At 42.6% G+C, this 72,089-nt stretch overlaps 1 protein-coding gene across 2 annotated transcripts; it reads left to right on the forward strand.

The window, feature by feature from the left end:
• The first annotated feature begins 14,327 nt into the window (after window positions 1-14,327).
• On the forward strand, window positions 14,328-56,391 carry tomm40l (translocase of outer mitochondrial membrane 40 homolog, like). Of its 2 annotated transcripts, XM_060904885.1 has the most exons (10): window positions 14,328-14,392; window positions 14,747-14,943; window positions 15,762-15,829; window positions 31,790-31,882; window positions 39,281-39,382; window positions 39,499-39,604; window positions 39,790-39,912; window positions 45,755-45,831; window positions 46,106-46,208; window positions 54,005-56,391. In XM_060904885.1, exons 2-10 carry the CDS (start codon window positions 14,748-14,750, stop codon window positions 54,142-54,144), a joined length of 1,008 nt encoding a protein of 335 aa, XP_060760868.1. In that variant the 5' UTR covers window positions 14,328-14,392; window position 14,747; the 3' UTR covers window positions 54,145-56,391. The 2 variants fall into 2 exon arrangements, with proteins under 2 accessions (XP_060760868.1, XP_060760867.1); XM_060904884.1 differs by lacking the exon at window positions 14,328-14,392 and having other exon boundaries at window positions 14,721-14,943.
• Window positions 56,392-72,089: the final 15,698 nt, after the last annotated feature.

Raw genomic sequence — 72,089 nt, forward strand, 5'->3', positions numbered from 1 at the left:
TTAATTTCTTTGGAAAGCAGAGATTATAATCTTTTTAATGATAGAAAATATTCAAGAGTTAAGCAATAACAGATTTGGAAACTTAAACTGTGCATGCAGATGCTCATTTTCACAGCACGGCCAGCGAGCATCTGATATGTTTGACCTATGATCTTGTTGAAAGTTCTGACTACTGAACCTTCTGGAAGAGGCAACCAGGTTTGGGGCAGAAATTTCCTGGTATGTCGCAGAATTAAAGATGCCATCAATTTTCATACATCACCAGCTCCTGAGTGGTGCAACAGAAAAGTGGTCGCCCTCTTGTTGGGAGATTTTGAGTCCTCATGACTCTGTCGCCACAGCAATTCTTGGCCCATTTCACCTCCATTTTCTTCCCATGAGACTGAAATTGGCCATGCTCGCTGGGTGGGAGGGATGGCATAATTTCTCTATCCTGTCAATCACTAGCCAGTTTTTGGCAGCTGTAAGCTCATGTAATGTGGAAGAGGACAGATGGCACTTTCCTCTGAGTGTGTTCAGCAGTTTGAAAAGAAATAGTGGCTGGTTATAAAAATGTAACCCCCAGGGGGAGTACCAACCAGTACAGTTTACTATTAAATCTGAACGTTAACCAAACCCACAAGCAGGGGATCCCAATGAAGGGAACAATGAAGGAGAGAGAGAGACTGGAGTATTAAAATAAACAATTTATTTTTTCCAATAAAAATATAAATAAAACACACACACATTCAGTCCTTGGGCTACACACCTTGAGGGCAACAACAATCAGAATGGACAGATCTTAATGTTTCAAACAGTTCAGCAGACAAGAAAACAATACAAAAATGCACAAATCACTGACTGTGGTTACACTGCATGCCAATGGCCACACAAAGAAAAAGGAAAATAAATTTAAACAAACCAGTGAAGCAATGAAAACACAAAGTGGCCAAAACCAAAAATTGTTACCCTTCAACACTAACCCAAATGACCCACAAATTACACACCGCACACACCATACACACAAGCATACAAACACCCAGCCCACCGGTAGCGACTGCCAAATACGCACCGTGAGCCGACCTCTCACACCAACACACGGACACACGCACACACTTTAAACTAAAAATGGGGCACAGGAAAAACAGTGGCTGGGGTGGCGTAGAGTGCTCCACCTGCAAGGAAACATGGTTATAATATACCAAAATCAGGTTCACACAGCTGTCATTTTACATACTTTGGTCGCAGAGGCAGTCTGAATGGGGTAAGATGTTAAAACCTACACTACCTGTATGAATGTCAGCCACAACGTAGAATCAGGGGTTAGTCGGTCGCCTTCACAGCAAAGTTGATGCACTAGGTTTTGCGGTCCTCAGCCAATCACCAATGTTCACGCTACAATAAATTCATGCCGCATGAATGTAATGTATATAAACGCTCGACGCGTTAAAAAGAAAGAAAACCGGCACTTACGTTCTCTCGACACAGGCAGAGCACAACACGCCACAGGATTATGGCAGCACGAAGGATTACAGCAAATCACTAACATGGATTTCTCTCCAAAGAGATGCAAAACACGAGGCCAGTGAGCAAGAGGCCAGCTCATAAGGAGGCAAACCGACCAAACGGAGATGGGGCACCACGACAGGCAGGCAAGGCAAACAAACCAGACAGAGGTGAAGCACGACGACAGGCAGACAAAGCCCTAAAAAATGACACGAGTGGGAAACGCTGCTACTCTTAAGGTGTCATGCCAATTGCCAGGGCACCTGATCTTAATTACAACCATGCCCACTACGCTACACCGCACCCATTAAAGGCACCTACTGCCAATCGAGCAACCCCTTGCCCATGTTACAAATATGTAAGTGACCCTGTAGTTAACAATATAACTATCATATCAGCAATTAGAATGTTTTACTCCCCTTAGAGAAATTGAATTACTTTCGTTAATCTCGGCATCAAAAGCCTCAACTTGCGTACTACAGTAGATCCCTTACCTACACGTCTATTCAAACAGATAATACCTGAAGTAATTGAACCGCTTCTAAAAATAATAAATTCTTCTCTTAGGATCGACTATGTACCCAAATCCTTTAAACTAGCAGTTATCAAACCCCTGATTAAAAATCCTGACCTTGATCCCTGTCAGCTGTCCAATTATCGGCCAATATCAAATCTCCCCTTTATCTCCAAGATCCTAGAAAAAGCTGTGGCACAGCAGTTATGCTCATATTTACATAGGAATAACATCCATGAAATGTATCAGTCAGGATTTTGACCTTCAAAGCATTGAATGGTCTCGCACCACAGTACCTGAGTGAACTTCTGGTCCTCTATGACCCGCCACGCCTACTTAGATCAAAAGGTGCAGGCTATCTGCTGGTACCTCGTATAGTGAAGGCTACATCAGGGGGCAGAGCCTTTTCTTACAAAGCCCCACAGTTATGGAACAGCCTTCCAAGTAGTGTTTGGGAATCAGACACGGTACCAGTGTTTTAGTCGAGGCTGAAAACATATCTGTTTAGTCAAGCCTTTTGTTAATGGTGTTTATGAGGTAAAGGTGTAGATCTAGAGGATCCTCAGACAGAGTGTTTTGGTAAACTGGGATGTATGGATGCTGTCAGTCCCCCACTCGCTTGCTCATTCGAGTTTGTTGACGGTGTAGTGGCTGGCTGCTTTATGTCCCGGGGCTCTCTCATGTCTGTGTTACCCTCTGGCCCTTTTAGTTATGCTGTCATAGTTAGTTTTGCCGTGTGTGTGCGCTTTAATGTATTTCCCTGTGAAAATGTGATAGCAAGGTTCTGATTCAAATCCTGATGTGTATTCAGATCCAGAATTTCGTTGTCCATTCCCAACATAACTCAAAAAGCAATGAACAGATTTTGATGACATTTGGTGTACCCCTTTAGTACTGTCCTAGGTTCCAGTGAGTTGGTGTTGATAACACTGGGGAACACAATTTTTGTTGAGTTAGGTCTGACAGCTGTTTTTAACTAATTTTTGGGTGCGGAATCCAAAACTGATCTCAGTTTTTCTCTATCACGTCAAGTTTTTGAACTATAGGATCCCCGTTTTCTTAAAAAATATGAAAAATACTGTACTTAAGTGTTGCAACGCCAGCTCCAGCAAGGCAACATAAACTGGGAGACCACACAGGTTTGCAAATAATGATATAATTTATTATAATAAAGGATTAAATGGTGATAAATAAATGTAATGCAAATCAGTAATAATGAAGTGTAGTGTGGTCAGTCCCAGTGTCACACAAATGAATCCAAAAAACCCAAGGAGGAGAGCAACCCTGCTGGAATGTTCTGGGGGGCTTTTATAGCTTCTCCCAATCAGGCACACCTGAAACACAATAAAATGCCTGCCACAGGGCAGAGATGTAATTAGATAATCAGGTACACCAGGTTACCAATTGGCAGACCTGCCATGGTTGTTACTGTACATTCCCCCCCTTAAAACAGAAGCCCACCTCAGTGGGATTCTGCACCATACACCAAAAGAGGGAAAAACAAACAAACCAAATTCAAACACTATTATCAACAATAGATACAATTAGGCAATAAGCAAGATGGTTAAATACACAATACCACTACTATAGGACAGATGTACACAACCCCCATTTACAATCAGACATCCATCCCCCACTTCTCACCCACTCCTAGCCCTCTGACCTCTTGGCCCTCCGCAATTCCTGGCACCTGGAAAAGCAACTTTAAGGTGGACAAAAGAACAGACACACAGATCAGGCAAGAAAGAAGTCAGGCAGTCTGTGCATTTGTGCTTGGAGTGCGGGACAATGCATCCGCCACAACATTTTCAACACCTCTAATATGTCTGATACAAAGATTATAGGGCTGCAGGAACAGCGCCCACCGCATCAAACGTTGATTTGGGTTCTGAAGAGAATGCAGAAAAGTCAGTGGATTGTGGTCTGAGTATACAATAACTGGGTGAGCCCCACCACCCACATACACATCAAAGTGTTATAATGCCCAGACTAAGGCTAGAGCCTCTTACTCTATTGTGGAATAATTAAGCTGATATTTATTAAACTTACGAGAAAAATAACTAACCGGACGATCAACAGTGTAGCTATCCTCTTGCAACAGCACAGCACCCGCCCCCACCTGGCTGGCGTCCACCTGGATTTTAAAGGGACAGTCAAGCCGTGGAGCCGCCAGGACCGGTGCTGTGCTGAGCAAAAGTTTGGCGTGGTCAAAAGCCTTCTGACACTCAGGGGTCCAAACAAACTGACTATTTGCCTTCAACAGATCTGTGAGGGGTGAAACAACAGAAGAAAAATTACAACAAAAACTCCTGTAGTATCCTACCATGCCCAGAAACCTCATTAGCTCCTTCTTATTTACAGGAGGCGGAAAACAATCAATTGCAGCCACCTTAGCACGCACTGGCCGCACCTCACCTTGACCCACCACCTTCCCTAGGTAGACCACGGTGGCCTGCGCAAACTCACATTTTGCCAGGTTAAGGGTCAACTTGGCTGCAACCAACCTCTCCAGCACTGCCTTGAGCCTACTTAGATGTTCCTCCCACGTATCTCCCCAGGTCACCAAGTCATCTAGGTACACCGCGCACCCCTCCAGCCCTGAGATGACATGATTCATCAGGCACTGAAAAGAGGAAGGGGCATTACGTAACCCAAAGCTCATGACTTTATAAGAGTAAAGACCTGATGGAGTGACAAACGCTGCAATTTCCTGTCCGCGTGGAGTCAGGGGAATCTGGTAGTAGCCCTTTAGGAGGTCACACTTTGTCACAAACTTTGCCGCACCCACCCGGTCTACGCAGTCCTCTATCCTAGGGAGAAGGAATGAGTCAGGCTTAGTTATGGCATTAAGCTTACGATAATCAGTACAAAATCTATACGTGCCATCAGGCTTGGGCACCAACAAACAGGGTGATGCCCAACTCGAATAGGATGGTTCAGCCAATCCGTTATCCAGCAAATACTGGACCTCAGCATCCAGCACTTGCTATTTAACAAGTGGCACATGATAGAAACGCTGTTTAATAGGCATGACGTCGTCAAAAACCTGGATGTCATGCGCTATTAAATCTGTGCACGTGGGTACATCAGAAAATAACTCAGGAAAAGACAAAAGTAAAAACTGCAGTTCACCCCTCTGTTGAACAGGCAAATAATGTAACACACAGTCAAGATTTTTCAACACTTCAGAATTTCTAAGACGTGGTAATAACACCGCATCGTTGGGGACAACCTCATCCTCCACCCAGGGGCGTATCACCCGCAGGGGATGCGTACGTTTCATCCCCCCCACTTTTGTTGAAACACAATTTCATCCCCCGCACTTTTGTCAGATTAAAATGACATTATGAAAATTATACAGCTACTATAAAATGTGTAACAAGGAAGTAAACTATTGCCATAACGTTAGACAAAAAACAGCCACGCAACGGACTCAAAACAGTTTTTCTCACCAGACCAATCAGCAGTTGCGTGAATATAATAGCCAGTTTGTGTAGCGTGCCGAAAGCGCTCAATAATACAGTATCTGTCTGCAGAGCTGCAGAGCCAACACCAGTTTTACCGCTCCTGATTCACCGTTCCAGGTTTGACGTCGCATGCGGTGCTTACTGTGCCTGGCTCCGCGGCTCTGCAGACAGACCCTTCTCAAAGTGCTTGCGATGCTGTCATTCAAACAGTTGTCCCAGGCGCCATGCCCTAAAAGATTGTGTTAATAGTAGTTACTAGTTGTAAAGTCAGTTGAGGCAAGTTTTTTATTACGAGTGTGTGTGTTTGTACCAAGTCTACTTTTCATGCATTATAACTGCTTATCACTTTTTAGAAGAGTTTTTCAATTGAGATTTAAAGGCATTTCAAATCGAATGAATGTTCAATAATTGTTGGACAGTAATGTTATTTGGCCATTAAGTGTTTGTTGTACGTGTAGTCTATTGCATCATTTTCAAATTTTATGCATTAAACCTGATGTACTGCATGATGCAAACAAGTTTTGTACACGAGTTTGAATAATTAAAGACATTAAAAGCAGGACTTGCCCCATCTTATTTGAATGCTATACTAAAGAGGTCCTTCCAGGATGCTGCGCTTCTCCAACATGAACTGATTAGCCATCCCTCCTGCTCACACAAAGCGATCCCAGTCCAAACTGTTATGCATGATGGTGTATGATCTATACACTGTGCATGACTTCTTGGGCTATGTGAAGTTTTTGGTTTTGTTTATATCAGTGTATACCAGTGTAGGCAGCAATACTGACATCTCTGTTATAGAACAGTATCCTGTTACCTAGAATTATCACTCAATACTTTTTGCCTTCATTTACTGAATAATTACATAGCCCTGGCAGTAACAACACCAAAACCCAACATGATAGATCTCTGCATGAAATGCAGAACTTGGCTGGAGTCAACTGGATTTATAGGCTTTCTGCTGTCCTCCCTTTCATTTGCATCCATGGACCATGGGTATGAAAAAGTTCCATATCGGTCATTGACAGTACATCACAGTGTACAGGCTGGGCGTGTATATAGCCATAAACCGATTTCTAATGATATGGCTTCCCCATTCCAGAACACCCCCACTTTTGGAAAGCTTGATAAGCCCCTGACTTTGGGTATACCAAACATGGAAATAAATTGGGAGAGGGCTTTAACAACGGACTTGGTGGTAATACTCCTCAACGGAAATGCAGCAGGATATCTCGTTGTCTGGCACATCACCGTCAACAAATAAATCAACCCAGACTTGGAAGGTGGTAAAGGACCCACACAATCGATTAACAGGTGTTCAAATGGTTGGCCAGCAGCCGGGATGGGATACAATGGCGCAGGCTTGATGTCCTCGTTGAGCTTACCAACCAGCTGACAGGTATGACAGGTCTTAACATACTCTACCACAGGGGTGTTCAAATTGATCCATAAAGGGCCGTGTGGCTGCAGGTTTTCATTCCAGCCATGCAGCAGCACACCTGACTTGGCTCATTCAATCAACTGAACTGTCTTCACACAGTCAAATACTTGCAGCCACACCCACCCTTGATTAAAGGGTGGGTGTGTCAGTTGATTGAATAAGCCAAATCAGGGTGCTGCTGCATGGCTGGAATGAAAACCTGCAGCCACACGGCCCTTTATGGATCAATTTGAACACCCCTGTTCTACCACATCTCGTTTGAGCCGCGGCCAATAAAAGTGTTGAAGTAGACGATCATATGTTTTACGCACACCGAAGTGTCCCGCTCCACCCCCATGAGCGGTCTGCAACACTGATTGTCGATATTTGCTGGGTACGACAATTTGACATAAACCCTCCTTCTTGTCGCTGTCATAAAACATAAACTTACGTGCTAGCAACCCATCGAGATTAAAATATCCCCTCTCTTCACTCTCCCACTTATCAGATGGCATAGCTTCACCCCACATCTCTGACAAGGACACATCCTCTTTTTGAGCTACAATAAATTCTGCCCGATCAAAAGCTGATGGCAACACAGGCCATGGAGAAAACACACGTTTGCACTTTTCATCAACATCAGCTCTTGAGCAAGCTTGCACGCGGGTCACCGCGCAAGCTTTAAACACTTCAGGGAAGTCAGAAACACAATCATCTTGAACATTCTCAACAGGCTCATTGGATACTACAGGTGGTACAGAACCACTGGGCCAAACACGATCTTTTGCCAACACATTGCCCAAGATCACATCCACACCCGATACAGGCAAAGACGGGCAAACAGCAACAGTTACTTCCCCCTGCACAAGATTGGAATCCAAAACAATCTGGAACAGACAAAGTTTGCATGCCAATACCTCGAACTAGGACATACTGACCCATGCTAGACGCAGAGGAAAAGGGCAAGGCAGTCTGGGCCACAAACGTTTCAGTAGCGCCTGTATCGCGCAATATCTTGACCTTCTTACTATATGCACCACCTAGTAAGGAGATGGTACCTTCAGTAATAAAAGGGCCAAAACTCTCACCGACCTGCTCTTCTGAAGGATCACAACCAGGTAGCTCATCTAGTGGTGGATTCGGCACCTCGCAGCCGTCACCAGTCACCAGCGGTTTACTCTCAGGTGCAGGTGATAGAGTTACCTTAGTGTGTAGTCTCACAGGAGCTGCACAACCTGCAAATTTAGAGTTATTGGATTGGTTAGGCTTCCGGTTCAGTGAAGAATTGTTAGAGCTGGACATTTGTCTTTTATTGTTTAGCAAAGGACATTCATTCTTCCAATGGCCAGCCTCCAGACAATAATGACAACGATTTTCAGAGTCTACATTAAAGCGTTTAGACACATCCCTTCTACCTTCAGACCAGTTAAATCGGTGTTCCTCGTCAGAATAATCCCTGAACCGCGACAAACCCCTACTTTTACCTCTATGCGTAAGAACGTATTCATCCGCGATCACAGCAGCGTCAGCCGCCGTGCTGATCTTATGTTCACGAATAAAAGTAGCAACATGCTCGGGGAGAATATTCACAAACTGTTCTAATACAATTAAGTCACATAATTGCTCAAAAGTTTTGACACTTACCGAGGAACACCACCGCTTGAAAAAACTAACAAGGTCCCTAGCCACTTCTGCATAGGTCTGGCGCTCGGATCTTTTCCAGTTCCGAAAGCGCTGTCTATAAAATTCAGGCACCTGCTCATAGGCTCTCAGCACAGCCTCCTTAACACACACACAGTCCCTACGATCATCTGTTGAAAGGGCAATAAAGGCATCCTGAGCCCGGCCAGTAAGTGTGGTTTGAAGTAGCGAACACCGTTGAGAGCTGCTCCAACCACATTCATCCGCCATATTTTCATATGTGCTTGTTTTATAAAAATTTACAAATATTGACATACAATGAAATATGAAAGAAACAGGCATGACTGCAATGTTTATTTAACACTATTATGTTTTTACAAAGGATATGGCTACTGTAATTATAACTGTGTGCAAGAAGAAGGAGAAACCTTTATTCGTCACATGCACACTTCAAGCACAGTGAAATTCATCCTCTGCATTTAACCCATCTGAAGCAGTGAACACACATACACACACAGAGCAGTGGGCAGCCACACCAGAGCGCCCGGGGAGCAGTCAGGGGTCAGGTACCTTGCTCAAGGGCACCTCAGCCCAAGGCCACCCCATGTTAACCTACCGGTAACTGCATGTCTTTGGATTGTGGGGGAAACCGGAGCACCCGGAGGAAACCCACGCAGACACGGGAAGAACATGCAAACTCCACACAGAAAGGCCCTCGCCAGCTGCTGGGTTTGAACCCGGAACCTTCTTGCTGTGAGGCGACCGTGCTAACCACTACATCACAGTGCCACCCATGCAAGTAGTTAAGGTAAAAATTTACATTTATAGCTCTTTCTTGAGTGTTCAACTTGAGGACTATCGTGTTTTGATGCTCCAACAATAGTCAGCCATCATATGTACATCCCATCTACCCTGATAACGTTCTTCCATAACCTTCAAATGGTCTTACTACAGTGGAATTTTGCTTATCTGGAGGGTAAGCTGTGGAGAAAAAACTTGACGTGCTAGAAAAAAAAAACTGACTGCAATTTTGGAATCAGCATGCCAATTTTAGTTTTAATCAGCATAAAAATCTAAAATTGTTTTCAAATTGTTCCCCAGTGTTATATGTGGCTTGACAGAGGTATGAGTTTCCTTCTAGTTTGATTCTATTGTTTTTATATTTTCATATATGTCAGCAGATTTTTGGTATTCCAATAATAAATGTACTGCTGCCTCATCTTGATGATGATTATGTATAGGGCATTAATGAGGGGTTCTACTGTAGCTCCACTTTATAAAGCACCTTACTGAGAGGTTTCATTCAGAAATGAACCATACTGGGTCTAATGTTTTGAAAATACTTTTTTATTCCTGAATTCTGGACGCCAGTCTGTCTGTAATATCACCTCTGATATTAGAGAAAAAAAAAGTTTGTAACAACAACAACAAAAAATAAGTCAAAACTGGTTGGAGGAAAAAGAGGGTTTTATTAGCTTCCAATATGGTGAACTTGTTTGGTTAGAGCAGGGCTTTTCAAAGTGTGGGGTGCGCCTCCCCTAGGGGGCGCCAGAGTTCTTCAGGGGGGGCACAACATGAGGAAAAATAAACCAGAATAAGTTACTATTGCGGACATTTAGCGAACTTCAGCTAGCCTTTGCCAGAGACAAAATGGATCGATTTTTAGTACCTAAAGCTACAGTGAGTGAGGAGACAGAGTCTGGGCCAAGCAAAAAAAGAAGGAAGTATGACCACGATTATTTAAAGTTTGGATTTTCATGGACTGGATCTGAAGATGCTCCACTGCCAAGAGGTGCTAGCTAACGATGCTATGAGCAGGGGCGCCGCTGGGGGGGTTAGGACGATTCTAAGGGCCTGGCACTGACAGGGGGGCCTGTGAGGGATATTAATATTATTTTAATAGTATTGCCTTGTGTAAGTTTTTGAAATAAAATATTTCATTTCATCTGTTAAAATATGCAAATTATACATGGTTATGATTTACTATAACATTTTTCTTGAATTATTTATGATAATTCAAGAAAATAACCCTTTTTACTAATGGGACAGTCTGATTCTGGGAGCGGGACACGTGAAATGTGTAGCTCCGTGTGTGCACAGCGCCGCTATTAGCACAACTTAGAGCAGCTGTCAGTTTCTGTCTGCGCGCAACAGAGGTGAACATTCTAGAAGTTGCTAAGCAGGAGCAGGTGTGATGAATTATGAAGTCCGGATATCACACTGTGTGTGAAAAAAAATCACCTTTTTTCATAGGTATCTTTATTGTATAATTAAGTCCAGATGTTTTGCCATTGTTCATGTGTGGATTTGTTGATATTGTTAAGTATTTAACTTTAATATGTTGCACATTAGCTGTGGTCATAGATATCATTGCTATTGTTCATGTGTGGATTTATTGATACTGTTGCTAAGTATTTAACTTGAATATTTGAACATTTGCTGTGTTTTCTAATAAATGTGTGATGCCTAAAAGAAACCAAAAAAACTTAGTGGATTTCTTGCAGTGCACTCTGTAATTGTATCAAAAAACTAGTGTAGTTATTCATCAAGGCATACATTTGATCACATACAATAAGTCAATAAATGGAGGAAACAAAGGAATACATTTTGTAATCCTGATTATTGATGATGTTTGCTGGAGGGCTCTGGAGTCTCCATAATGTGCATACAGAATGTTATAAATCCATACTGATACAGTGATGCATGCAATTTCTCTCAACACAAACATTTGGATTGAATGAACTCCATAGGCTACTGAGTGGCCTAATAATAGTTGCTAATAAAAGAAATATATATCTTCCATAATATATATCATGGAATTTTCATTTCAAGGCAACAGTCTATTCAGTCTAATTCTGACAGTTCTGCATTTAAAATATTCATATACCAAATAATTGTATCACCTAAACTTGCTAGGTAGCTGATCACACGCGTAGTAAAGTAGAAGTGCCAGCCAAAAACAGACTTCAAATTCAGTTGCTTGCGCTTGAAAATTTTACCGGGGGGGCCCTAAATTGTAATCTTTCATAGGGCCCAAGATTTCTAGCGGTGCCCCTGCTATGAGATATTTAAAATGTGTAAAACAAGATGTTTAAAAAAAAAAGCACAGATGTTTAAAATGTGTAAAAAAAAAAGATATTTTTTAAAAAAGCACAGATGTTTAAAATGTGTAAAACGATGTTTTTTTTAAAAAAGCATAGATGTTTAAAATGTGTAAAAAAAAAGATGTTTTTTGAAAAAAGCACAGATGTTTAAAATGAGTAAAAAAAGATGTTATAAAAAAGCACAGATGTTTAAAATGTGTAAAACAAGATGTTTTTTGAAAAAAGCACAGATGTTTAAAATGTGTAAAATGATGTTTTTTAAAAGCACAGATGTTTAAAATGAGTAAAAAAAGATGTTTTAAAAAAGCACAGATGTTTAAAATGTGTAAAAATGTTTTAAAAAAAGCACAGATGTTTAAAATGAGTAAAACGATGTTTTTTTTAAAAAGCACAGATGTTTAAAATGAGTAAAACGATGTTTTTTTAAAAAGCACAGATGTTTAAAATGTGTAAAACAAGATGTTATAAAAAAGCACAGATGTTTAAAATGTGTAAAACAAGATGTTATAAAAAAGCACAGATGTTTAAAATGTGTAAAACAAGATGTTTTTTGAAAAAAGCACAGATGTTTAAAATGTGTAAAAAAAGATGTTTTTTGAAAAAAGCACAGATGTTTAAAATGAGTAAAAAAAGATGTTATAAAAAAGCACAGATGTTTAAAATGTGTAAAACAAGATGTTTTTTGAAAAAAGCACAGATGTTTAAAATGTGTAAAATGATGTTTTTTAAAAGCACAGATGTTTAAAATGAGTAAAAAAAGATGTTTTAAAAAAGCACAGATGTTTAAAATGTGTAAAAATGTTTTAAAAAAAGCACAGATGTTTAAAATGAGTAAAACGATGTTTTTTTTAAAAAGCACAGATGTTTAAAATGAGTAAAACGATGTTTTTTTAAAAAGCACAGATGTTTAAAATGTGTAAAACAAGATGTTATAAAAAAGCACAGATGTTTAAAATGAGTAAAAAAAGATGTTATAAAAAAGCACAGATGTTTAAAATGTGTAAAACAAGATGTTTTTTGAAAAAAGCACAGATGTTTAAAATGTGTAAAAATGTTTTAAAAAAAGCACAGATGTTTAAAATGAGTAAAACGATGTTTTTTTAAAGCACAGATGTTTAAAATGAGTAAAAAAGATGTTTTTAAAAAAGCACAGATGTTTAAAATGAGTAAAACGATGTTTTTTTTAAAAAGCACAGATGTTTAAAATGAGTAAAAAAAGATGTTATAAAAAAGCACAGATGTTTAAAATGTGTAAAACAAGATGTTTTTTGAAAAAAAGCACAGATGTTTAAAATGTGTAAAAATATGTTTTAAAAAAAGCACAGATGTTTAAAATGAGTAAAACGATGTTTTTTTAAAGCACAGATGTTTAAAATGAGTAAAAAAGATGTTTTTAAAAAAGCACAGATGTTTAAAATGAGTAAAACGATGTTTTTTTTTAAAAAGCACAGATGTTTAAAATGAGTAAAAAAAAGATGTTTTAAAAAAGCACAGATGTTTAAAATGTGTAAAACAAGATGTTTTTTGAAAAAAGCACAGATGTTTAAAATGTGTAAAATGATGTTTTTTAAAAGCACAGATGTTTAAAATGAGTAAAAAAAAGATGTTTTAAAAAAGCACAGATGTTTAAAATGTGTAAAAATGTTTTAAAAAAAGCACAGATGTTTAAAATGAGTAAAACGATGTTTTTTTAAAAAGCACAGATGTTTAAAATGTGTAAAACGATGTTTTTTTAAAAAGCACAGATGTTTAAAATGAGTAAAACGATGTTTTTTTAAAGCACAGATGTTTAAAATGAGTAAAAAAAGATGTTTTAAAAAAAGCACAGATGTTTAAAATGAGTAAAACGATGTTTTTTTAAAAAGCACAGATGTTTAAAATGAGTAAAAAAAAGATGTTATAAAAAAGCACAGATGTTTAAAATGTGTAAAACAAGATGTTTTTTGAAAAAAGCACAGATGTTTAAAATGAGTAAAACGATGTTTTTTTAAAGCACAGATGTTTAGAATGAGTAAAAAAAGATGTTTTAAAAAAGCACAGATGTTTAAAATGAGTAAAACGATGTTTTTTTAAAAAAGCACAGATGTTTAAAATGAGTAAAAAAAAGATGTTTTTTGAAAAAAGCACAGATGTTTAAAATGTGTAAAAATATGTTTTAAAAAGCACAGATGTTTAAAATGTGTAAAAGATGTTTTTTGAAAAAAGCACAGATGTTTAAAATGTGTAAAAATATGTTTTAAAAAAGCACAGATGTTTAAAATGTGTAAAACGATGTTTTTTAAAAAAGCACAGATGTTTAAAATGAGTAAAACGATGTTTTTTTTAAAGCACAGATGTTTAAAATGTGTAAAACAAGATGTTTTAATAAAGCTCATATGTTTTAAATGTGTAAAAAAAAGATGTTTTCAAAAAGCACAGATGTTTAAAATGTGTCAAAGAAAAAAAAATGTGTACAACAACCATTTTTTTAAATACGAATGGAACATTAAGTATAGCAACAACAAAAATCGTGGTGGGGGGCGCTGTAGTTTATTTGCTCGCTGGGGGGCGCTGTTGTTTATTTGCTCTCTGGGGGGGGCGGGGCTGACTCTATGGCTGACTCCCCACACTGAATAGCCCTGGGTTGGAGGTTTTGAACGGCTTCCGTGACGTTTCTGCTGTCCAATCACAGAGCGCGAAGTGTACAAAGTGGGCGGAGCGTAGTCGACACGTGCTGCGGTTTACTTCCGGGTGAGAGCTCGTCCTCTGGGTGCAGCGCAATGTGAGTAGGGTTGATTTGAATTCGCTTTATTAACGCTTTCATGGGACGCGCTGGATCATAAACTCAGCCTTTATAAATGTTAAAGACTGAACACAGCCGGTTAAATACCGGGATATGGTGCTTTTCACGCACGCATGCGCGGTGCTAGCTAATGTATCAGTAGCTATATAGTCCTTGGTAGTCTGTGATGTGTAAGATCACGTGACTTGCTCACTAATTAGTAAAATATTTTTGTGAAGCAAAGCCATGCAGCGTGATAGATTCTTTTCTGTAAACCATGTCTGTTAATGTCTTATTGTTCTACCTGATGACCTGTCTCTCTCTCTCTCTCTCTCTCTCTCACATGGCTCTCAGCATGGGCAATGTGTTGGCTGCCAGTTCTCCCAGTCCACCTCCTCCAGTGCAGGCCAGGCCAGGACTGGTTTCTGTCCCTGCTGGCTTCGCCATGCCGTCTGTCTCCCCAGTCTCTCCTGCTTCCTCTGGGCAAAAGGAGTGCGAGCCACAGCTACCCAACCCAGGTGCTTTTGAGGAGTTTCATCGAAAATGCAAAGGTGGGGCTGAGCCACGCTCCTTCCATCATCTTCCTTTCTGTGTTATGCTTTAAAGCGCATATCCTGGACCAAATTCGTTTTTTTTTTTAATATGAAAGTACGTCCCTTTACACACTCATCCAGAAGGGTAATTTTGCACAAGGCCGTCTGTCTACAGCAGAAAAAAAATAAAATAACAAAAAGCGTCTGGGAAAATCCCAAGGGAGTCTGGAGCCAGATTCGTGACGTGACGTGCGGAAGCGCCAGCAGGCTGCGAGAGCTTTGCACGGTTTCAGTGCACAGCCTGTGTAGACCAAGTTTAGCAGCGAGCGATTTTGCATTGAAATATGGAATTGTCACCTGAGCGCAATGTTACTTCACCTTTGGATGAAGAATGTAATGTTGCTACACCCTCCTACGATACATCTGTTAACCATTTTAATAACTACGCAATAATGTTGAAGAAATTTGCAGAAAACCACCAGGTCATTTTCTCATAAACAAACCAGCGCTGACGTAGGATTCAGAAGGAGGCGTCCCGCACGCGACGTCACAAAAATCAATGTTTGCCGGGAAATCCAAACGCCAAGTTTTTTCAGAGGCGGACCAATTCGCCTCAAATGGCTCGATTTCAACTGAATTTTTCTGGTATTGCGCAAGGTAAAAAAAAATTGCACAAAATGTGACGGATATTTGACCAAAGTTTAATGTAAAATAGGAGAATTACACTGATCTTGCTCCTGAATTTACCCGTGATATGCACTTTTAAGTTTAAAGGAGCTCAGTTCACAAGAACATCACTCATTCATAGTGTCTAATGAAAAATCTTTGCATTGTAGATGTGTTTCCCGTGCTGACGGAAGGAGTTCGGCTAACAGTCAACAAGGGCCTCAGCAGCTTTTTCCAGGTCTGTGTGCTGTCTCATATTTCTGTTCTGGCTTTCATTGTTTATTACCTTTCACTGTTTGTTTTTGGATTGTAATAGTAAAGGCTCTATCAAGATAAACATGAGCTGTACAATGCAGGGCTCGACATTAACGGTCGTCCGACTGTCCGGGACAACCAAATGTTTGGTTTGGACCAGTCAAATCTGTGTCTGCCTGTCCGACCGGACAAGTTGAATTATTCCCAACTCCTGCAAATTAGATACGATATCTCGGGATCGAGAGAGAGAGCGCATCCTGATTGTTCAGTAGACCGATCAGTGTTCTGTGTGGGTGAGCTTTTATCTCCTAGACTGAGAGTCCATCATTTCAGTGTATCCAAGAGAATGCCCAAAATACAAAACTCACTTTACCTCAGACTACACGAAAGTGTCCCCTTGCCTAATGAGGGTGCAGTGATTCATTTTGCTCCTAATGACTGAGTCAAACTGACTCACCACATATTAAATCAGTGAGTCAAAAATTTCCAAAGTGAGTCAAAATTACAATACACACTTTGAAAACAAAAAACACAATAGTTATCACTGTTCACACTTAAATCATTTAATTCCAACATGTGAACAATTGTGTGAGCTATTCATCTAAGCTAACAATAACAATTTTCAGAATAAAAAAAAAGTATATATCCCCCCATCTCATCACTTTCATACCTGAGCCACGTGTAGGTTGCCATCCATTTCCTGTTGAATTTACGTTTTATTTTCAACTTTGTTACCCCAGGTTTCCCAGCATCACTTTGAGTCTCACTCTCACTCTCTGTTTCAGTCTTGTCCGCTGTATCATCGTCAATCGTACTCGAGTCTGTGCTTGACGTACTTGCTCCCGGACCCCACAAAGAAATCAATTTGCTTTGCACTTTCATGCGTTTATTTGGCATGATTTTCACATTAAATGCGTTTTCAAATGTACTGCAGTAGCGTTGTTAATGTAAACACTCCTTATCGTTGACCGATGCTACTTCCGCCTAGTGTTTCTGTTAACTCGATCTCGATTGGTCAGTCTTTTTATATCATCCAATGAAAAATTTTCTACTATTAATTCATATTTCCTAAATTTCTAAACCTTTTTACTGAATACCATAGCAAAACTTTAACTGAATTTCCCATTTGATAGGCGCTATTCATATGTTTGGTAAGTAGAAACAAATTTAGATCGATCTTTTATTACCGCAAAGAAATGCTTTGGCAAACGTAAATTTTATCGATTAGTACGAGAGAGCTATTTTCACTTGCTTCAAATCGAGGCTGGAAAGGATTTGCATATGCCATAGCTTTCCAGCCAATGAAATTGCCGACACGTTGCTGACGGAATTAAACGAAGCTAAATATAGGCCCGCCAAGTAAAAAAGACTATAGTAGTCGATAAATGAAGCATTATAACAACAGTTCAGTCATGTTGAATGAGAAAAATATAGCGTCGTTAGGACCTTGCCACTCGGAACAACCTCGAGCTACATCCCTTCGCTCTATATCCTGAATGAAGAGAAGTAACTCGAGGATGTTCCGAGTGCGACCTTGCGTCAAAAATACGCACCACAAGCAAAACATCTGCGTCATTTATTTTAAAATTGCGTAAAATACGCATGACGCAGGGCAAAATGAATCACTGAGGGTGTTGCGCGCTGTACTGTCTGTAACAGCGGCTTTAGCATTGCCGATGGCGGGGTAAACGATTGTAAAAGACATGCTGAGGTGAGTTTAACAGTGTCATTTGTTCATGTGCAGATTATTTATACTCGCTGGCTTGCTGCTAAAGCTACATGAAAAAGCCAAAGTCCTTGAAGATGTGCTAAAAGTTGCAATAGAATATAAATAATGAGTTAAGTAATAGTAATAAGCAGTTTACATAAATAGTATAAATAGGCTACGTATCTCGTCACATTTTCTGCATACAGGCCGATCTCATTTGGTTTACAGACGAGAGAAAGTATTACATATAGCCGCCTCAGACAAGATAGTAATGATACCTTTATGCTTTTATATCTTTGCGGGGTTGTTGAAAATCACTATTTTTATAGTAATTATTCAAGAGTGACCTCAATAAAGTTCCACCAAAACCAGTTAAATCCCCTCAGTGATCCGGCCATGTTAAGCCTCGGTCACAACTGGCCGTACGTGCTCCTACGGCCGGTCTACGTGCAAGAAACTCAGAGGGCGCGCGTGTGACGTGCTGATTTTCGAGCCGCAGACCGGACGCAGAGGTTCTTTGTCATGTCAAACAAACTCTACGGGCGCTTACGTTTTTTTCAGGTTGCAAGACAAACTTACGGCCAACGTGCGTCTTTCTCCACGAACAAAAAAAAACGCAGCGATTTGGGAAACGCCAAAAATCGCACGGCCAAAAAAATCGTATGTCCGGTTGTGACCTAGGCTTTATTGTTTACGAAATTCTGGGGAAGCCGAGAACAGTGTGTGTGTGTGTGTGTGTGTGTGTGTGTGTGTGTGTAAAAGTAACCACGGTGTAATATCTAATTATAGCTCATGAGACTCATTGAAATTGGAGAAATGGCAATCATACACCTCAATAAAATAAATATCTGTGGTGAACATTCATTCATTCATTCATTCATTGTGTTTTTCTTTTGTATGTTTCACATTAACCATCACAAATGTTGTAAAATATTTCGGGGGGATTTTACGACAGTGCTGAACTCACTCACGGTTTGTTTTTTCTTTTCACAGCGTGATTCTGTCCCCGTGATCATGTCCAACTTGTTTTCTTTCGGTTTCATTTATTTAAATTCAGTGTTCCCGAAATATCCTCGGACACCGGTCATGACAGACGAAAAATTCAGTTGTCCTACACTACCGTTCAAAAGTTTGGGGTCACCCAGACAATTTAGTGTTTTCCATGAAAAGTCACACTTTTATTTACCGCCATAAGTTATAAAATGAATAGAAAATATAGTCGAGACAGTTTTCTGGCCATTTTGAGCATTTAATCGACCCCACAAATGTGATGCTCCAGAAACTCAATCTGCTCAAAGGAAGGTCAGTTTTATAGCTTCTCTAAAGAGCTCAACTGTTTTCAGCTGTGCTAACATGATTGTACAAGGGTTTTCTAATCATCCATTAGCCTTCTGAGGCAATGAGCAAACACATTGTACCATTAGAACACTGGAGTGAGAGTTGCTGGAAATGGGCCTCTATACACCTATTGCACCAAAAACCAGACATTTGCAGCTAGAATAGTCATTTAGCACATTAGCAATGTATAGAGTGGATTTCTGATTAGTTTAAAGTGATCTTCATTGAAAAGAACAGTGCTTTTCTTTCAAAAATAAGGACATTTCAAAGTGACCCCAAACTTTTGAACGGTAGTGTACGTAATTAACATAAACGTCAGTCAACCTGACCGATAGTTATTGTAATTACTAATATAAACATCCAAATCTAAAACATGCCTGAATTTAACGTGAGAAAAAAAACACTCACAAATACCGTATTTATCGCAACTTAATAAACAAAGTTCTAATACTCCGTGCATCGATGTCTCTACGCGGTTTCGCATACCTTAAATACACGTCAATGGTGCACAGAGTTTTCTTGCAGCGACCTATTTAGTTTATTGAGAAGATACGTTATCGATCGATATGCTGTCCGAATGCATTCGCGCCATTATTTGTTTACCTCGTCACTGTATGGATGGCTCTGATTGGTCTGGCCTCTCCCTTTATCCAATCAAAAGTCACCTTACTACCTCTTTTGGTTGCTCGCTGTCAAAATGTCCATGCTGAATGCGGCCGGTAAAAGCGTGCATTGGTTTTTTGGAAAAAATGCAAAATCGGACACCGTCAAACCACAAGTTGCTTTCAAAAGGAAAACAACTGTCAATTCTGAAGGGGGGAAGCAGCCATGTCATCGTTTTCAAGAGGCATGGCGAGTTGGGAGGCCTTGGCTTCGTTACGATTACGGTAAAAAGCTCATGTTTTGTGACGACTGATCGTGCTGTCAAGACTAGCAGGAACCAGCAGCAAGATGTTCAGATTAGAGGTCTGCGCGGGACAGAATTTTCAGTCCCGCTCCCGCATTGTGCAGTCCCGCTCCCACCCGCGCCTGCCATATTTTGTCCCGCTCCCGCCCGCAAATCCCGCATGATGCAGACGTTCGCGTTATTTCTCACGAAAGTTCTTGTCATTGGCTTGGGGAATTAAACATGCTGAGCTTAGCTGAGCTCTCCACTGACCGATCCTTCACCTAGCGCACGTAGCGAGGGTGCGCGTTGCCAGGCGGCATGCGCAGCTGAGGCTTTACAGAGATACCCATTGTGAGCTTCACTAGAGGAGCTCTGCTCTTCTGCCATGATCGGAGATCTCAAACACGGAAGAGCAGAAAGGAATCGGAAACGTACGCGAGGTTAGACCACATCCGCAAATTTAGGCATCTTAAAATGTTTTTATTAATGCCAAATAAAATATCCAGCACAAATTATATATGATAGACATAATAATTTATAAAATTTATTTTAAACACGTTTTTAGTTAGCGGGACTGCAGCTTATCACCGCTCCCGCATTGTGCACTCCCCCTCCCGCCCGCGCCCGCAATGAGCTTTCAAAATTTGTCCTGCGCCGCCCTGCTTTGCGTCGGGTCCCGTGGGACTCCCGCGGGAGTGCAGGGCTCTAGTTCAGATGTGTGATATTGTTGATGTTGAAAGTGAAGCTGTGGCTGGTTCTGATGGAGATGTTGAAGAACCTGTTCGTCAGATGGATGAGTCTTATGAGCAGGATTCTGATTCTGATCTTGATGCAGGCTACGAGAGCTTCGATGAGCAGGATGAGGAAACTAACAACCGTCTGCTTGAGAAATTCAGAAATGAGCTTTGATGTGTTCAATGATAAACCGATACAGAAACCATCATCAGTAACTGACCGTTTCAATGTGCTGGAAAGGACACTGTGGAATAAATAATAGTCCTTGATTTTCTTGCTTGTTTTCATTCATTTTACACAAAGCTAAAATTGTCTGAAAATGTCTGACATAGATCTGCCCAACTGACTGATGTTAAGGAAAGTTTTTCAGGAACACTGTAAATTTAATGAATACTTCTGGTTTTACTGGATTAATCAGGTTATTTCCTTGAGAAGCTTTGAATTTGCATGAGTCTAACTCTTAAAACTGCAGATCAGGTAACGGGTTAGAACAACACACGGATCATAAAAGTTTGTCTTATTGAAAAATTCTGAATCATTAAAGCAGGACGACTCTCATAACTGTACTTGCTTTCTGATAAACTTTGTTAATCACTTTCCTTTCACTGAACTAGTAAATGCATAGGAATAATAAAAAGGTTCCGGTCAGGACGAGTGAAAAATCTTGCTGCTTGTCCGAGTGGACCAGTGGATTAAAAAGTTAACGTCGAGGTATTGAAACGGTCTCTCCAGGTACTTTCATTTATTCATCTATTGTGATCAGGGTTGTAGTGGATCTAGAGCCCATTCCAGGAATATCAGGCACAAAGCAGGAGAATTCGCCTCAGACGGGACGCCTGTTCATTTCAGGGCACAGTGAACACGTGCATTCACGCACTCATTTACAGCTAGGGGTGATTTAGTACATAATCACTGTTACAGCAAGGTGTTAGGCATTAAATCTAATAACACACTAGTACAGCATGTGCTACCCTGGCTAAAGCCTAGGTCACAGCCGGACGTACAATTTTTTTGGCCGTGCGATTTTTGGCGTTTCCCAAATCGCTGCGTTTTTGTTTTTTTTTGTTCGTGGAGAAAGACGCACGTTGGCTGTAAGTTTGTCTTCCAACCTGAAAAAAACGTAAGCGCCCGTAGAGTTTGTTTGACATGACAAAGAACCTCTGCAGCAGCTGGTCTACGGCTCGAAAATCAGCACGTCACATGCGCGCTCTCTGTGCGTTTCTTGCGTTTTTTGCACGTAGACCGGCCGTAGGACCACGTACGGCCGGTTGTGACCTATGGCCCTTTTCCACTACCCTTTTTCAGCTCACTTCAGCTCGCTTCAGCTCACTTCAGCCCGACACGGCTCGCGTTTCGACTACCAAAAACCAGCACGACTTAGCTCGTTTCAGCCCTGCTTAGCCCCTAAAACTCGCACCGTTTTGGAGTGGGGCTGAAGCGAGCCAAGCCGTGCCGACTGAGGCTGGGGGCGTGAGCAGACACTCCCCTGTGCACTGATTGGTGAGGAGGAGTGTCCTCACATGCCCACACACGCCCCGCGAGCGCGCTGGGATCTGTAAACACCGTAAACCCGGAAGGAGAAGAATTACGAATTACGAGAATTTCTGAAGCCTTATGCGCCTCGCCTCATCTATACGCTCTTGCCAGTATCTGTTGTCGCAAGCCACAGCACCAAGACCAGCAACACTAACGACTCCATGTCCTCCATGTTTATTGTTTACTATCCGGGTCGTGAGACTACCGCTTAAAAGATCACTGAATCAGTGACATACAGAGCATCGTGGACGAGTTTGCGGAGCGCAAGGCTCGTCGTATGCCCTTCAAATAATGCGCGCAGTAGGCTATTGATGTTTTATTATGAGCCATGTACAGTATGTCACCTAATGTTTTTTTGTTTCTGAGTTACATGTTCGTTTGAAGGACTTAATGTACAAAATAACATAGTTGCACCCCGTAGTGTTGAAATTGGTAAACACAGTGCATTCAGTGAGGTTTGCACCGCCCTCCTTTTATTTCTGACTCTTCCTGTCACCGTTGCAACCTCTGAGCGCTCATTCGTATGCCCTTCAAATAATGTGCGCAGTATAGGCTATTGATGTTTTATTATGAGCCATGTACAGTATCCTAATGTTTTTTGTTTCTGAGTTACATGTTCGTTTGAAGGACTTGATGTACTAAATAACATAGTTGCACCCGGTAGTGTTGAAATTGGTAAACACCGCAGTTGCGGACATTTTGTAGCCTAAAATGATGTTATGATAAGCTTTAATAAAGGGCCCGGTCATTTGCCCCGCCCCCGGCCCGGCTCTGACTTGTTCCGCCACTGTCACTGATGTCACTGTTTGCGCTGCTTAACGACATCACGTGACGTCCACCCACTTTCGCTAACTCCACCCAATGTGTCCACCCACTTCCAGCCAGCACGGTTCAGCGCGGTTGTAGTCGAAATGCAACTTCAATAGCCCCGCTCAGCTCGACTCAGCTCGACTCGGCACGGCTCAGCCGCGTTTGTAGTGGAAAAGCGGCACTAGGCTTAACATACTGTCATTATGTTCAGAGGCCCTTCAAACATGGTTTTCCCCAAAGCGTTTTAGCGTATCGGACCCGATCCGCTTGCTCTGCCTGCCGATACGCTTAGTCGCTTTAGTTAAAATCCGATACGCTAAGGGCCTCTGCATGCTCGTGCGACAAGGCTTTCGCAGATAGCTTTTCGCAGACAGTTGTAATTTATTGTTGAGCGGGGAGTAAAGGCATGCGCGATGTTATTCACCGGCACAACGCAAGGGGGCGCGAAGTCGCTAGGAGTAGTTGGTGGGTGTGGTTAGTGGAGTGTTTATCCTCCGGTTACTTATAATGACTAGAACTTTTTTTTTTATAATGACTAGAACTGGAGTCGAAGAGATGTACGTACTTCCTCAATCAACCGCTCTTCATGCTGCTCCATCTTCGCTCGTGTTTTTAAAAATGCCGGTCGTGAAAACAAAACAAACCAGGAAAGTAGGGAAGCGGAAGTGCGTGTACAGCGGATGTAGAGTGGACCAATCAGAGCCCTCTTGTCTGCGGCGCTGTCTGCGAGGCTTCTGCGGTGGTCACAATTTTTAGGAGGTGCGCGCAGAGCGTCTGCGAAGGTGGGGGGGCTACGCAGACACTGTCTGCGACGCTATCTGCGAGGACTGGGTTGTCAGCATAAATTGGCCTTCAGATTTATACCGATATGTTAAATTTCCTACCCACAAGTAACTAGATCCATAGGAGAGCAGATAACAGATCCATTTACATATTGACTGATATTTGTGTTAAACAAGCGCTCTTTTTTCCCCAATGTTTGTGTTGATTCTGTCAAAGTAATATGTCCGCATGGTATGATGTAAACAAACTCTAATCTGTTGGGTATGTCAAGATCACGTGTTCAAACCGTCCAATAAAAACATCGAAAGAAAACGTCAGACATCCCAGAATTTTCTGATTCATTATAAGCGATCTCATTGGCTGCCGATGTCGTCCCCGACCAGACGGACAAAGCCGACTGATTTTAATCACAAAAGTTTGACCTAGTCTGTTATCATTATGGCTTTGATCAAAGATGGGTTGACTAAACGCCAACAAACCCACGTGAGTGATGGCGCACAAAACCAGACGACTGTCACGACAACGAAACCGTCGTCAATTTTGATCACAGCGACTGGCTCGAAAAGCGTTCGCTGGACAATTTGATCCAGTGACAGCGAGACGGACTATGAGCGGGTCGCCCAGCATCGGGCCAAGCAAAAGCCGAGGAGAATGAATCTGGTTTAAAGGAGGAGAAAACTTAATTCATTAGTTTGGGTTTGCAGAAAGATTATGTCCTTATAAACACACTCATGAAGTGAAGTTGTCCAAATGTGTCAAATATTGCATAATTTCAAATAATCATCATAAGCATTTCTGGCAGTGTGATGTCACTGGGATCCATTTAACAAAAGGCGGCTCCGGATTATTCTTTTGTTAAAGGCTCACCGTGACATCACACTGCCAAATACGCTTATCATTATTATTCAAAATTATGCTACATTTGACACTTAAATTCTCTTCATGAATGTGTTTATGAGTACGGAATCTTTCTGCAAACTTAAATGTACGAATGAAGTTTTCTTTTCCTTTAAATATGTTTTAATCTCGTCCATTTAATAAAGTGCCAAAATTTAAACTTTATAATATGCAGTTGCTTTATTTTTCTTTTCAGTGTATCTTTAGTTATACATATATTACGGTAATTGCATCCGAAACATTCTAAATCATTAGTTATAGTAATACAGCGACTTATTTTAAGGTGGCAGGTCTTAGGTTCAGATCCCTTTGTGGTCAACAGGAGGTCATGATGATCGATTCTCTTCACTGGATTGCAGAAGATGGAGCAAACCACTGTTCATATTTTCCTGCACATTTTTGTTATAACACGACTTGATCAGAGATAATTAAGGGATCCCTGTAGATTTTCAGTCGATCATAGACCTCAGTAATCTATAACACAACAGTTTAACTTTAAGGTGAAATTTCAAATGTGTTTACATTAATACTGTTTAGGTCAGAAATCATTGAAACACTGGTAAAATCCATTCTATAATCAAGGATCTAAAACCTCTCAGACCTTGAAAATGCACCTGAGAGCATCGATTTTCAAAAGAGTTTCCGGGGGGCCACGCCCCCGCACCCCCCTAGTTTCGCTTCGTGCCTTCAGTGCTCATGTGATTATATGAGTGACCGTATCCTTCCTGGCAGCTCGAACCAATCTGTCCGTTTCCCTCTGACCTCTCTCATCAACAAGGCATTTGTTTCCACCCACAGAGCTGTTGCACGCTCGCTCACTCACTCGGTGTTTTTTTTTTCGCACCATCAGGGTTCCCACTGGTGCTCGTCACGCTCATCCTTGATGAACATAATCCATCAGTGACAAAGAGAAAATTACTAGCAGTTGTCACCGTGATGAATGTATTTATCATCGTTATCATTATCATAAGTCGTCCTTTCTAGAAATCCCTCCATGAATTTCTCCGTTTGCCAAAATCCAACCCCAGTGAAGAGACGACAGGAAGCCAGAGCGTAAACAAAGAGCGCTCGCTTGTGACCAATAAAAATCAGTTACATGTAATGACCAAACGAGCGTCAAGCTTTTGACCAATCGCAATCGGCCTGGTGTGGTGGTGTAATTATCTCTGCGTGAACCAAACGATGGCGCGCTCTAAGCTGAAGTTTTTTTGGGTGAGCTTGTTCAACCACTGAAGATGATTTCAGGGCTGAAACAGCCACCAGGGAGGCTCACTCATACCCCTTTTCCACCAAATCAGTTCCAGGGCTGGTTCGGGGCCGGTGCTGGTTCACAACTCGTTCAACTTGCGAGCCAGCTGAGAACCAGTTTGCTTTTCCATAGCTCGCGGTGCTAAGGGAAGCCACGTCATTACGTCACTGTATACGTCAGTTACAGTACGTCGCTGTATATGTCAGTTACGTCGCTACGTTTGCATAAACCTTGGCGCGAATATCGAAGCAAAAACAACACGGAAGAAGCAGCAGCAACAACAGCAATAATAATAATAATAATAATGGATGACTAAGCATTTGTACAGCTGCTGCTCCTCGTCGCTTAAAAATGGCGATCTTTCGCGGTCTTGTTATTGTTGTTGGTCTTAACAACTCCCCCCCCCGCTGACGTAAGCGGTTCTTTCCTCTGGCCCAGCAGAGAGTTGGTGCTAGCCTGGAACCGATTTTTCTGGCCCCAGAGCCAGTTCTTTGTCAGTGGAAACAGAAAACCCGGTTCCAAACTAAGCACTGGCCCCGAACCAGCCCTGGAACTGCTTTGGTGGAAAAGGGACATCAGAGCCCCGACCGGCCCTGAGCACATCGGACAGTGTCAGGAATACAGGGCTCGGTATTTAAAAAAAAAAAAGTGAAAGTGTGGTCAGCCAGTAAGCGACTGAAGGGAGATGTGTTTGAAGGGAGGCGTGTTGAGTCCCCGTGGCAAACATATGATGAAAAACACCATGCCGTTCTGTGTTCGTTTCGTAAATCAACGCAAAAAATTGGATTCCTTCACTGTCAGTTGGTCCGAGACTCTTTTCAACTCTGTTCAATTGTAAATCAAGTTTTGTGTTGAAGTGAAAGGTAAGGAGAGTCCTAATATCTCTTCTGAATAATTCCCTGCTAAAATATCCTTCAGTAAGCTCAAACTAAAGAGGTTTATTTGAGCTTGATGGTGCACAGCACGCCCAAAATCAGGTCTTTCTTATTAGAGGCTGGAGTGGAGCCTAAATGTTATCTGAAATGGAGAGGCTGAGCTGTATCTGTACAAAATATTTGAATTGTGCCAGTTTGGTTGGTATAAACTTGTATTAAGTGGGTAACTAAGAAAAAATCAGCCGATCCCTTGACGGCAGCACAATGCATCAAATCATACAGTTACAAATCAAGAGCTTCAGTTCAAGACGTTCACTTCAAACATCAGAATGGGAAAAGCTGTGATCTCAGAGGGTGACTTTCTCTGTGGCATGGGTGTCGGTTTGAGTATTTGAGAAACTGCTGATCTCCTGGGGTTTTCACAAACAGCAGTCTGTAGAGCTTACACAGAATGGTGTGAAAAACAAAAAACATTGAGTGAGCGACAGTTCTGTGGGTGGAAACAAACGCCTTGTTGATAAGAGAGGTCAGAGGAAAATGGCCAGTTGGTTTGAGCTGCCAGGAAGGATATAGCAACTCGTATAATCACTCTTTACAACTGTGGTGAGCAGAAAAGCATCTCATCATCATCATCAAATTTCCCCGGAGGCGTCGGAGACCGCCATGGGGTGCTACTGCTGGAATTGTCTATTCAGCAGTAGCTGGAAGTCTGTCCTATCCATCATCGCTTTCTGTGCTTGCTGTACATCGACAGCAAGCTCCTTCTCTACTCTATACCAAACGGCTTTCGGAGTTGAGCTATCGAAGAGGACCTGTTTTTGGAGGGCATTGTTGTCAAGCCTACATATATGTGCCAGGTATTTCAGGTACTGCATCACGCAAAAGTCTCAGATGGAATTTGTTTTTGTGATTTCACGTAATTTCTCATTAGAAATACGGAAGCTCCAGTCAACCTCTGTTCCTTCCTTCCTTCTCTGCTCGATCCGGAGCATTTTTCCTTTCAAACCCTCGCCGTACCATTTTCCTCAGGAAGCCATGCCAGATGACTTCCACCTTCTTCAACTCGTCCTCTGTCAGTTCCCATGCTTGAACACTATACAAAAGCCTTGACCGAATGCATGTGGTGAGGAATTTCACTCTTGTTTCTAGCCGTATCCGCTTATCGGTCAAGACATGCTTGAGATCGTTCCATTTTTGGTATGCTGCGGCAATTCAGGTATGTAAGGATTGAATAGTACTTTCCGAGTTGGTTATGGTGTATCCCAAATACTTGAAGCTTCTTACATTCTTTAGATTGTTGAGCCCGATACTCGCAAGGCTCGGCAATTCCATTAGATGTTCATCTACATTGAATACCATTGTTTCAGTCTTGGTGTATGAGATCTGCATCCCGAACCGTCTAAAGGTGCCATCATAGATGTTGAGCATGTCCTGCAGTTCCTCCTTTGATTTGGCGAATATGACCTGATCGTCAGCGTACAGTAGCTCAGTGACTAGTACATTGCCATGTGCTGATGCTTTCATCCGAAGCTCTCGGGGAGACAGCTCATTGGGTATATGATAATTGATCTTGATTCCTGCATCGGGGTTGGTCTTTATAATTTCACTCTTGGCAATTCTAACGACAAAGTCCATATAAACATTGAATATCATTGGGGATTCAAGAGCACCTTGTCTGCATCCCACAAGAGTCTCAAAGAAGTTAGCATGCAACAGAAGACCACACTGGGTTCCACTCCTGCAGCCAAGAACAGGTTCTGATTAAAGGAGAACTGAATTCATTGTTAAACTTGCTTTATTTCTTAATTAACGTGTTACGTTTTCGGTTTTAGTAACCTTATATCGTGACTCGTACTGGCAACTAATTGCAATTAAATATGATACTTATCGGCCTATTCGGTTTTTAGCCATGTTGAATTTAGTTCGTTTGGTCCACGGCAGGCGTCACTTATCCACGCGATCTTCACGAGACTTGTGCGAGACTTCGAAACGTGAAGTGTCAGCCAGGTGTCAGTGCCGCCATTTTGAAAACTCTTTTTTCCAAACGAAGTATTGCACAAAAACGAGTTGAAATGACGATTCCTGCCTACTTTTTTCAAACTTTCCTGATTGCTATCAAAACAAACAAAACTTCCAGTTTGATTACATCAGCATTCGACAAAGAGCGCGCGCGCATCTTTTGAAAACGTCGGCAGATGTTGGTCACTTTGACTTCTGCTGTACGTTTTACTTCCATCCTACGATGTCTCGCACAGGTCTCGGCGAATGTCGTTTACGGCCATTGCTTTGACATATGGACTGAGATATTACAGAGCATATTTCATACACTCATAACTTGCTATAGCAGCGACAAAATAGCGATCAAAAATGCATTCCTATATTTAATAAAATGAGAAATAGAATTTTGATGATAAATTTGTCTTCTGTTCTCCTTTAAAGGGGACAGTGAGTGTATGATGTGTCGATGAAGAAAAAGTTTGAGACGGGTTTAGAAGGGATCACTAATAGTGAATTTGCAAACGTCATTTGATTTCAAAACAAAAAACTGGATTCTGGGAAGGGTGAGTCGGCCCTTTAAGGTTTACTCAATGGTATTTTGGCCCACTGTGTGGCTCTCGAGAATAAATCTGCATTTGTAAACACACTGCACAAACCGGTTCTCTATTTGGAGAGAGATGTTAAGATTATATAAAGGAAAAAGATCCAGAGTGTGGAGGAAAAAAAAATAGGCTGCACATCCACAAAGACGTTTGCAAAACACCATGGACTGGCATGTTCCTGAACAGTCTGTGCTTATCTACAGTGGTGCTTGAAAGTTTGTGAACCCTTTAGAATTTTCTATATTTCTGCATAAATATGACCTAAAACATCATCAAATTTTCACACAAGTCCTAAAAGTAGATAAAGAGAACCCAGTTAAACAAATGAGACAAAAATATTATACTTGGTCATTTATTTATTGAGGAAAATGATCCAATATTACATATCTGTGATTGGCAAAAGTATGTGAACCTCTAGGATTAGCAGTTAATTTGAAGGTGAAATTAGAGTCAGGTGTTTTCAATCAATGGGATGACAATCAGGTGTGAGTGGGCACCCTGTTTTATTTAAAGAACAGGGATCTATCAAAGTCTGATCTTCACAACACGTTTGTGGAAGTGTATCATGACACAAACAAAGGAGATTTCTGAGGACCTCAGAAAAAGCGTTGTTGATGCTCATCAGGCTGGAAAAGGTTACAAAGCCATCTCTCAAGAGTTTGGACTCCACCAATCCACAGTCAGACAGATTGTGTACAAATGGAGGAAATTCAAGACCATTATTACCCTCCCCAGGAGTGGTCGACCAACAAGGATCACTCCAAGAGCAAGGCATGTAATAGTCGGCGAGGTCACAAAGGATCCCAGGGTATCTTCTAAGCAACTGAAGGCCTCTCTCACATTGGCTAATGTTAATGTTCAAAGACATGCAGTTAGGTTAATATGGGACGGCCTTGGGCTGAGGTGCCCCTGAGCGAGGCACCTAACTCCCAACTGCTCCCCGGGCGCTGTTAGCATGGCTGCCTACTGCTCTGGGTATGTGTGTGTGCGCTCATTGTTCATGTGTGTACACACGTGTGTTTTCACTGCTTCAGATGGGTTACATGCAGAGAGGAATTTCATAAGTGTGTGATGAATAAAGTTGTGCTTGCTTTTCTTTCTTTCATGAGTCCACCATCAGGAGAATACCGAATAACAATGGTGTGCATGGCAGGGTTGCAAGGAGAAAGCCACTGCTCTCCAAAAAGAACATTGCTGCTCGTCTGCAGTTTGCTGAAGATCACGTGGACAAGCCAGAAGGCTGTTGGAAAAATGTTTTGTGGACAAATGAGACCAAAATAAAACTTTTTGGTTTAAATGAGAAGCGTTATGTTTGGAGAAAGGAAAACACTGCATTCCAGCATAAGAACCTTATCCCATCTGTGAAACATGGTGGTGGTAGTATCATGGTTTGGGCCTGTTTTGCTGCATCTGGGCCAGGATGGCTTGCCATCATTGATGGAACAATGAATTCTGAATTATACCAGCGAATTCTAAAGGAAAATGTCAGGACATCTGTCCATGAACTGAATCTCAAGAGAAGGTGGGTCATGCAGCAAGACAACGACCCTAAGCACACAAGTCGTTCTACCAAAGAATGGTTAAAGAAGAATAAAGTTAATGTTTTGGAATGGCCAAGTCAAAGTCCTGACCTTAATCCAATGGAAATGTTGTGGAAGGACCTGAAGTGAGCAGTTCATGTGAGGAAACCCACCAACATCCCAGAGTTGAAGCTGTTCTGTACGGAGGAATGGGCTAAAATTCCTCCAAGCCGGTGTGCAGGACTGATCAACAGTTACCGCAAACGTTTAGTTGCAGTTATTGCTGCACAAGGGGGGTCACACCAGATACTGAAAGCAAAGGTTCACATACTTTTGCCACTCACAGATATGTAATATTGGATCATTTTCCTCAATAAATAAATGACCAAGTCTAATATTTTTGTCTCATTTGTTTAACTGGGTTCTCTTTCTCTACTTTTAGGACTTGTGTGAAAATCTGATGATGTTTTGGGTCATATTTATGCAGAAATATAGAAAATTCTCGACTCGAAAGTGTCATCACCGAATCAGCGCTTGGCGAACCATATCATGCCATGTTTCCCTCTGTCTTGCCAAGACCCAGATGTCTGCAGGGGTGAGATCAAAGTTCTTGAGGAATGTTTTCCTCTGACCTCCCCGGGCTTTCTTTCCCACGATCCTTCCACTGAGGCTGAGCTCTTCAAGTGCTTGTTTTCTCACACAGTGACCAAGAAACTTGAGCTGCCGTTGATCAATCGTACGGAGTAGCTCGCGCTCCATACCGACCCGTCGGAGGACCTCTTTGTTTGTAACATGGTCCACGTATGAAATGCGGAGCATCCTGCGGTAAAACCACATCTCTGCTGCGGTTTTACCGCAGGATGCTCCGCATTTCAGAAAATTCTAAAGGGTTCACAAACTTTCAAGCACCACCATATAGTGTCCTTGGTGAGCTGCCTCTTTGCTCTGCAGTCTCACGTGATTCTGTTTTTGTGGTGTTAATGTCGTTGGTGCTTCTTTGCAGGTCAATCACACCATCATGCTAAGCACCTTGGGAGATTCCAGTTACAGATTTGGTGCTACGTATGTCGGGACCAAGCAGACAGGACCTGCAGAGGTAAAATTTAAAATGTGTACGATGTTCATCTTTTTTGATTTCGTAGTGTTTTAGTTTGCAACAAAAAAAGGCACAATTTAGTTTAACATTTTAACAAGATACTAAATGTAGGTCATGGCATAGTTTGTTCGTAGGATGATTTTTTTTTTTTTTTTTTTTCCGTTCTCAATTTATCATCGCACATTCTCCAGTGAATTGCATTGGGTTAATTTGTTGGAATGGGATGCAGTGTTCTCTATGGCTATCGTTTCTCGTGGTATTATTGTCAGATTACATATTGCACATTTAAGATGTGAGTAATGTCTCATCTCATCTCATTATCTCTAGCCGCTTTATCCTTCTACAGGGTCGCAGGCAAGCTGGAGCCTATCCCAGCTGACTACGGGCGAAAGGCGGGGTACACCCTGGACAAGTCGCCAGGTCATCACAGGGCTAACACAGACACAGACAACCATTCACACTCACACCTACGGTCAATTTAGAGTCACCAGTTAACCTAACCTGCATGTCTTTGGACTGTGGGGGAAACCGGAGCACCCGGAGGAAACCCACGCGAACACAGGGAGAACATGCAAACTCCACACAGAAAGGCCCTCGCCGGCCATGGGGCTCGAACCCAGGACCTTCTTGCTGTGAGGCAACAGTGCTAACCACTACACCACCGTGCCGCCCCTGTGAGTAATGTATATGGAGAAACTTATTTAAACCCCATTTATGCATTAACCCTTTGATGCAAAACATGGGTCAAAAGTGACCCGGCTGAGTTTTTATCTTCGATATCTTTGCAATAAATTAATTCCATCATTCAGTATTCAAGGTATTCCTCAATTAACTTGTTTTTGATCATCATACATCCTTATTTTATTTTTTCCTTTCTTACTTTTTGAATAAAAACCCTTTTTGTATCACTACCCTTCTAATGCACAACATGGGTCAAAAACGACCTGCATTCATTTTCCAGGTTATTTCATGTATGGCTGAGTGTTTCTATGATATACTTTTGAAATAAATTCATTTTGTCATTTACTTTTCCAAATATGCAGTAAATATCTTTTTTGTTTAGCACAAATCATTGTTTTTATTTTTCCTTTTAAGTTATGAACAAGCACAGCTTTTGTAATTCTACATCAAGTTTACACACATGGGTCAGAACCGACCCGCATGCATTTACTCCAGCGTTTGGTGGGAACTGTGAATTGTGCTTGTGTCAGACATTTCACAGCTCAGCACAGCGCCCTTTGCCCATCTAATACATGGAAGTAACGTTTTTCAATTGTTCTAACATTACCTTAGAAAAAAATGGATTATGTTTAGGTTCCCTTGAGAGTGAGTAGATTACTTGTCAGAAAGTTACGAGTAATTACTATTAGCTACCGAGCTGTTGACATATTCTACTTTATTTAGCTAATTTTACTGTAGTTGGCTTAGCTAACGACATAGTTAATAAATAAATAACTGGCCCCATTCACTGCTAAAGTAATTACTTGAAACAAATTATTATTATTATAGTATTAAGACATTTAATTTTAAATCACACTTGGATGACCCGTGTGTAGTAATATAAAAAGTATTTTTGTTCATAAAGTAGGAAAGAAAAAATTAAATTAATGATTTGTGGTAATTAAAAACAAGATATTTAAAGAATACTTGGAATATTCAATCATAAAATAAATTGATTTTAAAAGATAGAGCAAAGAAAAACTCAGTCAGCATGAAATAACCTGGAAAATGAATGCGGGTCATTTTTGACCCATGTTGTGCATTAGAAGGGGTGGGCATGTGTTTTGCATCAAAGGGTTAAACAGATTGATGTAAGAACTTTAAGACCATGACTTGCCACATTAAACTAAATTGTGCATGTGTTTTGCTATTATTTGATGCGCAAAAATAAAACACTCTCCCTACCACACATCCTCATTCGCCAGTTGTTGATGTATCTGCCAGTTCTAGGCTACATTTACCGTATCTCGGACAATTGTAATTCTGTTTGCATGAGCGGTCAAATAACCCTTGTATGGATTGGTAAATCTGGTATACATTATTTTACCTTGTATTTGTTGAGCAGTCTATAACTGTTTTAATTGATCTTGGGCAGATCATCCAGCTTTTTCCTTCTGAGCTGTATGAACACACACCCGATCTTTTGGAATCAGATTTAAAGTGAATGTAATGCCCCTAAACCCCACTTTTTTTTCCTTATACAAAGCAACAATCATTATGTTGATTGACCATGTGTTTTCGAACCATAGCTGATCCAAAAGGCCATAAATTGATAGAAAATCATTAAAGGAAATACGTAGAACCATGGCCTCACTTTTTGTTTATAAATGCCTTGAGACCTCAAGAATGGCACAGCGTTAGCAATAAATCTAATATAGTCATTTTTACAAGTAAAGCGATTCATGTAGGTAGCGGTCTGAGTGAATGACCTTGACCTCTGTGATGTCACCGCAGGAAGTCTATCGGCCTGATCGCCATTTGCGCTATACTAAAACACAGAGCTGACTGCAACTCCGATCCTGCATTTTGAGCTAATTTATCGGCATGCCACGTAGACGTGTTGCTGGCGGGTACAGCAACACAACAGAAGGTGGCTTTACATTGCATTCATGGCCCAAGAATGCTCAAACTGCAAAGATTTGGACGCATTTTGCGAGAAGTTCACGGGCACATCGGGCGGCTATGAAGTGGTCTCTCCTCTGCTCTGCACATTTTACTGAAGACTCGTACGAGACCTCTGATCTGTTGAGGAGCGTTGGCTATAAGCCCGTATTGAAAGAGGGTGCAGTACCAACAGTTAAAGGAAAAGAAAAGGAAAAGTTGTTCTTTTTTTTAATTAAGAGGAAAGTAAGTTTAGTTGCACCAGGAGTGTGAGCTGAGAGTTGCTGCTAAAACCCGGGACGGGACATATTTGGTCTACAGCTGTCATAGGCCTCGGCCTTAAATCCGGTTCCTGCTGTGACGTCACCCACTCAGGGCTGGCTGGCTCAGCAGGGCAGCTCAAATGCCAACTTTGAGGTCGATTTTTAACTCTCAAAATGATATTTTTTTATTCCCATTTATGCAGCATACAAGAGTCAAGGATGGCGATACTATCCACTCAGAAATGTATTTAAAAATAAAGATTCTGCGTATCTCCTCTAAGTTCAGCCGATTTTCACAGAATCTGCCAAGACTGAACCGGAAGATCCTGAAGGGGTGTGTAACAAAGATCCAGGTATCGATTTCGTTCATGTGCGCAGCAGTGATTAGACCAGTCTCGAAGTGGAATCATGTTTTGGAGAGAATTCTGATAGTGATTGGGATTCTTGTATGTCGGGTGAAGGAGCAGATGATGATGATCAAGGATATTCCGGAGTAAATGGTTATCTTTTCGAGCCCCCAAGACGAGAAACAGATGTCAGTTTACGACAGTCCCACTCCACGCTGATAGTGCACCACCAGCCAGAGAGAACTGGAAACACAGATTGGTTTGTGGATTTTTATTCTTGGTGTCAGGTCAGGGTCCTGGTGGACTTTGCTACTGGTAACATTGTAACCCAGTACAACCTGCCGCATGGACGGGTGGTCTGTGTCTAAACCGGCTCCCCCACCAGTGTGTACTGGTGAGAAGGGTGGCATGTCACCTAGCAGGACTAAAAACGATCTGTCAAAGGGTGGATGAGCTCCTTGGGAGCCAATGGCCATCATGCAAGGTGACCTATGGTATCACCTAAGAGCGGGGTTAAACGAACGTATCTCCCGGTCAGCCACTGTAGCAGACGTTGCCAGTTTGTCTTGGCCTGTCCTTGCCACTGGGCTACACCATTGTTCTGTCAAGACAGTCCTGCTAGTAACTTGCAAAAGCTAGCAGTACTTTAAAACCCTTGCAAGTGGTTTCATGACTACGGCTGAAAGGAACTTGTATCATACCAGCTTGAACATCGCCTGGGTTAACAAGGTTTGCGCTGGTCACCTCCCGCTCTGGGGCCCAGTGGAAAGTTTGCTAGGATGCAAGAAAATGAACTTGAAGAAAAATAGGAGCGCTTTGAATCTAGCCAGATGGAATGTAAGGCTAGATTCTGGATACGACTGGAGTGAGTGGATAGACCTTATTCTAAGCTGGCCACTGCAAAATATAGAGAAAATATTTACATGTACCTCAATAAATGCAGAAATATAATCTTTAAAACATACACTAATTCAGTGTGATTATTGAAAGAAAATACGAAGTGGGCGATAATAGGGGAATCAACGAACTGTCCAAATGCCACTTATTAAATCAATGGGTTTCTTTTTGCTCCAGTAATTCCCATGTGGTCGTTCTGGTGGTGATGAACACTTGATGAATCAGATTTATTATTAGTAGGCGACACGAAATCTGCCCGCTTCGTTTGGCCAAACCTCACCCACTGTCGCTTTAGATTGGTGTTATTTCTCGGAGATTTGTGAACTGAATGTCCTGTTATATATGAATTTGAACATCCGAACACAACACAGCACTTTACAATCCTTATTTTTGTAAAATGATATCCAATTTCAGTGAGTAAACAAGCACGGCGTCAGATGAACCGAAATGACCCAGATAACCGGACCGGGTTCCACGTGTATAGATGAAAGTCTTCCAGATTTACCCGGAAATCTGGATATTTGACAAAACTCTTGAAAATTTCCGGTTTTCCGAATGGAGAAATGTATTTTTCGCCTTCCTAGACGCGACGTAATACTTCGCATCGTCCTTGCATGGGCGCGGTCCTTAAATATCCCAAACATAGTTCATTGATCAAAGACAGGTGTTCTTTGTTAACGGCGCGTGCCGGAGCTCGTTAGGTGCGGACGCGAGCTAAGGCATGCAAGACTGACACCGTTCTGCGCAAGCGCAACACAATCGCGCTAGAAAGCATTTCAAGCTTCCAGTGTAGCTGCAGTCTTTTTAGTTGCGAATTACAAGTATTTCCTCTTGTGTTAATAATTCGCCATGTCAAAACGAGCAAAACTTTCCTCCTTCTTTCGACGTGAAGAGAGGTAAACAATTTATTTTATATATATATATATATATATATATATATATATCATATTCTCATCTCATTATCTCTAGCCGCTTTATCCTTCTACAGGGTCGCAGGCAAGCTGGAGCCTATCCCAGCTGACTATGGGCGAAAGGCGGGGTACACCCTGGACAAGTCGCCAGGTCATCACAGGGCTGACACATAGACACAGACAACCATTCACACTCACATTCACACCTACGGTCAATTTAGAGTCACCAGTTAACCTAACCTGCATGTCTTTGGACTGTGGGGGAAACCGGAGCACCCGGAGGAAACCCACGCGGACACGGGGAGAACATGCAAACTCCACACAGAAAGGCCCTCGCCGGCCCCGGGGCTCGAACCCAGGACCTTCTTGCTGTGAGGCGACAGCGCTAACCACTACACCACCGTGCCGCCATATATAGGACCAAATTGCAACTCATTAGGTCAATTGGCAATAGGTCATTAACATGACTGGGCATAAAAAGAGCATCTTGGAGTGGCAGCGGCTCTCAGAAGTAAAGATGGGAAGAGGATCACCAATCCCCCTAATTCTGCACCGACAAATAGTGGAGCAATATCAGAAAGGAGTTCAACAGTGTAAAATTGCAAAGAGTTTGAACATATCAGCATCTGCAGTGCATAATATCATCAAAAGATTCAGAGAATCTGGAAGAATCTCTGTGTGTAAGGGTCAAGGCCGGAAAACCATACTGGGTGCCCGTGATCTTCGGGCCCTTAGACGGCACTGCATCACATACAGGCATGCTTCTGTATTGGAAATCACAAAATGGGCTCAGGAATATTTCCAGAGAACATTATCTGTGAACACAATTCACCGTGCCATCCGCCGTTGCCAGCTAAAACTCTATATTTCAAAGAAGAAGCCGTATCTAAACATGATCCAGAAGCACAGACGTCTTCTCTGGGCCAAGGCTTGTTTAAAATGGACTGTGGCAAAGTGGAAAACTGTTCTGTGGTCAGACAAATCAAAATTTGAAGTTCTTTATGGAAATCAGGGACACCGTGTCATTCGGACTAAAGAGGAGAAGGACGACCCAAGTTGTTATCAGCGCTCAGTTCAGAAGCCTGCATCTCTGATGGTATGGGGTTGCATTAGTGTGTGTGGCATGGGCAGCTTACATATCTGGAAAGACACCAATGCTGAAAGGTATATCCAGGTTCTAGAGCAACATATGCTCCCATCCAGACGACGTCTCTTTCAGGGAAGACCTTGCATTTTCCAACATGACAATGCCAAACCACATACTGCATCAATTACAGCATCATGGCTGCGTAGAAGAAGGGTCTGGGTACTGAACTGGCCAGCCTGCAGTCCAGATCTTTCACCCATAGAAAACATTTGGTGCATCATAAAACGGAAGATGCGACAAAAAAGACCTAAGACAGTTGAGCAACTAGAATCCTACATTAGACAAGAATGGGTTAACATTCCTATCCCTAAACTTGAGCAACTTGTCTCCTCAGTCCCCAGACGTTTACAGACTGTTGTAAAGAGAAAAGGGGATGTCTCACAGTGCTAAACATGGCCTTGTCCCAACTTTTTTGAGATGTGGTGTTGTCATGAAATTTAAAATCACCTAATTTTTCTCTTTAAATGATACATTTTCTCAGTTTAAGCATTTGATATGTCATCTATGTTCTATTCTGAATAAAATATGGACTTTTGAAACTTCCACGTCATTGCATTCCGTTTTTATTTACAATTTGTACTTTGTCCCAACTTTTTTGGAATCGGGGTTGTACACTATGTAGCCATAAGTTGCGGACACTTGACCATCACAATCCAGTATGCTTGTTGAACATCCCATTCCAGATTTGCTTTTCCGGGAAGGCTTTCCACTATCTTATTGAGTGTAGCTGTAGGGATTAGGGTTCAATTCAGCCACAAGAGCATTCGTGAGCTCAAACACTGATATCAGGTGAGAAGGTCTGGGGTGCAGTTGGCATTTCAGTTAATACCAAAGGTGTTCACTGGGGTTGAGGTCAAGTCTCTGCGCAGGACACTCGAGTTAGCAGTCGGTCATGAATTTCCCCCTTTGGCAAGTTTTACATGTAGATTTTAGCCTTGTTCCCTCCTACACACCCCTCAGCCACTGTGGGTTTTGCTTTGTTTCCACCCCCCCCCCCCCCCCCTTTTAATTATGTGCATGATGATAAAATCAAATCATACTAAATAATATATTATTCAGACATTTTTACTGTGATTTGGACTCTGCAAAGGTGTGAATTGAAAGCCCTGATGATGTTATGATAAGTAATAAATCACCGCTTTTAATTTATCTGAAACTTTTTTCTGCTTCCGTGAGAGCACAGTAGATTGGTGCTTTCTCTTTGGTGCGTGAGAGATCTGTCTATTTTCTAGGCATTTCCAGTTCTGGTGGGTGACATGGACAACAGTGGGAGCCTCAATGCACAGATTATTCACCAAATAAGCAACAGAGTGCGCTCCAAACTGGCCTTCCAGGTACACGTGTGTTGAATAAACGATTCTGTTCTTTTTTTTTCTTTTTTTTTTTTGCATAGAGAGACGAATTTGTTTAGTTCGTGTCGCTTGTGTAACTTTCCTCCGTGTCTAATCAGACGCAGCAGCAAAAGTTTGTCAACTGGCAAGGAGACGCTGAGTTTAAAGGAGAAGACTTCACAGCTACAGTAACTGTAGGAAACCCAGACATGGTGGTAGGATCAGGTAGAGTATTTTAATATGTTACTTGATCATGTGATCGTGCATGTCACAATCCTGAAAATAATCATAAAAATAAAATCCAATGTATTGGAAGTTCGTTGCTCAGCTCTATTATTTCCAAATTGGCTGACGTTACAGAATGCAATATGAATGCTCACTCTTATTTTCTTTCTTTATCTCTTTCCTAGGCATTGTTGTAGCTCACTATCTCCAGTCGATCACTCCGTCCTTGGCACTGGGAGGAGAGCTGGTGTACCACCGCCGGCCTGGTGAAGAGGGGACGGTCATGTCTTTGGCGGGACGATATACAGGTAGCCATATAAGATGTACATAAAGAAAACAGTCACCTACACTGCAAAAAATAAAAATCTTAGGAAGTGTATTTGTCTATTTTCAAGTCAAAACATCTAGCCACCCTTATTATAAGACATAATTGCCCAACAAGCAAAACCTCATTTAGCTAGAAAGGCTAGTTTTTAGACCGTCCATCTTGAAAATCTTGTATAGACAAAATGTCTTGAAAAAGTCTTATTTGGAGCATCTTTGAAAATAAAACAAGTTTTTTTTAAAAACAAGTAAGTACATTTTGGACATTTGTCAAATGCGGTTCATCTTGTTTCAAGAAAAAAAAAACAAAGTATGCTTGTTTTGGGAATAAATGAACTTTACTGAAATCTTTGAATCTTTCATTACAATTCAACTCCACCTTACAGATCCTAAGTTTACTGCGACTGTTTTCTCAGTCATTCAGAGTGAGCTCCTTCTAGATGCTGTACAGACTCTAGACCAGACAAGTGCCTTCAAAAAGGCTATGAGTGAGTGGAGGGCGTTTTACAGCCCTTTTCCACTACCCTTTTTCAGCTCACTTCAGCTCGCTTCAGCTCACTTCAGCCCGACACGGCTCGCGTTTCGACTATCTTAGAGCAGCACGACTCCGCTCGCTTCAGCCCTGCTTAGCACCCAAAACTCACACCGTTTTGGAGTAGGGCTGAAGCGAGCCAAACCGAGCCGAGTGAGGCTGGGGGCGTGAGGAGACACTCCCCTGTGCACTGATTGGTGAGGAGGAGTGTCCTCGCATGCCCACACACGCCCCGCGAGCACGCTGGGATCTGTAAACACTGTAAACCCGGAAGAAGAAGAATTACGAATTACGAGAATTTCTGAAACCTTATGCGCCTCGCCTCATCTATACGCTCTTGCCAGTATCTGTTGGCGTTGTCTGTGACAACAAGCCACAGCACCAAGACCAGCAACACTAGCGACTCCATGTCCTCCATGTTTATTGTTTACTATCCGGGTCGTGAGACTAACGCTTAAAAGCTCACTGATGTCACTGTTTGCGCCGCTTAACGACATCACCTGACGTCCACCCACTTTCGCTAACTCCACCCAATGTGTCCACCCACTTCCAGCCAGCACGGTTCAGCGCGGTTGTAGTCGAAATGCAACTCCAACAGCCCCGCTCAGCTCGACTCAGCACGGCACGGCTCAGCCCAACTCAGCCGCGTTGGTAGTGGAAAAGCGGCATTAGTGAGGTCTTTTTGGAATACTGTGAGTTAAGTTCAGTGTTTTTTGTTTGTTTTTGTTTGTTTATTTGTTTGTTTTTGTGCCTGATCTTGTAAACCCCTCGTACACATGAATAGTCAGTGCCCCCAAAATGCACTGTTGCTTTGGCGTTGTGTAAGCACTGTAAGTCAAAATGCGTAGACTTTTTTTTTTTTTGGTGCCTGAGGTCCTGGGGAAGTGGAATCTTAAGAGATGTTTTAATGTTTGAATGTTGAAATGGGGAAAAAAAAATAAACTTGTTGCAATGCTACACGTGTCGTCAACTTGATTCAAGATAGTCTCTGGTCTCATATCTAGAGTATTTTACTAATTACAGGTCACAAAAGGAGAATCTTTTAAGCTAGCAATGCTTAGTTGTAGAATTTAACAATCCTAATATTAGTATATTTATCTTAAATTCAGTTTTTACTGCTAAGACTTTGTCATGAATTTAAGTGAAATACCCTTAAAATGAAATAAATAAATAAAAATGACTTGAATGGCTAAATGTAAGAAGTACGATCTTGTTATAAGTTCTTGTTATAAGATCTTGTTATAATAACTATTTTGATTATTTTGAGTTAATCAGATCTCGCATAATAAGTTCCCCAATCTTATTTTGGAATTATTTCATCTAAAAACAGGTTAGATTTTTCATCTTACTTTAAGAAATCTTACCAAGTCAAATTTGACTAGTTCCATTGGCAGATTTTTTTCACCTGATTCAAGCAAATATGCTTTGTTTTAATCTTTTATTTCTTATTTTTGAAAGGCCATTTTTTGCAGTGTAGTAAAAGAAATGTATTTTACAATATCAAAAGCCCAGCGTTGCAAAAAATGACTTCTTGGACAGTGAAAATATCTACCAGGAACACCCCACAAGATGTGCCATTTTGGAGATGATCAGACCCAGTCATCTCGCCATCACAATTTGGCCCTTTTCAAAGTCGCTCAGATCCTTACACTTGCCCATTTTTCCTGCTTCCAACACATCAACTTCAAGAACTGACTGTTCTCTTGCTGCCTAATATACCCCACCCTTTGATGGGTGCCACTGTAATGAGATAATCAATGTTATTCACGTCACCTATCAGTGGTTATGGCTGATCAGTGTATAATGATGAACAGAGCTTGTGTTGAAAATGGAAAGAAGCAGCTCACGTATGAGAGGAGACTTGTATCTACTGATTATATACAGTATATATCAGCAGAATGGCTGGACAGTTACAGTGTATAATAGGTTGATTTAAGCAGAAAGAAGCTATTTAAAGAGCCTAAGAACGGCGTGTTGGATGTGACACAAGAAGACTTGCAGTCCGTGTACTCTGATCCAGTCAGGTCTGTTTCTATTCCAGACAGGGAGGAAATCCCACGTCCTTCTCAACCAGGGAGTCAGCTTGATACCGCTAACCTTCGATTCAGTGAGGTACAGGAAGTTGTTAGGAGAGCTTGGGCAAAGAGCGCTCCGGGTCCTAATGCTATTTCGTATAAGCTGTATAAGAACTGCCTGCGTGTGCTTTGTCTCCTTTTTGATCTGTTAAAGAACAACGACTTTATTGATCACATGTGCACTTGTGAAATTCCTTTCTGCATTTAACCCATCTGAAGCAGTGATCACACACGTGAGCAATGAGCACACACCCAGTGGGCAGTCATGCTAACAGCCTGGGGGTAGGTGCCTTGCTCAAGGGCACCTCAGCCTAAGGCCACGCCCATGTTAACCTAACCTGCACGTCTTTGGACAGTGGGGGAAACCGGAGCACCTGGAGGAAACCCACGCAGACATGGGGAGAACATGCAAACTCCACACAGAAAGCCCCCTGTCAGCTGCTGGGCTCGAACCCAGAACCTTCTTGCTGTGAAGCGACAGTGCGAACCACTACACCACCGTGCTGCCCAAGAGAGCCTGGGTAGAAGGTGTTGTCCCACAGAGTTGGTGCTTAGCTGATGGGATCTGGATTGCAAAAGAACAGAACTCTGTAGATATTGGGCAATTTCACCCTATCTCCTTGTAGAAGGAGAAAGGAAAGATATTCTTTGGTGTAATAGCCCAGAGGATGGCAAACTACCTTCTAAACAATGGCTACATCCATACTTTTGTCCAAAAGGCTGGGGTCCCTGGCTTCCTGGGTTGTTTAGAACATGCTCAGATGCTATGGAATTCAGTACAGAATGCGAGAAGCAACAAGAGTGAGTTACATGTAATCTGCCTGGTCTTGGCCAGTGCATGTGGTTCTGTGTCACATGTGCTTGTATGGAAGGTGCTAGAGTTCTCCTTCCCCACAAAAGTGCAAGCGATTCTGCACTTTGGGCTTGTGTGTATGAGATTTACAACCAAGAAGTATACTACCTGCTGGCAACCTCTTGAAATAGGAATAATGATGGGTTGTGCTATTTCTCCACTGTTGTTCATGATGGCAGTGGAGCTCATCTTAAAAGGGGCTGAGTCAGCTGCTCATGGAAAAGTGCTTGAAGATGGTCCAACTCTTCCACCTAACCAGGCATTCATGGATGACATCACAGCGATTGTCCAAGACAAAGCTGTAACACAGGAGCTGCTACAGCAATTTTCAGAACTGTTCACGTGGGCCAGGTTGAAACCAAAGGCAGAGAAGAGCCAGAGTCTTTCTCTGGTGCGTGGTAAGGTGAATGAAGGACATCCGTTTCCACATTGGCCACGACAAGGTTCCCACCATCAGAGAGGAACCGGTAAAGAGTTTGCGTCAGTGGTATGCTATCCCATTAACAGATCGCCATGAAGGAGTGGAAGTAGAAAAACAGCTGAGGAAAGGCCTAAGAGTAATAGAGAATACCCTTCTGCCAGGTAAACTAAAAGCCTGGTGCTTCTAGTTTGGTCATCTCCCACGGATTATGTGGCCTTTACAAGTGTATGAAGTATCTCTTTCTCCACTGGAAGTAGTTCAGCATCAGATTAGCAAGCACTTGCGCAAATGGCTAGGAGTCCCACCCTGCTTTTCAACTGCAGGGCTATATATGAAAGGTAAATTAAGCTTACCTTTTCGTTCACTTGTCAAAGAATTCAATATCGGCAAAGCTCGACTACATCTGATGTTGCGGGATTCCCCTGATCAAGTTATTTGGGATGCTCAGCCAGATGTGCGAACTGTAAGGAAATGGGCAGCTGAGGATGCCATGGAAGCGGTGGAAGCAAGTCTGCAGACAAAAGATGATGTTGGCACTGTACAAACAGGAAGAGTTGGTCTTGGTAATGGACACCATACCGGTAGGTGGTTCTCTCGTGAGAACACATTAGGGCGCCGAGAGATGGTGTTGAATGAGCGCTGTTCTTTTGATGAAGAGTCACATCTCACAACTGCTGCAGGGTATGGAAAGCAGGGTGCATAGATGAAATGGGATGAAGTCAAGTCTAGATCTGTTTCCTGGCCAGAACTTTGGTCAGTGGACCAACTTGCAAGATCATTCCATCTGTGATCAGTGTATGATCTCCTACCATCACCAGTCAATCTCAAGTTGTGGGGCTATTCTCAGTCTAACGTATGCTTTGTTCTGGTGTGGAACGAGGAACACTTGACTATGTGCTGTCAGCGTGCAAACAACTCTTACATCTCTGTACTTGGCGCCACAACCAGGTGTTGGCAGAATTAGTGGACATAGTGAAAAAGCAAGTTAAATACATCGGTGAGAATCCTTTGCAAGGAACGTTTTTTAAAAATGATGTTCTGCCGAGAAGGTGAATGTCCAGCTTGGTGTGGGAAACTGACTAAACAATCGAGGATACTTGCAGATGCTCGGGATTGGCAAGTCGCTGTTGACTTGGGTGAGAACCTAATCTTCCCAGTGCCTATTGCCATAACTAATGAGCGACCAGATGTGATTGTGTGGTCTGAATCGTTAAAATGTGTACATCTTATAGAACTGACTTTCCCCTGGGAAGACAATACGGAGGAGGCATTTGAATGTAAGAGAACGTGGTATCAGCAGTTGTGTATGAGTTGTGAGGACAGTGGGTGGGTGTGCTCAGTATGGCCAGTGGAGGTTGGCTGCTGGATATTCCTGGGGAGGTCCATGACAGCCTTCCTATCCCGACTTGGTCTTGGCTCACCTGCCATAACACTTGCCTCCAAGCAGCTTTGTGCAGCAACTGAAAAAGCATCAAGTTGGATCTGGTCCAAAGTGATGGTCAAATTTAACATTCCCCCCCCCCCCCCCCCCCCCCGTGGCTCTATGCCACTGGTGGCGCCAGGGATGGCAGTACCATCTTGGCCATCGAAACTGTGCATTCATCCCTGGTTGGCGGCCAATGAGGGAGGTGTTGAGCAGCGGCAAGTTGTATGTTTTTCTTGCTTTCTAAAAAAACAAATGCAATCCTGGCAACACTGGTGATTAGTTGGTCTTTTGATGTTGTCAGGGAAGCATGAGGAGGCATTGCTTTGCTGTTCACGCTACAAATGTGATGTGGCCACATGCATCCCAGACCTCTGATCGAGTGATCAGAACATACAGTAGGACGCATCTGACTTAGTTGACGCTTGTACGGAGTATGGTGATCCAATCACTTGAGACAGATGTTAATACCAAATATGAACAGGTTCAAACTATGTATATCATCTTTCCTTCTTTATCCAGGTTCTAATTTCATTGCCACACTGACCCTCGGAGGTGCTGGTGCACATGCATCCTATTATCACAAAGCCAATGAGCAGGTAAGGTTTTTTCAGTAGTGAGTATTTTCATCACTTCTCTAGATATGACAGTGTTGCTTTAATTAGAAACTCTTCTGTGTTTATATCGGGTATTGTCGACACATTAACATAAAATAACAAAAATATTTATTCCATGTATATAGCTATTTTTGCCTTTGCTAAATTCTTCTATTTTAACTGTTCAAGCACCAATCACCAAAGCAGATTCCTTGTATATGAGAGAGTACTTGGCAATAAACTTGATTCTGATTAAATCTATTCTGGTGATGCGTAGCTGCAGGTTGGTGTGGAGTTTGAAGCCAGTACTCGAATGCAAGAAACAAATGTATTGTTGGGTTACCAGTTGGACGTCCCCAAGGCCAATCTGCTGTTTAAAGGTAGGCAAAGCATTGTGTTTTTTCTTTTATAATTTATTTTTTTTTTTAACACTGTTCATTTCAGTTTCTAATAGAGTGGCGTGATGAGCTACTGTTGCCACCTCAAAGTATTTTATTCCACAGCAATTTGCCGGGGGGGGGGAATAAATATATATAAAAATAAATAAAACGGCAGCTACAGTTCTCGACACCTTAACAATCTTTTGGCCGTTGCAAAAGTAGAAAAGACTTTCAGTACGTAAATTCTGCATGAATAATTACTCAAACTTCCACTGGAAAAAAATGAGTTGATTCCCAATTACTTAGCATATCAGATCACGTGACACCGTTCCACAATTATTGACACCCTTTTTCCACAGTTATCAATACCGTTCCACAATTATCGACATCCAGATTATTCATTTTTTTAAAAATCATCGGTATGTGGTATTAAGTTAACAAAACATTAGTTTTTATTTAAAATTTGTTTTCCATAGACTTGTATTTTAAAATCTTTTATATAAATCTAGATATATATATATATCTTGTATATTAAATCTTTTATATAAATATATGGATGTCGGTGTTTACGTAAATGAGGAAGTAATTCTAATGTTTGTAAACAAGTGAACTGATAATGTTTAACCTGCATCAGAAAATCTTTTTGTTCCATTTTCTCAGTGTTTTCATAGATCACAATTTGTTAATCATTCGTTGTTTGGATTAATTTCTAGTTTTGTAGTTTACCAAGAATTCAAACAATGCTCTAATTTGTTGTAATTAGATTCAGATTGGTGAAGTTTCAGTATTTTCAAACAAGTGAATTATTATTATTATTATTATTATTATTAATTAATTTTTTTTTTTTTTTAGATTTTAAATTTGCATCTAAAAATATAAAATGTCTACTGATATTGTAATGTGTGGTAGATATTTACAACAAACTGCAAAAAATATTTTCTGAATGGAATAGAAAAATCTGAATATTTCAAGCGTGTAATTTCTTATATGCGAGGAATTTAATTCTGCTCTAATTCTATTTATTGCAATCGGATTCCAAATACTCTACAAACATTCCATTCTGTTATGAATCAGAAAAAAAATTATTATAAATCTCATCTCATTATCTCTAGCCGCTTTATCCTGTTCTACAGGGTCGCAGGCAAGCTGGAGCCTATCCCAGCTGACTACGGGCGAAAGGCGGGGTACACCCTGGACAAGTCGCCAGGTCATCACAGGGCTGACACATAGACACATACAACCATTCACACTCACATTCACACCTACGCTCAATTTAGAGTCACCAGTTAACCTAACCTGCATGTCTTTGGACTGTGGGGGAAACCGGAGCACCCGGAGGAAACCCACGCGGACACGGGGAGAACATGCAAACTCCACACAGAAAGGCCCTCACCGGCCCCGGGGCTCGAACCCGGACCTTCTTGCTGTGAGGCGACAGCGCTAACCACTACACCATCGTGCCGCCTTATTATAAATCACAGCACTTTAATTTTTTTAAAGTACTTCATCGACTTCAACAACGTTACACAAAGATCGATCCATAACAGTTGTAAATGTCCCTTAATTCCACAGGGTGTCGATAATGGTGGACACCGGTGAAAGTGATCATTATTATCGACGCGACTTCTCAAACGCGCATTTAGATACAAAATGGCGACTGACAAATGAAAGATCATGAAATATCGGTGAATCAGTAAAAACATGTCCATGATCTCTCCACCATGCTTACCTGCGATGATGTCCGGGTTTTCTGAAAAATTGCTGACCGTGCTAAAAAAAATTCCATCTCAGGTAACGAGCCATGTCATCAGACGACAAGATCAAAGGGCGAGGCGGGTCTTCCGGTTGATTTATTAATTAACCAATAATAACTGTTGTAACTGAAACTCACCTTTTGTTTTTTTATAGGTAAATCTGAAAAGGTGTCTAATTATGGACTGTCTAATTCTATCTATCTATCTATCTATCTATCTATCTATCTATCTATCTATCTATCTATCTATCTAATTATGGACTGTCTATCTATCTATCTATCTATCTATCTATCTATCTATCTATCTATCTATCTATCTATCTATCTATCTAAAATGTGCATTTTTTAAATTTAGTTATTAAAGAATAATACATCATGCGTTTTATCATAATGCTGTGGAACATCTGGTGAGACAAGTTTGTTCTTTTTTTTTTTTATCACTGAAGTTATAGCAGCTGTACAAGTGAAGTTATAGCTAGACTACACACAACCATGTATACAAATAATTCCAAAATTAAATATAATTAAGTACAGCGATTTGATTATACCAGGAAACGAATTGAGAATGAACATTGAGATATTTTGGTAGGTTCTGTCTTATGATTTAAGTAATATTTGCAATTACGCAATTTATATCAGAATTCTGGCAGTAAACTACGGCTCTTAGGCAGGTAACAATACATCATGGACAATAAATCGCAATACAAATTTCTAATGATTTGGATCAATGAAATAAATTAATTGCGCTTATTATCAGGCTGCGTAATCTGTTTTTCTGAGCTGTATTTGTATTGTTTAGAAAGCAGAGGGCACAATAATGTACAGTAGCAGGAATGCACATGACTTCACTCCAGGCGGAAGTAACAGCTCGAGCGCCACAAAAAAGAAACGGAATTAAAATGGGAAAGAGCTGTTGTCTGACTGTATAAATAGATTGATCAGGAAATCGGAGCTCTTTTTACGGACCGCTGAAAGATGGAGAAAAGAGAAGCAAACGGAGGGAGTACAAACGTTCATAAAAGTATATTAAGAATTTTTTTCTTTTTCTTTTTAATAAAAGGAATATTTTAGTTAATAGGCTGTTTATATTTTACTCCATCCTTTTATAAATGAGTAAGCAACTATTGTTGGTTAAGAAAAACAAAACAAGTTGTTTTTTTATTTAACAAAAGGAATGTTTAAGTTGATGAATAGAAAATAAATGTTGCTTTTATTTGCAGTCATAATTTTTTTTTTTCAAAAATATCATGAGGAAATCGAATTGTGAACTCTGTTTCATGAATTGAATCAAATCATGAATTGGGTTGAATGCCTAGTTGCCATACAGTTGAGGCGTGTGATAATTAAATAATATTGGCTGGCTTTTTTTCCGTGGTATATTAGATATATTCCATTCAGCTAGCATGATACTAAACGAGTTGACGAGAAGTAGCTGAATGGAATATATCTGATAGACCACGAAAAAAGCCAGCTATTGTTGTTATTATTATACATTTGATGGAACAATTATAGATTTTACAAAAAGTTAAGAACAGGGCAGTAACTTAGCAATATTGAATGCTGATTCTGATCGAATGTAATTCAATGTTCTGTCAATCCAATGTTCTGTACAAAGTCAAAGTTCTAACAATAAAAACGGTACAAGTCCAAAAAGCCTGAACAACCCATCTTCTATACAAGCTATATTCAGGTTGACAGTTCAAGCTCAGTCACTTTTGGTCGTAATTAATTGTTCCATTGCAGTTATTCAAAACAAAAAGGCTTTGCTGAGTGAAGTCCACGAGTGACGTTCTCTTGTAAAAGGCTCCGTCACTTTTCCTCACCTCCAAGTAGAACTTGTGCTTAAAGGAACAGTCCACCGTACTTCCATAATGAAATATGCTCTTATCTGAATTGAGACGAGCTGCTCCGTACCTCTCCAAGCTTTGCGCGACCTCCCAGTCAGTCGGACGCAGTCAGACGCGCTGTCACTCCTGTTAGCAATGTAGCTAGGCTCAGTATGGCCAATGGTATTTTTTGGGGCTGTAGTTAGATGCGACCAAACTCTTCTGCGTTTTTCCTGTTTACATAGGTTTATATGACCAGTGACATGAAACAAAGTTCAGTTACACAAATTGAAACATAGCGATTTTCTATGCTATGGAAAGACCGCACTATAATGACAGGCGTACTAACACCTTCTGCGCGCTTCGGCAGCACATCGATATCTGAGCTCCGTATCAATGCGCTGTCGAATCGCGCAGAAGGTGTTAGTACGCCTGTCATTATAGTGCGGACTTTCCATAGCATAGAAAATCACTACGTTTCAATTTGTGTAACTGAACTTGTTTCATGTCACTGGTCATATAAACCTATGTAAACAGGAAAAACGTGGAAGAGTTTGGTCGCATCTAACTACAGCCCCAAAAAATACCATTGGCCATACTGAGCCTAGCTACATTGCTAACAGGAGTGACAGCGCGTCTGACTGACTGGGAGGTCGCACAAAGCTCGGAGAGGTACAGAGCAGCTCATCTCAATTCAGATAAGAGCATATTTCATTATGGAAGTACGGTGGACTGTTCCTTTAAACCTGGCAGCAGCACTGGATTCGCCTCGTCTTCTCTCTTTCCCGGCGGACAAAGAAATGATTGTGCGCATGCGCAGCAGAAAAGTTTTGTCATTGGATCTTCGCATGAGCTCCGACGTGTGGCGTCGTGTTATCTTGACAACGTACAATATTGCACGCTCATTCTCCATTGGGGAGAGCGATATGATCTTGCATGCCATCAGTAAACCCACTAGAAGGGAATAGAATACGTTTTTATTCCATGGAGAAAGTGTCCCGTATGTATAATAATAAAGCAGTATGGCATGAGCGAGAGCGCGTGGCTGATATTCAGTAGAACAGCATGATTAGGATTGTGATGTTCCTTTAATACAACAGTCCTGTAAACAAGAAATTAATATCAAGTGACTGACATTTCATGCACAGCATGGCCACGTATTTGGGCAGCCTGACTGATGGCCCATAGTTTTAATGACACAAACTCTTGCTAGAGTTGGAATTTTATGGAGCAAAAGAGATTTTCTCGGAGCTGAAAGTTCTTTTGACTTGCATTTACGCAAATAAAAATTCTATATTTTATAATAGCACCTTAAAACGACTCACTGCAGCTTGAGACATACCAGATCAGGTCACTTAGTGCTGACTCTAGCAAAATGTTGCACAGCATTAAAGGAAGGTGCTGCAGAAAACAGAATTGATTTCTACCTGCCTGATCCATCCTGGTGCCCTGTGTCTGGGTGGAGTCTCATCGCATCGCTCCTGTGGAGGACGGCCCCATGTGGACAGTTGAAAGTCACACCTGGAAGACGCTCTGGACACTTCCAGTAATGCTTTTATGGCTGAGGACTACAGTTGACTTGCTAACTTTAGGACTGCGGTTGTCATGAACAGTTTTGCACTCAAGTTTCCATCAATGAAGAGTTTATAACATCAACGAAACTGACTTCATGTTAAAACTGTTAATGTTATAGTCATGTTGTCTGTTGTTGCCCAAATGAGGATGGGTTCCCTTTTGAGTCTGGTAGATTAGGGATAAAATTAGCTTGTTTTTAAGTTGTTCAAATTCTGTAAAGCTGTGTTGCGACACTGTTTATTGTTAAAAGCACTATACAAATAAACTTGACTGTATATCACCTGAGCCCATCCTCCCTTTATCCAGCTGCATGCTTGCTTAAACGACCGGCACGGTGGTGTAGTGGTTAGCGCTGTCGCCTCACAGCAAGAAGGTCCGGGTTCGAGCCCCGTGGCCGGCGAGGGCCTTTCTGTGCGGCGTTTGCATGTTCTCCCCGTGTCCGCGTGGGTTTCCTCCGGGTGCTCCGGTTTCCCCCACAGTCCAAAGACATGCAGGTTAGGTTAACTGGTGACTCTAAATTGACCGTAGGTGTGAATGTGAGTGTGAATGGTTGTCTGTGTTTATGTGTCAGCCCTGTGATGACCTGGCGACTTGTCCAGAGTGTACCCTGCCTTTCGCCCGTAGTCAGCTGGGATAGGCTCCAGCTTGCCTGTGACCCTGTAGAACAGGATAAAGCGGCTAGAGATAATGAGATGAGAAGCAGTAAATCACTGATGAGAGCATCTAGCTGTGAGAGCACAGGTACACACATACATCAGGACAAATGCCAAACTGATACGACTGTCTGGGCAAGATATTTTCAGCAACTTTCAATTAAAACAATGCTAACCAGTGGCCTTAGCATCAGAAACAAGCTAACATTAGCCCAGCTGCAATATCTCAGTACCACACTCAATATCAATATCACACTCCTCCTGGCTCTGATTGGTTGCTTTGATTCGGGCATGGTAGATTCTTGCAGATGGCATTAGGAGCACTAGGAGGAGCCAGATTCCCCCCCCCCCCCCCCCCCACTGATAATGTCTCATGTACTACTAACAGGACATAGTTACAGTTTTAGCAAATATGACGGTTATTTTTATACGAGTTACCTACTGCAGCTTTAATTTATATTTAGGTTTGCTTGCTTTCTTTTTTTGTATTTAATACTCTTTTGGTTAAAGCTATTAATACAAAATGACTAGGTTTCACAAAATATTAATTAATTAGCCAGTCAGTTGAGGTTTGCTTTAGTTAGTCTGTTTACGCGTAAATTTGCACACGCTCAGAACGTTTTTCCAAAATGACTAGATTTTCATGAAGACCAAATTTCTTTTGTAAATGCCCGTGTGAATAAGTCCTTTCATGTCCTGCTTGATCAACAAGGCCCAATGATCATAGCACAAAGGATAACTATACAGGACTTTTACAAATATATTGCAAATACAGGATATAAATGCACAACATTTACCAGACACAGCATTATCTCGAATAAAGATGAAACAGTATCAACATGAAGATGGACATAATCACGCTGTAAATGCAAACAGCATAAGAGGCAGTGTTGTTGAGTCACTAAACCTCAAGTCTGAGTCCAGTCTCGAGTCCCCAGTGTTCAAGTCCAAGTCATTAAAACAATTTCGAGTCCAAGACTCCAACCGCACCATGTGACGGTGTCTGTTTCAGTGCCGTTCACATTGGTTTGTTCCTGAACATGACGTATAAACAGGTGAATGTGCTTCTCTTTGTCAGGGAGTGTGAAGTATTCTGTCAGCGACGGTTGGGAGACGGATGGAAGTGCAGAAGGTGTGTTTATTAATACAAGTGAAGACGGTAAACAATCCAGAACGGCAGGCAAAACAGTGAAACAGGTGATTGGTCAAGCGAGGCACGAACAGGCTATCGTAGACTCGGCAGAATCAAAGACGAGAAACAGGAAATCAGGGATCAGAAAACCAAACAAGGAAATAAGGCTCGGTAGTGTGTCAGTAGTGCAACGCAATACTTCGCAAAGTAAGTGCGTTTTCGCAGTTTTTATATCGGTGCGCTGATTAGTTGTTTACGGCACACGCGAGAGAGTCCGCCTGGCGTGTGCGCTGTCCGGAGCACACGCCAAGGTGCAGGTGACGCTCTTGCACAACATTAGTACAAAAATTAATGTAGATATAAATATTTGATGGCAAATTATTAATGCATGTTACAAAAAATAAAGAAAAAATCCGTCCTCGTCTCCAATTTACGAGTCCGAATGCAGTTAATACACGAGTCCGAGTCAAGTCACGAGTCCTTAAAATTAGGGCACAAGTCAGACTCAAGTACTACAAGCCTGATAAGAGGAGCTTTAGATATACTGCAGAACATCGCTAAGTTTGTAAAGTACTCCAGTAACTTGGCAGCTGATGGGTAGAGAAGTTGTCCTCAAATCAAAAGTGATGCTATTGGGGGCATTGTGGCTCAGGTGGATAAGGCGCCATGCCATAAATCCGGGGACCTGGGTTCGATTCCGGCCCGAGGTCATTTCCTGTCTCTACACTGTCCTATCCAATAATAAAGGTGAAAAAGGCCCAAAAAAATCTTTAAAAAAAAAAAAAAGTGATGCTATTGTCTTAACGTGTGTCGTATTAAACGTAAACTCACTTGTCCATTTTTCCATTTTTCTGCAGGTTCGATAGACAGTAACTGGGTCGTAGGAGCAACGCTGGAAAAAAAGCTGCAGCCTCTTCCCCTGTCTTTGGCACTTTGTTCTTTCCTGAACCATCGTAAAAACAAGTTCCAGTGTGGGTTTGGCGTGACCATCGGTTGAAACGCCTGAACAGAGGCTGAAACTCTCATACTGACGTTTTCGGGATCGGCAGCATGTGGACACTCGCACAAAGTGCACCATCAGTATCAGTTTTTTTTAAAATATGAATGTTTCATCTACTGTTTATATCGAATGAAGAATCCAGGAAGTAGCTGCAGTGTGATTTTAATTATTCAGACATATATTCCTGCAATGTCCACTTCATAAACCATCTTTCAAAAAAAAAAAACCAATGTTAATTCCTGAATGAGGAAATATTGAGTAAACAGTCTGAAAGGATCATCAGTCAGCAATACGGTAAAATAATCAATCCTTTCTTATTTTAGGTATTTAAAGAGTGATTGTAGTCTTGTTTGTGTGGGGTTGGGGTTTTTTTTTTAAACTTGTATTTGTATCTAAATTAAGCATTTATTTCTTTCGTTACGTTCTCTTTCATTTCTGCCATTTCTTTTACGAACCTTGCATATTAAAATGGTTAACTGACTCTACACAAATACGGTTTCATATATAAATCAGTGGTTTTGTAATCATTTGATTACAAATGAGTAGGTTTTGAGCGGGGTAGAAGAATTTAGTTGCTCTTTAACGATGTACAGCACCAGTCGAAAGTTTGGACGCAGTTTCTAATTCACTGTTTTTTGTTTCTTTATTTTTATTAATTGAGATGCTTCATGATTTGATGTCATTTCTCTCTTTACTTAGTCGAGCGGTTCTTGACATAATATGGATTACTACAGGTGTGGTGTGGAATAGGGCTATTTACTGTATTATTTACGGTTTGATCTCAAACACATTAAGGAGGCAAGAAACTCGTCCACTAATTATGGGTTGTTTTACAATCAGGGTACAAAGTTTGTGTCACAGGGGTCCAAAATTCAAATTGATTCAAACTGGTTCTTGTACCAGTTTTTAAGTGAAGGACAAGTTAAAGAACAGATTTCAGGTGATTTTTTGACGTGTGTGTATGGTAGTTTTGTGTAATCTGCTATAAGATGGGAGAAACAAATGAAGTGATTCTCGGAGAGGACTTTTTTTTTTGACAATTCAGAATCCACGACTTCCATAGTGCTTTTAAATATAAGGCTGTAAGCTTTGTGTTAGTCGTCTCTAATATTTATGTCCCAATATCTTGACCACATTTTAGGATGAAAATAATCATTTTAGATATGTTATTTTATATTGAAAAATTAGCTGTCTCGGAGAGGACATTTTTTTGACATAATTCCATACTAATTTGATCAAAATAGTCTGAAAACTTACTGGCATTCAACATTAAAACTTAACTATGTTTCCAATGATATGGAACCAAATATGTGTTTTATGGTATAAAGAGTGATTTAAGTGCATCCCTTTTGGAGCTACCTGTGGTCAAAAAAGCACTTTTTCTAAATGACACGAGTAATTTTGCTAAATATGACACACATTGCCATACATTCACCAAAAATAACGTCATCACCAAATTGTTTCTTGCATGGTAAATGGAGCTATCACAGGGCTACAATAAACAACCAAGTTTATTTAGTCAAGCCTTTTGATATTGAAGATAAGTGTTAAATGTGATTTTTAGCTTGCGTACCCTGATTGTAAAACAACCCATAAGTTTTGACGAGGCACAGCTGTTAATTCCAGGCGACTACCTCATGAAGCTGGTTAAGATGATGCCAATAAGTGTGTAAATTGTCATCAAGGTAAACGCTGCATACTTTGAAGAATCTAAAATATGAATTTTTTTTTTTAAACGCCGTAATTCCATATGTTCCATGTGTTATTTCATAGTTTTGATGTCTTCAGTATTGTTCTACAATGTACAACAGTGTCAAAATGAGTATGGGATGTACAAACTTTTGACTGGTACTGTATATACTCACACTTTTATGAGTAAAAGGAGGAGGATGTCAGCTTCAATAAGAATGTTCATAATGTCTGTCTGTCTGTCTGTTCATTGAGGCTTTGTGAAGAACAGTGTCACTGACGTGTGTGTGAATGTTTTCCCAGAAAGAAAACCAACTTCACGCTCCAAAATGGAACCAAATCTCAGTCATTATTGTACAGATGTTCTATGCTCTTCCCATTTCAGTAATCCTGATATATGCAATGAATATATTTCTTCAGTGTTTTGCCTTCAGTCTTCAGAAGTGGCTCTTGAACGCTCCTCATAACCTTCTGGTCACAAGAACAGAACCTCAATCACTGAGTCACTGTCCTTTATTAAATGAATAAAAAGTATACAAGAGTCTTGCAATCAAATTGAATCGTGTTCATGGGTCCTCACTTCCTGCTTTTTATCCCCCCAGCATATAATGCGGGGAGATATAGCCATCACTCTGTCCATCTGTCTGTCTGTAAACGTTTTAGTTTCTGGAGTATAACTCAAAAACTATTAAGAATTTTTTCACGAAACCTGACAGGACTTGTGCCTTTTGACATTTCTGTATTTCCATGGCAACCAATTTCATCCATCCATTATCCATAACCACTTATCCTGTTCTGGGTCGCAGGCAAGTTGGAGCCTATCCCAGCTGACTACGGGTGAAAGGCGGGGTACACCCTGGACAAGTCGCCAGGTCATCACAGGGCTGACACATAGACACAGACAACCATTCACACTCACATTCACACCTACGGTCAATTTAGAGTCACCAGTTAACCTAACCTGCATGTCTTTGGACTGTGGGGGAAACCGGCGCACCCGGAGGAAACCCACGCGGACACGGGGAGAACATGCAAACTCCGCACAGAAAGGCCCTCGCCGGCCACGGGGCTCGAACCCGGACCTTCTTGCTGTGAGGCGACAGCGCTAACCACTACACCACCGTGCTGCCCTGGCAACCAATTCAACTTAAGAAAATTTGGGGTGGGGTTTCATATGAGGGCTGGGGGGACATACACTATATTGCCAAAAGTATTTGCTCACCCATCCAAATTATCGGAATCAGGTGTTCCAATCACTTCCCTGGCCACAGGTGTATAAAATCAAGCACCTAGGCATGCAGACTGTTTTTACAGTTTGGAGCTGGCCCCTTCCTCTTCCAACATGACTGTGCACCAGTGCACAAAGCAAGGTCCATAAAGACATGGATGACAGAGTCTGGTGTGAATGAACTTGACTGGCCTGCACAGAGTCCTGACCTCAACCCGATAGAACCCCTTTGGGATGAATTAGAGCGGAGACTGAGAGCCAGGCCTTCTCGTCCAACATCAGTGTGTGACCTCACAAATGTGCTTCTGGAAGAATGGTCAAAAATTCCCATAAACACACTCCTAAACCTTGTGGACAGCCTTCCCAGAAGAGTTGAAACTGTTCTAGCTGCAAAGGGTGGACCGACGTCATATTGAACCCTATGGATTAGGAATGGGATGTCACTTAAGCTCATATGTGAGTCAAGGCAGGTGAGCGAATACTTTTGGCAATATAGTGTATCTTCTGATGACTCTTGTTTTAATTATCATGCAGAAAAAGCTTCGGCATCCCCACTTTCGTGCAAATATTCAAATTATTTATAATGTGATTATTGTTCACATTTATTCTGTATGTGATCCCAATTTATTTCTTAAAAAGAGTTTATTAAAAGATCTCATACTTTTACAAAATTTCTTATGGCACTATTTGCACAGGGCGGCACGGTGGTGTAGTGGTTAGCGCTGTCGCCTCACAGCAAGAAGGTCCTGGGTTCGAGCCCCGGGGCCGGCGAGGGCCTTTCTGTGCGGAGTTTGCATGTTCTCCCCGTGTCCGCGTGGGTTTCCTCCGGGTGCTCCAGTTTCCCCCACAGTCCAAAGACATGCAGGTTAGGTTAACTGGTGACTCTAAATTGACCGTAGGTGTGAATGTGAGTGTGAATGGTTGTCTGTGTCTATGTGTCAGCCCTGTGATGACCTGGCGACTTGTCCAGGGTGTACCCCGCCCTTCGCCCGTAGTCAGCTGGGATAGGCTCCAGCTTGCCTGCGACCCTGTAGAAGGATAAAGCGGCTACAGATAATGAGATGAGATGAGACTATTTGCACATCTCAGTGTGAGGAACACGAGACTATTGAGCCATATTTTATGCCACGACTGCAGCGCCATATAGCTAGCTTTTGTCTCTAAAAATACACTCTTTTGAAAAAAATTTAATTTTTAAAAAATAATTTTTCAACATTAAACATAATAAAACATGAATTTAACCATTAAACCGTGTTAACTCTGCTCAGGCAATAGTCTTCGACAAGATTTCTTTGCTGACACTGGGCTTCATTTATCAAGCTGGATATGAATGGATTTACTTGTAAACTTCAGATGAGTGTTTACATATTTGAAATTTAGTATTTTATGAAAATCCCGTAATTTCAGAAACATGTTTGTACCCTACTCCTGCTCCTTAGTGTGCAAGTTTAAGCAAAAGAAGCCTGACGAATGTAAACCTTTCTTGAGTGGCTTCAAAACATATAATTTGCAGTGGATTTCTGTATTTTTAATATGCTCATGCTGTCAAGTTTCATCTCATCTCATTATCTCTAGCCGCTTTATCCTGTTCTACAGGGTCGCAGGCAAGCTGGAGCCTATCCCAGCTGACTACGGGTGAAAGGCGGGGTACACCCTGGACAAGTCGCCAGATCATCACAGGGCTGACACATAGACACAGACAACCATTCACACCTACAGTCAATTTAGAGTGACCAGTTAACCTAACCTGCATGTCTTTGGACTGTGGGGGAAACCGGAGCACCCGGAGGAAACCCACGACACAGGGAGAACATGCAAACTCCGCACAGAAAGGCCCTCGCCGGCCACGGGGCTCGAACCCGGACCTTCTTGCTGTGAGGCGACAGCGCTAACCACTACACCACCATGCTGCTCCTGTACAGCATACATCTTAAAAAAAAAACAACAACTAGAATTTGGTACGCAAATTTCTTCGGGTTTTCTGTAATGCATTAAAGAAATATTAAATCTAAAAAATAAAGACATAAATCCAACCCAAATCCATTTTAAGGCAAGACTTGTCTTTCAGTTAAGAAGAAATGCCACCATATAAAAGAGGGTTGGGTTGGTCTGTGCATATCGTTTGTTCTGTGCACGACTTTAGAGCCAGTGCTAATTCAACCGGCAAAAATGTCCTGTGCCGTTCCTGTGCAGGTTTTCTCTATTTCTTGCAACTGTGTGTTTCGAACTGAGAGAAGTCATTGATCTGCTATGTCTCAACCTTCAATGAGCCATATACTCATTAGTTTGCTGTGTGCCATCTTCTGGTATGTTCCCGTGTACATCAGTGCATGCCTCCTCTAGCCCTAAACAAAGATCTGAGCAAGGACATGTTTCATACACCATATTCTTGTAAAATGTGAATCAAAAGTACTTCCATGTCTGCCTCTGTGAATTTCTTGTTTTACGCCACCAGACTCTCACCTGGGTGGCAGGTCCTTCAGTGCCATGGCCCCCAAGCTCTGGAAGTCCGTCCATCAACCCCGCCGTGACTGCTCTTCCCTTCCTTTCTTCAAATCTCATCTCAAAACCTTTCTGTTTCATGAACACTTTTTTTTTTTTTTGGTGTGTGTGTTCTCTGTTTTCTTTCACCTATGTAAAGCGACCTTGAGTTTGAGAAAGGCGCTATATAAATGTATAACAAGACAAGACAGAAGTACTTGTACTAGGACCACAGCTTGAAGTAGGCTTTCTGATTACAGCTGTGGTCAGAAGTTTACATACAGTGACATGAATGTCATCTTAGTGTGTCATGGCAATGTTTGGGCTTTCAGTGATTTCTCTGAACTGCTCTTTTTCTGTGGCAGAATGATTGTACAGCATACATCTTTAAAAAAAAACTAGAATTTGGTACACAAATTTCTTCGGGTTTTCTGAAATCAATACAGGGTCAAAAGCATACGGTACATCATCAGTGGTGTGGTGAAGATAACACCCATCCACCGGGTCCCCAGGTGGCGGATAGGGAAGGGGAATGGCCTCCATGAGGTTAGCAGTGAATATGGAAATAAGCTGTCCCGGACCAAAGTCCTGGGTTGCCCTTTAGCAAGGCATAGCACCCAGCAGCCACCCATGCTAGGGATACAGTGAAGCTTTTCTTTCGCGAAACCTACACGTCGTATGCTGAACCTAGCCAGTGCCCCATGGTAGCACTTAGGGCGGTGATAAACATACCTATCATCCAGCCAACCGCTGCAGCATGTCGAAACTGCTAACAAGTCTCGATCAACTTTCCTGCCAGTTAGACCACAGTCAAGTCATGCCGAGAGAGTGGTTCTGGTAACGCAAAAGCCAGTCTCACTTAAAAACAAACTTGCATGCAGTTTATGGATATGGACATCGATATTATTTCTCATACCGGATCGAACGTCGCCTGGGTCAAAAAGGTTCACACTGGTACATCCACTTTCTAGTGTCCAGCGAAAAGTAAGCAAGAGTACACATCATCATCATTTGCAGTCGGTCGGTTTCGACAAGGACTGTTTATGGTGGCTTGATGTTCTTTCTCCAGACCGGCTTGTTTTCGGCTACTTGCTGCCATGAGCGACTGTCAATGTTTCGCCATTTCATGTTCCTTTTCATAGCATCCTTGAACCTCAGTTTCGGTCAACCACGATTTCTCGTTCCCTCACAAAGCTGGGAATACAACAACTATTACAACAATGAGTAGCCTCTCATTGCCCATCCTGTGAACATGGCCTAGCCACCTCAGCCCTTTTTCGATAAGGATATCTGCCATGGACGGTAGACCTGCTCGATTTAGGATGTTAACATTGGTGATCTTGTCCTTCCATGTGACTCCCATGATTGCCCTTAGGTGTCGCATCATGAAGGCATGAAGATTTTGACTTGGTGGCAATAGATGGTCCAGGTTTCTGCTCCGTAGAGTAAGGTTGATAATACAATGGCCCTGTGCATTTTGCATTTCACTTTAGTGGAGACGTGTTTGTTGTTCCATAAACGATTCTGCAGTTTTGCGAAAGCAGCACTGGCGTTCCCCATCCTATTTAGGATCTCTTTATCGATTTTGTTGTTGCTCGAGACAGTGTTTCCCAGGTATCTGAAATTTGAACATGAAGCAAGCGGTATGTCATTGATGGTGATGGTGTCAGGTTCAGGTGATCAATTTCACTGGCTGATAGAGGCACTCTGTCTTTTTAATGTTGATCTTCAAACTGGATTGTATGGCAGCTCTGGCAAATTTGTCAATCAGGTATTGCATGCCCTCAGAGCTGTGAGTCATGATCTCACTGTCATCAGCAAAGAGCATTTCTCTCACTAAGTTTTTAGTAGTAAGGGTTTGTGCTTTGAACTGGGATACCTTGAACAGGTCTGCGTTTTGCCTTGTCTGGATGTAGATCCCTTCCTGGACGCCATCAAAGGCTACCTCAAGCATGGCTGCCAAGTACAATGAGAAAAGCAAGGGCACTAGGACACAGCCCTGTTTAACCCCGTTTGTCACTTTGAACTTTTCGGATGTGTTTCTTTCCTGTGCATCTTGCGCCTGCATTCCATCGTGGAAGGATTTCAGCAGATTGATGATTTTGTCCGTGCATCCGTATTTCTGAAGGACAGTCCAAAGCGCTTCCCTGGAGACGGTGTCAAAAGCCTTTCATGAAGTCGATGAAGACAGCATACATTGGCATGTTTTGTTCCATGCATTTCTCTTGTACTTGGCGAAGGCTGAATATCATGTCTATGGTACTTCTACCACTACGGAAGCCGCACTGTGTCTCTGGTAGTATGTTGGGGCGAGCAAAGCATCTAACCTGTTAAGTAGTATCCGGGCCATAATTTTACCGGCGATTGACAGAAGTGATATTCCACGATAGTTTCCACAGTCCTTTCTGCTACCTTTCTTGAAGATAGGGACGATATTTGCATCCTTTCAGTTTTGCGGCATTTCCTCATTTTCCCAGATTTTCAGAACGAGTTTGTAAAGTTTCCTTTTCAACTTTGTTCCGCCGTACTTCCATATTTCGCTAGGTATCCCACAGATGCCTGGGGCCTTATTTTCTTTTGTTGCTTCGATGGCTTTCAGCATTTCATCAAAGCTCGGTTTCTCATCAAGTTCAAGTATCTTTGGTCTCTGGGTAATGCTGTTTAGTGCTTGATGGTCTATGTCACTCAGTATGTTTAGTAGCTGGCTGAAGTGTTGGGCAAATCTGAGTATTTGGTTTTTGTCATCTAAGATCGTTTCCCCATCTACGTCTAACAGCTGTGTCGTACTCTTCTTTTGTGGTCCGTACACCTGTCTTAGGCCGATGTAAAGGGCCTTCATGTCATTCTTGTCAGCAGCTAGTTGTAGTCCTTCAACTTTCTTTTCCCACCACTGCGATTTAAGCTTTCTCGTATGCTTTTGAAGCTTCCTTTGAGTTTCAACGAGTCTAGCTCTGTTTCTTCTTGTGCTTACTTGTAGTTATTTCATCTTCACTGTGTTATGTTCCGTGATCAATTTATTTAGCTCCTCATCATCGTCGTCGAACCAGTCTTGGTTTTTCCTTTCTGGTCTCCCGAGGTGTTCTTTGGCTGTATCAAGTACAGCAGTCTTAAGTGACTCCCATTCACCTTCTACGCTTGTGTCCGAAGTACTCAGTTCGTCCATTGTCTTGTCCATGTGTTCTGTGAAGCTCACCTGAAAAGCCTTGTCTTTTGAACATTGAGTTTGGTCGGTGATCTGGCCCAAGTTTTTGAGTGCTGTTTTTTCAAGGAGAAGGTAAACTTTGATCTTATTATGTTATGGTCAGTTGAGCAGTCAGCACCCCTCACCACTCTTGCATCGAGGATATCTGAGCGGTCCTTTTGCTTTGTGATTATGTAATCTAGGAGGTGCCAATGCTTTGATCGTGGGTGCATCCATGTAACTTTATGGTGGGGTTTGTGCTTAAAGACTGTGTTGGAGATAACTAAGGAATGTTCTGAGCAAAAGGTTAATAGCAGTTTGCCATTTGAATTGTACTTTCCTATTCCGTGTTGCCCAAGAACTCCAGGCCAGTTTTCAGTGTCTTTTCCGACCCTGGCATTGAAGTCACCTACTAGGATCAGTTTATCATTCTTTGGGACGTGTGTCATGGTCACTCTAAGCTTGTTGTAAAATTCCTCCTTTGTCTCCTCAGGGTTTGTCATTGTAGGGGCGTATGCACTGATGATGGTTGCAAAGGTATTTTTCTGTAGAGGGAGTCTCATTATCATGAGTCTGTCATTTATCGGTACCGAATCTTGTTCAAGTTTCGAGGCAATTTCATTTATCATTGCAAAGCTGACTCCCGATTCACGTTTTTCGTTTTTTCCGATCCAGAAAAATGTGTATCCGTGATCTACAAGGCTGCCGTGACTGGCCAGTCTTGTTTCGCTTAGTGCTGCTATGTCAATGTTGTATCTCTTTAACTCTTTGGCAACTAATGCTGTTTGTTGTTCTGGTCTTTTGGAGCTGTCAAGAAGTGTCCTGACATTCCATTCTGAAATATTGATCGTTTTTCGTCTTCCTAGCTTACTTTATACATAAAAGGTCAAAAATTTACATACAGCACACCTGATATTTGGGTAAAATGTCTCTTCGCAAGATTCACCTTGACCAAACATTTTTGTTTACCATGAACAAGCTTCTCAGAGGGACAGATTTTTTTTTCTGGGGGGGGGGGAGAAGAGAGAGAAAACACAGGTTGTTAGGTATGCCCAATGTCACCTGAATAAGTAGGTACAGTATACATATTGCACTGAGTACAAGCAGGGACTTCGGCAACTAACTATGACAGCATAACTAAAAGGGGAGAGCCAGAAGGTAACACAGGCATGAGGGAGCCCTGGGACATAAAGCAGCAGCCACTACACCGTCAACAAACTTGAGTGAGCAAGTGTAGGTTGAATTGGGATTAATTAAATTATAAATTATGTGATAATTGATAATTAAATTAATCAATTTATAAATAAAGATCAGTCTCATAAAATCTTAAATTATTAATCTTAATACTCACCGTGAATGGTTACACTCAAGATTAATGGTAGCTCTGTATTAGATGGGAAACCCAGTTGTATACAAAAGCTAAATTCTGAAGGAAAAAGGAGTTCTAAATAGTTGACCTTGTGAATAAACAACAGGAACAAGTAAAATGCAATTCAATTTTATTAGCTTTTATTTGTCTACTACTCACTAATAATAATAAACTCAAAATACATTCAATGTCAGCAAAGGTAATAACAAGACAAAACAATGGAACAATTACACCTGGACTATAAATTTGAGGGAAAGAGAGAGAGAAAGAGATAGAAGGAAAAAAAAAGAAAAGAATCCCTTGTGTGTGCGTGTGTGTGAGGCTAGGGCAAGCCGATGCGTGTGTGTGTGTGTGTGTGTGTGTGACCTAGCTTGTCGTTAGCTAAAACAAAGGAATGTTAGCTAAAACAAAGGAATGTTAGCTAAATAGAACAAAGGATTAGCTCTGTGGCTAATGTGTGCTTTGTGTAGGTATCTGTGGGCAGATGCTAATGCTAGCCACTCTGGCAATGCTTAAACAAAATGGCGGTCAGTGCCTAGGTGTCGTATCACAGGTAACTCAATGAGGAAGGTATCAAAATGGCGTCGGAAAAATGGCGCCTGCAGGCCTAGTCGAGAACACAAGCCTACCAGCTAGCGTATCACCCTGAGGTAGCTAGCAATAAGTTGCTAAGGAGAATCTGACCACGCTACAGCTGGATCCAAACACTGCACTTAACAACAATTTCCAACAGACTATCTAGGCAAAGAACTCAACGCGAGAGAGAGAGAGAGAGAGAGAAAGAGTGTGAGAGTGTGTATATGTGTTGGATGGAGAGAACTAGGCCTTGTAGCGGTCTAGCCTCGGAGCTTAAAATAACAAACTTGTCGCTGCGCTGCTAATCAGATAGGGAAGCTAGCAATGGAGTTAAGGAAAGATATCATGCAAGATACCCTGTCTAACAAGTTCAAAGAAAAAAAACAGAACAAAACAAACAATAAAAACAAACAAACACCTTCCGTGTCTGAGCGGGTATGCTAAATAGCTCAAAGCTTAAACATGACCCTAACAACCATCTGAATAAGCTACAAATTAAAAATTTGCCCAAGTGCCTACTCAATGCGATGGAAGTTCTTTCTCCGATGTCCGCGCTGAGGGTCGCAGTCCGAGGAGAGGAGGTTAGCGGCGCGTTGCGTCCAACCGCGGCTAACGAAGCAGGGAGATGAAGGCCTAGCTGGCCCACGGTGCTTCAGGAGAAACCTCCGGTGATGCGTCGACGAGGAAAAGGCTGAGAGGAGCGAAGCTGTCCGCAAATGCCTCTTAGCGTGGAAAACTACTTAACTGTAGTTAAACTTTGCAAAGGTTTAGAATCAAAACCACTATATCGCTGAAACTTAGCGGGTCGTTCAAAAGTTCGGCCGAAACTAATTTGAACAGGCTGTTCTCAGACAATAGCGGTTAGTCTCAACACTGTAGGCGAGCGTGCCTACAGTCCGTCCGACCACTCCAGTAGTCAGAACATGAGAGAGCGAATCGAGGCGCTCTCGATACAGTTAAAGCAGTTCCACTTCACGTCACATCCGGGTGGAGCGCGCAAGGAAATTGTGGGATCGTTATAGGGGGCGCTGGCGAGTTACCAACATTCCCCCCTTGGCCATAGGCGCTGAAAGGAGTGATACCCTATGGGCACATGGTGTTTAGTCTGCGACCCACGGTCCCTAGTAATCCACAATGAGGTAGTTCCACAATGAGGTAGTTCCAAGGGTCCTTTCTGTGAAAAGTCTTTCAGACACAGTTCAACAGTTCAATTCATTTCATACAGTCCATAAGATGCATAGGCACTTGGGCATGAAAGCATAGGCACTTGGACATGAAAACAATTACACTATGGCTACTTAACTACCTTCTACATACAATATTTCACACAGCAAACAAAAATAATCAAAACTCCATAAAGGAAAATGGAAAAGAGGGGTTAGTTAGCGTGTTAGCAAGCCTACTCTTCAAGAAAGTTAGTGGAGGCCTTAGGCCTGATGGAGAATCGGACAATGCCACGATCTAATTTCTCAGGTGCGTAGATCGTTTTGTCCAGTTTGCGGTGTAGTGTCAGTATGTACCTGTGTAGAGTGATGGCTATGAAGACTGTGATAACCCAACCGCTAGCTAGAAATCCCAGCGCAATTCGGCTTATTAAAGATCCTTGATCGGACGAAGGGTTTGCGCGGTTATTCAAGAAAGTGGTAGCGATGCCAGTGGGCTTAAGATCGAATTGCACGGTTTTGGTCCCTTCCAGCAGTAGTTGTGCTTGGAGGGTGGAGTTTATCTCAAGTTCGTGACCTGGGAAGGCATCGGGCATTTCTATCTCGGTCTCATACTGGTCAGCGCTAAGGTGATGGAGGGTGATGTCACCCACGTGAACAGTGGCTCCTAGTGGGACACTTAGGAGAGAGGTTTCGTTAGGGATCTTCATTCTAGTGGCAGTGTTATGTTGATCATATGATACCAGAATCTCAGTTTGGGGAGTGTTGATTAGCCACCGATTACCAGCTCTTTCTACTCTAGTTCCTATTCCTTCATCTTTAATAGACAATTTGCCTGCCCACTTCTGCTCGGGGACTTTTGTCAATCCACAGAGACGGTCTGTGGTGTCTCGGATAAAGGGATTGCTGGGGCAGACCCAGTGGATATCTTTGGTAGAGGTGCACATGTCTAAATTAGGGATGAGGTAGATAGAGGGGTTGTCATCGTGATAGGCTATGGTGGAAGGTGTCTGCAAACGTACGTGTACGTCGTTGTTCCAGAAACCTACATTAAGGACAGATTTGATTCTGTATATGTTTTGCCGTTCAATAACGGGGAGATTGAGGATGAAGCCTATTTCTAGGTTTTGAGGGTTCACAAAAATGGGGATAGCACTGCCAAGACTATAAGCCAGATGAATCTGTGATGAGTAAACGTTAGTCGTGGTAGTAGATCGGAGTATGCTGTCAACCATGCTGAGGGGTATCAAATATGGTGGGATTTTACCTCCACTCAGGGTGCTGAGAGAGCTACTTACTTCTCTCATCAGGTCCTGCATTAGGTCTCGGATTACTCGGACGTACTTGACCTCGCTTCTCATGATTGTCGCTAGCCTGTCTACGGCATGTACGGTGTTCTTGATTAATGTAGAATGCATGTTAACGGTTAGTATGGTTCCCTGCAGGGTTTTGCCTAGGCCCTGCAGCTCCTCCTGTTGAGTTAGTAGTCTACCCTGGATTTCTGGCATTTCTTCCTTAAGAATGTTCATTTCTCGTTTGACCGCGGTTAGGCTAACGGTGTTAACGGCAGAGAGGCCCATTGAGAACAGAGAGCCAATGGCGGATGCAGCAGTAAGTAGTCCTCCGAGGAACCGTTTAGGGCGTGTTTTGCCGCTGAGTTCCTCCTCAGTGACTATGAACTTCTGTAACTGTTCGAGCATGTGAACTGTGGTACGCTTGGCGTGTTCGATGTTGGACCCAATCTCGGAGTCAGGCCCGGTTTCGAGGTTTGTTTGTGTGGGCGATCTAAAATGCTTACGGTACACGTCCCAAGGATCGAGGCGGGTGTACACGCGCTGGGTATGGACGCGGCAATTGGTGAGGAGCAGTCCTGGGGCATCTTGGAGAACAATGCCACTCGGCGGACCTGGTTCCACTATGTTACCGGCCAATGTGGTCTGCAGGACTAGGAAGATACCGAGGATCCAGAGAGGGGCCATTCTGCAACATACAGGAGTTTGTTATTCCGATTTGAGTGATAACGAGGGTGGTTACTTATAGATGCACGCTTATGGATTGAGAGGCATGCAACTAAGTTGGGCAGGCTATAACTTATTGTTTGTCCACCCCCCTATGGAGTGTGGACTGCTCAAAAAGCTTTATTTGGTTGCTATGGACCCATCTATACGAAGGCGCCTGGCTGGGCTTCGAAGTTTTGATGCGGTAGGCGACGGGGGACAGTTTACCGACGATTTCGAAAGGGCCGGACCAACGGGGTAAGAATTTTCTGGCTACTCCTACCGGTTTGGTGAAATTGAAGTATAGGACTCTGTCGCCTACTTCGTACTCACGGTGTGTCGCCTTTCTGTCGTAGTAAGCTTTCTGTCCTTTCGCACTCTTTTCGAGGTGTTCCTGGGCCCACGCAAACGTGGCCTGCAAGTGGCGTTGCAAGTCGGTGACGTACTGGTGTGCGGTGTACGCAGTGGCAACGCTTAGGTCCTCTGGTCGGTAGAGGAGGTGTAAGGGAAGAACCATTTCACGGCCAGTCATCATTTCGAACGGGGTGACTCCGGTGGTGCGGTGAGGAGTGGACCGAATGGCCATCAGCACCAGAGGGAGTTTGATGTCCCAATCTTTGCCATGGTGACTCACATACTTGCGAAGCATGCTCACGATGGTTTGGTTGGCGCGTTCGACCTGACCGGAAGACTGAGGATGATACGCGATGTGGAATTTTGCCTCGACTCCGAGCATCTCCCACAACACTCTCATGACCTCTGCGGTGAAATGAGTACCTCGGTCGGAATCAATGGATAGGGGCAAGCCCCAACGGCTGAACACATGGTTCATAAGAAGGAGAGCGGTGGTCTCTGCGGTTTCGTTTGGGGCGGGCAAGCATTCCACCCACTTCGTGAACGCGCAAGTGACGGTCAGGAGGTACTTATTACCTCGAGCTGATTTCGGCACCGGTCCGACCCAGTCTATCTGGAGATTAGACCAGGGGAATGAGATGCCTTTGCTTTGCAGTGGGGCGCGGTTCAACGGTTGGGCTGGTCGGAATTGGCAGCAAATCAAGCACCCTTTAACATACTCGGTAACGTCCTGAATCATGAAGGGCCAATAGACAATCTGTTGGAGTGTCTGGTAGGTCGCCTGAGCGTTCCTATGGCCCCCGCACGGGCTGTCGTGAGCGTACTGCAACATGACCCCCCTATGATCTGTGGGCACGACCCACCGGGGAGGTCCCTGGTTGCGTGGTGTGTACACCAGGAGTCCTTTCTCGAGTTTTAAGCCGTTTTTGAGATTGTGAAGGTGATTTAAGTCTCGGGACTGTTGCAACTCTTGTGGGGAAATTGGGGACGCCACGGGGTCCGCAAGGAACTTACGGATTTGGTGGATCACGGGATCCCTTTCCTGCATAGACACCAGGTCGGCATCCTGGGGCAGTCGGCCGAGTTGCACTGTTCCTGCTTGGGGTACTGCGTCAGTTTGACCTGCTCTAGCCTGTCGGCGAGTAATCGCGGTTACGTCATGGCGTGGCGTCTCGGGAAGCCATGGCGGCTGAAATTCCCAAAGGGGGCCGTCTACGGCTCCCGCTTTGGCGAGGCCATCTGCCTCATCGTTACCGACTTTGTCAGGTCCTGGGACTTGAGAATGTCCCTTCACCTTCTTCCAATAGACGCACATTCCCTGTTCGGTTACGAGTCGATCGCATGCTAGGAAGAGTTCGGAGTGTTTCACTTCCTTGCCCCTTGCGTTTTTCATGTCCCGCACCTTCCACGAGGGAAAGTGTGAGACGAAGCTATGCCTGGCATAATTTGAATCAGAGCAGAGGACTAACCGCTTGATGTTCTCACGGGCAGCTTGTTGCAGGACGATGAGCACGGCTGCTACCTCCGCATATTGGCTAGTCTTAGCCCCGAGTCGATGTTGGTATTTCCCTTGTATAGGGCCGTTCGCCCATACGATACCGACACCGGCTTGGACTTTGCGTTCATGATGGAATGAGCATCCATCTATGTAAGCGGTGGGGAGGTCTTTGCAGACGTTCTCGTCATAGTAGTGGTGGTCGGAGGGGAGAGCAGGTACGGTTGTTAGTTCGGTTTGATCCGGACTATTCTCGCAGTCGCAATGCTGGCATTCCGCCAGGCCTCGGCCAAGCGCCATCTTGTGGTTCTGGGCGTACTTCACCTCGACGTCGTAGCCCTGTAGTGTCATCATCCAAGCTGCAATGCGACTGTTCGAAACTCTTCCCTCTCTCAGCCTCTGGCTGTTCAAGAACGAGACCGGTTGATGATTGGTCTCTATCACCGCCTTCTGGCCACCAATGTAACTGCGAAAGTGTTCAACGGCCCAGACCGTGGCCAGCAGGGCTTTTTCGCAGTCTGAAAATTTAAACTCCACAGCACTGAGGGGCCGACTGGCGTATGCTACGACACGGCGATCTTTGTCATGCTGCTGTGACAGTGCAGCGCTCAGGCAGTGGGTGGAGAAACTAGCCTCCAAGAAGAACGGTTTGTCTTTGTCGGGATACGCGAGGCAGGGAGCAGAGCAGAGCTTCTGCTTCATGCTCTTGAACGCGAGTTCTTGAGGCTCACTCCACTGGAAGGGTTTATCCTTCCGGAGGAGCTCGGTGAGCGGTCGTGCTATCTCCGCGTAGTCCTCGATGAACTGTCGGGAGTAGTTGCAGACCCCTAAGAAGCTCCTGAGTTCGGGTACGTTGGATGGGGCTTTGATATCTTGGATAGCCCGCACCCTCCCTGACTGGGGTTCAATGCCATCTGGCCCGACGCACAGTCCAACGTATTCAACTTTGGTGCGACACCACTGCCCTTTGGTGACAGAGAGCTTCGCTCCTGCTCTGGACAGCTGGGACAGAACATGGCGTATCTCTTCGAGGTGTGCATCAAAAGTCTGTGACCTAATGAGGATGTCATCGACATAGATCAAGTTGCCACGAGCTGCGGCATCGCTCATTGCCTTATGCAAGAAGATGTTGAATTCAGCGGGGGAGTTCGCGTAGCCGAACGGACATCGGTTGAAAGTTAGCTGGCGGTTCCCAAAGGAAAAGGCCAGCTTGTGCTGGTCAGCTGGATCCACGCGCATGGTCCAGAATCCACTCGCCACGTCGGCGGTGGAGAAGAACTTTGCACCCTTCACCTTGGCAAGTTCTTGATCCAGATGGATCATGGGCCATCTTGACAAGGGCACTTGCTTGTTCAGCTGCCTATAGTCAATGGTGAGACGCCACTTGCCGTTCGGTTTCAGCACCGGCCACAAGGGGGAGTTGTAAGTCGAGTTACACTCACGAATGATCTGCTTTTCCAGCAGAGTGTCCAGTGTTTCTTGTATTGAGTCGTATGCGGCTAACGGGATTTTGTATTGCCGCACGAACGTCGGTGGAGCGTTCGGATCTGTTGGGATTCGGACGGTGTGGATGTCCGTGACTCCGCAGTCATTGGAATCTCGCGCCCAGATCGCCTTGAAGTCGTAGAACAGTTCACGGAGCTGTCGTCTCTGGGCGTCCGTGGTCAGGCTGTCAGCTTTCACCAGCTGTTGTTGAACTTCTCGTTCGAAGCCTGGGTACGGTTCACCTAGAGCTGAATCGACGACCTCAGTTGCAGGGGTGTCGTTGCTCGATTGCGTGGCAAGAGCATACACCAGCATGTGTTTCGGGGTGTCAGTTCTGGTCATGACTATGCGCTCGTCGCGAAGCATGTCGTGAGGTTCGACGTGGATCATGTGGAAAGGAAGAGTGATCCAGGGAGGTTCCACTGGATCGGAATGAGTGTCCGGCGTTGGCAGCTCACCGATGACTGGAATGGTGAGTTCAAAGTCATGGAATGCCTGGTCTATCAGAAGGCCTAAAGGCCGACGGGCGGGGATCGTGATGGCGTCCCGCGTGGAGTTTTGAACCAGGAGGTAAGCGGAACGATGACTCACTTCAAGCAGCGGAGTCCCACACACGGCTAAATCGAGCTCCATGAAGAATCTGAGAGGCTGGAAGAACGCCTGGGAGCTACGAAACTGTTGGTCTTTCATGATGACCAGCTTAAGAGGGGAACCAGCAGTCCTAGCGGGAATGACAATGTCAAATTCGCTAGCGACATGGCAGGCTTGGGGAATCGTTTGTCCTGACCGCATTTGTTCCGGGTCAGCTTGGAACGGGTGCTTAGCAGCGTCGGCTTGGGTCCAGATGACCCGGTTGACTAGGTCCAGTTGGGCTCCCAGTCTGACCAAGATGTCTGCCCCAATGACCAGTGGGTCAGGAAGTCC

Source organism: Neoarius graeffei, chromosome 22 (assembly GCF_027579695.1).
Source record: "Neoarius graeffei isolate fNeoGra1 chromosome 22, fNeoGra1.pri, whole genome shotgun sequence".
NCBI classification, from domain to species: Eukaryota; Metazoa; Chordata; class Actinopteri; order Siluriformes; family Ariidae; genus Neoarius; species Neoarius graeffei.

Excerpts from the sequence above, each read along its gene's own strand:
- tomm40l (XM_060904884.1), top strand. The coding sequence starts at position 14,736 with ATGGCTCTCAGCATGGGCAATGTGTTGGCTGCCAGTTCTCCCAGTCCA. Across the intron at positions 15,830-31,789 it reads GCCTCAGCAGCTTTTTCCAG|GTCAATCACACCATCATGCT; the intron begins GTCTGTGTGCTG and ends GCTTCTTTGCAG. Across the intron at positions 39,605-39,789 it reads AGACATGGTGGTAGGATCAG|GCATTGTTGTAGCTCACTAT; the intron begins GTAGAGTATTTT and ends TCTCTTTCCTAG.